The sequence below is a fragment of the Oncorhynchus gorbuscha genome, linkage group LG24 (genome assembly GCF_021184085.1).
Source record: "Oncorhynchus gorbuscha isolate QuinsamMale2020 ecotype Even-year linkage group LG24, OgorEven_v1.0, whole genome shotgun sequence".
In the NCBI taxonomy this organism is placed as follows: Eukaryota; Metazoa; Chordata; class Actinopteri; order Salmoniformes; family Salmonidae; genus Oncorhynchus; species Oncorhynchus gorbuscha.
The window spans coordinates 34,378,413-34,450,501 of record NC_060196.1 but is presented as its reverse complement, the minus strand read 5'-3'; the positions used below and the strand labels follow the sequence as shown (position 1 = coordinate 34,450,501).

At 42.1% G+C, this 72,089-nt stretch overlaps 2 protein-coding genes across 2 annotated transcripts; both read right to left on the bottom strand.

The window, feature by feature from the left end:
• Positions 1-15,106: 15,106 nt before the first annotated feature.
• LOC124012763 (thioredoxin-interacting protein-like) lies at positions 15,107-19,114 on the bottom strand. The gene is made up of 6 exons (XM_046326704.1): positions 18,638-19,114; positions 18,018-18,093; positions 17,773-17,920; positions 16,947-17,306; positions 16,348-16,650; positions 15,107-16,243 (listed from the first exon to the last, which is right to left on the bottom strand). Exons 1-6 carry the CDS (start codon positions 18,891-18,893, stop codon positions 16,196-16,198), a joined length of 1,191 nt encoding a protein of 396 aa, XP_046182660.1. The 5' UTR covers positions 18,894-19,114; the 3' UTR covers positions 15,107-16,195.
• A 13,113-nt stretch (positions 19,115-32,227) lies between these two features.
• On the bottom strand, positions 32,228-62,417 carry LOC124013381 (thrombospondin-3b-like). Its single transcript, XM_046327689.1, has 23 exons — positions 62,061-62,417; positions 47,735-47,941; positions 46,552-46,805; positions 42,743-42,845; positions 40,829-40,855; positions 40,600-40,682; positions 40,109-40,160; positions 39,324-39,472; positions 38,931-39,071; positions 38,611-38,685; positions 38,240-38,392; positions 37,653-37,763; positions 37,460-37,567; positions 37,203-37,362; positions 36,734-36,852; positions 36,595-36,647; positions 35,402-35,595; positions 34,899-35,077; positions 34,760-34,808; positions 34,401-34,597; positions 34,001-34,173; positions 32,658-32,797; positions 32,228-32,569 (listed from the first exon to the last, which is right to left on the bottom strand). The coding sequence occupies exons 1-23, from the start codon at positions 62,143-62,145 to the stop codon at positions 32,514-32,516; spliced, it is 2,868 nt and encodes a 955-aa protein (XP_046183645.1). The 5' UTR covers positions 62,146-62,417; the 3' UTR covers positions 32,228-32,513.
• Between the last annotated feature and the right edge of the window lie 9,672 nt (positions 62,418-72,089).

The window sequence follows — 72,089 nt, the reverse complement described above, 5'->3', positions numbered from 1 at the left end:
ACCGGAGATATCTTTCCACACTCGGATGAGAAATAGCTTCCGTCCTATGCCAAGGGAACATAGCGATGCTTCCAGTAGTGTTTCTAAGAACTGGCCTTAGAGTTCAGTTGTTTTAAGGGGGCCTGGTTTATTTGTATGCATGTCTGAAATACATGTGGGTGGTATACTATACTATAATATTACAAGACCATGGTACTTGCCTACGGAGCTGTGAGGGGAACGGCACCTCAGTACCTCCAGGCTCTGATCAGGCCCTACACCCAAATAAGGGCACTGCGTTCATCCACCTCTGGCCTGCTCGCCTCCCTACCACTGAGGAAATACAGTTCCCGCTCAGCCCAGTCAAAACTGTTCGCTGCTCTGGCTCCCCAATGGTGGAACAAACTCCCTCACGACGCCAGGACAGCGGAGTCAATCACCACCTTCCGGAGACACCTGAAACCCCACCTCTTTAAGGAATACCTAGGATAGGATAAAGTAATCCTTCTCACCCCCCCTCCCCCCCTTAAAATATTTAGATGCACTATTGTAAAGTGGCTGTTCCACTGGATGTCATAAGGTGAATGCACCAATTTGTAAGTCGCTCTGGATAAGAGCGTCTGCTAAATGACTTAAATGTAAATGTAAATGTATACCCCATTACATAACACTGGATCGCTGGTCAGCCAATCGATTGTGAGATTTAAAAAAAAAAAGGGTCTGCAGATAACTTTGGTGGTGGCTCAGTCATCTATAGATATATACACTGAGTGTACAAAACATTAAGAACACCTGCCCTTTCCATGACATAGATTGACCAGGTGAATCAAGCGTGAAAGCTATGATCCCTTACTGATGTCACTTGTTAAATACACTTCACTCAGTGTAGATGAAGGATAGGAGAGTTTAAAGAAGGATTTTAAAGCCTTGAGACAATTTAGACATGGCTTGTGTAATGTGTGCCATTCAAATAGTGAATGGGCAAGATAACATATTGAATTGTCGGCATTCCTAATATTTGGTAGACTCAGTGTATCTGGCTCTTTCAAGAGATGGTACTTGTTTTCATAACGATGACTCTGGGGGTGGATTGTAGGGGTAGGAGTTGATTAGTTGGGTTACAGCAATCTCTCTTCTACACTGCGATTATAAAATACTCAGAAGCAGGCTGTGTCTGAATAGCCTTCCGCTGTACCCAAACTACAAATAAACTCTCTCATGACAACAACAGGTGTTTCTACTTTTAAAGAGCCAATGAACATCCAGATTGGCACGTGGATTTTTCTGTTGCTCGTTAGAAAAAAGTAGCTTTCAGTCTTGGATGTGTTTCCTAACCAAATCCATGTTTGTTTAATTATGGTTGTCCTCCATGAGACAATGTAGCTTATTTCACTTCCTCAAAATCCCCAGAATGAATCGAAGATATCTCAAGAAATCTGTCATTCATTTTGACGTTTTTCCGAAGATGTTTTAGTTACACAATTGTACATCAAACTAAGGTGTTTGGTGCAGTATTTCGCAACAATGTCAGAGCTGCTAGGCAGGTCTTTCTCACTGTCTATAGATGGGTCAACTGACAACTTCACGAAGATGATGTGCACGCTTCAATGGGGCAGAAGTCCTTGTTTTGTTGTGATTCTGGACGGCCAGATAGCTACCAACAATGACAAGAAACTGCCATGTGGGGAATCGTAAGCGGCTCGTTTGTATCTTGTTCTTGACACCATGTCTTGTTTTGACTGATTTCATGTCAATGAAATATGGCTACAATTCATTGCTAGCTAACCAACCACTGTAATGATGTATTTGAGAGATAGCAAGTGCAAATGTATTTATGTTTTTAATCAACATTGGAGACTAAATATACTGTAGTTTACATGTTGTCAACAATCTAAGCCAACCCCTTCTGTTTTGCCCCATAGTTAAGCATGCGTCGGTTTTGTTGCTAAACAACCAACCCATCTATTTATTTTATTTTTAGTTCACCTTTATTTAACCAGGTAGGCTAGTTGAGAACAAGTTCTCATTTGCAACTGCGACCTGGCCAAGATAAAGCATAGCAGTGTGAACAGACAACACAGAGTTACACATGGAGTAAACAATTAACAAGTCAATAACACAGTAGAAAAAAGAGAGTCTATATACATTGTGTGCAAAAGGCATGAGGAGGTAGGCGAATAATTACAATTTTGCAGATTAACACTGGAGTGATAAATGATCAGATGGTCATGTACAGGTAGAGATATTGGTGTGCAAAAGAGCAGAAAAGTAAATAAATAAAAACAGTATGGGGATGAGGTAGGTAAAATTGGGTGGGTTATATACCGATAGACTATGTACAGCTGCAGCGATCGGTTAGCTGCTCAGATAGCAGATGTTTGAAATTGGTGAGGGAGATAAAAGTCTCCAACTTCAGCGATTTCTGCAATTCGTTCCAGTCACAGGCAGCAGAAAACTGGAACGAAAGGCGGCCAAATGAGGTGTTGGCTTTAGGGATGATCAGTGAGATACACCTGATGGAGCGCGTGCTACGGGTGGGTGTTGCCATCGTGACCAGTGAACTGAGATAAGGCGGAGCTTTACCTATGCTATTGGATAAAGAACAATCACCGCAGCTACACACAATACCCCATAATAACAAAGTGAAAATAGTTTTTTTGTGCCTCGACAGAATCCTGAGCTCAATTTCAAGTCTCATAGCAAAGGGTCAGAATACTTATGTAAATAAGGTATTTCTGTTTTTTATTTGTAAGAAATGTGTCAACATTTCTAAAAACCTGTTTTGTGTGTAGATTGATGGGGAAAAATATTTATTTAATACATTTTAGAATAAGGCTGTAATATAACAAAATGTGGAAAAAGTCAGGGGGGTCTGAATACTTTCCGAATGCACTGTACATATAGTTATCATCAGTTATCTTCAGTGAACGTTTCAGATACAGTAGATGCCAGACATGGATACTATAGTATTATTATATCACAGTCAATAGTCAGTCCTCTGAATACTGTAACAGAGAGTCACATTTTGGCCACTCAGAGATGGGAAGGGCTGACTCGTCCTTTGGCATTGTCTTTTCCTTGTGTTCCTGGACTATTTGCCATGCAGCTCCAGGTGTCAGAGAGCACATAGATTAGGGCTGAGTCTTCAAATCCCCCTGGACAGAAGCTGTACATGGACAGCCTGTGTCCAATATAGGAAAAAGATGGCCCCCACCACATGAGAGTACCTTCTTGAGTTTTCAGTCCAATTTATGGAACCCAACTTATTGTCCTTGGGCCCTTGACATCAGGTGTGTCTTCCGTTGACAATGTGCTTTTGACATCCAAATGCCCCTAGGTACACATTTCTTCAACCAAGCTCAATAAAACATAATTCTTTGTTAATTAACAGCAGAAAGATTGCATCAGTTCAATCAGTTCTCAACATTTGATGAAACATTATTAAAGTCAAAATTTACCAGTCACAGTGTGGCTTCGTAACACTAAACAAAACATTAATTGCACTCAAACGGTGCCCACAAACTTTTAGGGCCTACATAAAGCTGTCCCAACAGCAGAGCTTTCTTTTCATGGAGTGAATCCTTACCACCACTACACCTGGCTATCAGTGGAGCCTTGTCTGGCAGTGAAACAGTTAATTCAGCCTCATTAATGACATGAGATAAGGACAACCCGGCCTGCGCCACTCGGGAGGCCCCCTGATTTCCTTATATGAACTGAAACTCTGTGTTAGAGTAGCCTGTCATTTTGGTCATTTGTGTGGTATTAAAAAACATTTGTCTAACGTCTCCAGTCATGTAAAATGACAGAATTGCTTGAAATTATTTTGTGAGTCATTTTTGCTATCAGCATTCTCACCATGTCAGAATCAGATCAGTGACGGAAAACTGAAAGGAAGGAACAGTAGAACCATCTCATCATTGATGCTGCTTTTAAGGGTTGATAATTATTCAACCCCAGTGAGTAACCACTGAACATGTATCTAACTTGAATATTTTACATATGTCCATTTTCAAATTGATTCATTTGAATAGATCAAATACAAATTAACCGTTGAAGCAGTTATTCAATACAGTGTATCATACTTTAAGGCAGTTTTCAACACCATTTGTGATACAATTTGCTGATGGCCACCCTTTAATTTCTTATATTTTGAGAACATGGCAACAACGTTCTGGGAAATTTCTCTTTGACATTTTGGGAATGTTCTCCTAACTCTAACCCAAACACGTGCTAAATAGGTTGTCAGGAGGTTTTTGCTAACATACTTAGAATGTTCCCCTAACTAACAGAAAACTGGACACAAACATCTGGCGAACATTATGGGTAACATTACAAAAATATTCTCTCTCCCTAGAATTGTTAGCTGGGTTACCTGTCAATGACAGTCGATAAACTAGCTATTGGCTGGCGCAAGTGGGCACACTTCACACATCAAAATCTCCATGTACTACAGAGGCAGGTAGGGACAGCTATCACACACTTAGAATTATGCAGGCAGGTGCACGCACACACCTGATCTTGTTGCTGATGTCTGCTGGGGCTCTCTCAATGCTCGAACACGACATCCAACTCGGCTGCCAGCAGAATACCTTTAGATGCCTTCACCAAGCACAGGCACCCTCTGAAGCTAGAGACTTGATGCTTGTGTTTATTTTAATTTTAACGCAATGTAAGATCATTTGTTTGTTTGTGTATGCTGTGTACTGCAATTCAGCTTTTAGCTGCCAAGTACGGCCAACATGTCAAATGAAATAAGCTACTACTATCCGTACAGCTACCCTTTGGTCTCAACCAAGCCCAGGTTGAGACCAACCTTAGCTATGATATTTGTCACTGACTATTACCAATGTGCTATCATGTGAATGATTGCTGCGAGAGCTCCACTTAACAAGGAAATAGATTCACTGGTTCTATCGAAGTCATTCCAAAGGGTAGGTTTAACAGAGCAAATTAAATGTGACAATACTATATCACTCATATTGTCACGTCCTGACCTTAGTTCCTTTTGTATTTTTCTATTTTAGGTTGGTCAGGGCGTGAGTTGGGGTGGGCATTCTATGTTTTGTTCTTGTGTTTATATTTCTATGTGTTTGGCCTGGTATGGTTCCCAATCAGAGGCAGCGGTCAAGCGTTGTCTCTCATTGAGAACTATACTTAGGTAACCTGTTTTCCCACTCTTGTTTGTGGGTGGTTATTTTCCGTTTCAGTATTTTTCACCATTCGGGACCGTTTCGTTTTTTCTTTATTCGCTTGTTCGTTTGTTTCCTGTGTTCAGTGAAATAAATATGACGAACACTTACCATGCTGCATATTTGTCCGATATTTCCTACTCCTCCTCAGAAGAGGAAGACGACAACCGTTACACATATATCATCAATGATGCTATTTAGGACTATATAACATTTGCAAAGTCCTCAACAGCTATTGTTTCAATTAAATATAGACAATACAATAGGGCTATGGTTACAAGCTCTGGTTGATTTCAAATGTTATAATATTTAGTGATATTGTCAACGCAACCCAACATCAACATTTGAAGGACATGTATCTTCTGCTTGTGTAGTTAATAATTTATATTTTGGATGCATGTCTCCATCTCAACCAAATAAAAAAACTAGAGCTGTGTTCGAATACTCATACTAACCGTACTATTTGTGTCTTAAGTTGAGTGTACAGGCGTGGCCAAAAGTTTTGAGAATTACTCAAATATTAATTTTCACAAAGTCTGCTGCCTCAGTTTGTATGATGGCAATTTGCATATACTCCAGAATGTTATGAAGAGTGATCAGATGAATTGCAATTAATTGCAAAGTCCCTCTTTGCCATGCAAATGAACTGAATCCCCCCAAAACATTTCCACTGCATTTCAGCCCTGCCACAAAAGGACCAGCTGACATCATGTCAGTGATTCTCTCGCAGGTGTGAGTGTTGATGAGGACAAGGCTAGAGAACACTCTGCAATGCTGATTGAGTTCAAATAACAGACTGGAAGCTTCAAAAGGAGGGTGGTGCTTGGAATCATTGTTCTTCCTCTGTCAATCATGGTTAACTGCAAGGAAACACGTGCCGTCATCATTGCTTTGCACAAAAAGGGCTTCACAGGCAAGGATATTGCTGCCAGTAAGATTGCACCTAAATCAACTATTTATCAGATCATCAAGAACATCAAGGAGAGCGGTTCACTTGTTGTGAAGAAGGCTTCAGGGCTCCCAAGAAAGTCCAGCAAGCGCCAGGACGTCTCCTTAAGTTGATTCAGCTGCTGGATCGGGGCAGCACCAGTGCAGAGCTTGCTCAGGAATGGCAGCAGGCAGGTGAGAGTGCATCTGCACGCCACAGTGAGGCAAAGACTTTTGGAGGATGACCTGGTGTCAAGAAGGGCAGCAAAGAAGCCACTTCTCTCCAGGAAAAACATCAGGGACAGACTGATATTCTGTAAAAGGTACAGGGATTGAACTGCTGAGGGCTGGGGTAAAGTCATTTTCTCTGATGAATCCCTTTCGATTGTTTGGGGCATCTGGAAAACAGCTTGTCCGGAGAAGACAAGGTGAGCGCTACCATCAGTCCTGTGTCATGCCAACAGGAAAGCATCCTGAGACCATTCATGTGTGGGGTTGCTTCTCAGCCAAGGGAGTGGGCTCACTCACAATTTTGCCTAAGAACACAGCCATGAATAAAGAATGGTACCAACACATCCTCCGAGAGCAACTTCTCCCAACCATCCAGGAACAGTTTGGTGATGAACAATGCCTTTTCCAGCATGATGGAGCACCTTGCCAGAAGGCAAAAGTGATAACTAAGTGGCTCGGGGAACAAAACATCAATATTTTGGGTCCATGGCCAGGAACCATCTCTGCTAGGGTGAGTAAAATGATCAGAGTGAGGTGTTCTCTCATTTGTGTATGGAAGTAGCTTGCTGGCTAGCAAGCCAGTTAGCTTGGGTGCTTGACTGCCGTTCTGAGGTCAGAACGTTCGGATCAACTCCTCGGCCAGAACATGCAGTGTGTGCTCTGAATTTACAAACAGACAATCTGACAACACTCTGAATTTGCCATACTGAATTTAATAACAAACCCGAAATGTTGTTATGCTAACAAGCTAACAAGGTGTTACAAAGCAACAGCATCAACTTCTGGTAGACTGGCGAAGCGGTAGTACACTCAACTGAATGGATACTGTTCATTTACAGTATAATAAAATGAACTTTTATTATGTAGTATATACTCATTAAGTATGTAGTATACAGTGTGTTAGTATGGCTATTCGAACACTTAGGACTAAATGATATGAGACTTTTAAAGCGCATTTAAAGTTTGATTTAATTTGATTTAGTCCTATTCTAGGACTTGAGTCCAATATATCAATTATTCATTTGTAGAACAACTGGAATTAATGCCAGTCTACGGGCTCTATTCAATATGTATAGCTGAAGTGTTAATTGCACAATTTCCCAATGAGACGACATATGCAGCGTTTACCATGAATGCAGTCTCCGCTAATGCAGGAGCAATGCCTTTAAATTTCAATCATGCTGTAACGCTGAACTTCCGCGATACGGATTGAATAGAGCCCTAAAACTGTGTCACAGATGTAACTATCCAATGTAACGTATACGCAGAGAGTCAGGAAGCAGGTGCAGAAATTGAGTTTAGTCATAAGAAACATGAAGATGAACAAAACAGGAGTAGCGTACTGAATATAAACAAAAACCAATATTGCCTGAAGACTGAGGCTACTGAGGGCTAAATAAAGGGAAAGTAATCAAGGTAATGGTGAAGTCCGTGTGTGCACAACAATGCGGGGCAGGTTTTTCGTAATGATGGTTGCCAGGTGTGCATAATTTGGGTGTCCAGGACCGGTGGTTAGTAGACCGGAGACGTTGAGTGCCAGGGAAGGGAATAGGCGTGACAGCCAAGCAGAAGATACATCTCCTTCAAATGTTGGTATTTCGTTGCATTTACAACCAAACAGAACTTGTCGACAAGTTAAAAAATGATATGTTGGATTCACGTCTACAACTCAACCAAAAATGAAAATTAAAGAATGGGATTAAGCCAGTCGCTCAGATGGAACTATGCAAGTGGTAGATCCACTACCGGTCAAAAGATTTAGAACAACTACTCATTAAAGGGTTTTTCTTTATTTTTACTATTTTCTACTGAAGACATCAAAACTATGAAATAACACATATGAAATCATGTAGTAACCAAAAAAGTGTTAAACAAATCCAAATATATTTTATACTTCAAATAGCCACCCTTTGTCTGATGCAGCACTCAATCACTCTACTTCTTGGTAAAATAGCCCTTACACAGCCTGGATCTGTGTTGGGTCATTGTCCTGTTGAAAAACAAAAGATAGTCCCACTAAGCCCAAACCAGATGGGATGGCGTATCGCTGTAGTATGCTGTGGTAGCCATGCTGGTTAAGTATGCCTTGAATTCTAAATAAATCACAGACAGTGTCACCAGCAAAGCACCCCAACACCATAACACCTTCTCTTCCATGCTTTATGGTGGGATATACACAGGGGGAGATCATCCGTTCACCCACACGCATCTCACAAAGACACTGCGGTTGGAATCAAAAATGTCCAATTTGGGCTCTAGACTAAAGGACACGTTTCCACAGGTCTAATGTCTATTGCTTGTGTTCCTTACCACACGCAAGTCTCTTCTTCTTATTAGTGTCCTTTAGTAGTGGTTTCTTTGCAGCAATTCGACCATGAAGGCCTGATTCACGCAGTCTCCTCTGAACAGTTGATGTTGAGATGTGTCTGTTACTGGAACTCTGTGAAGCATTTATTTGAGCAGCAATTTCTGAGGCTGGTAACTCTAATGAACATATCCTCTGCAGCAGAGGTAACTCTGTGTCTTCCATTCCAGTGGCGGTCCGAGAGCCAGTTTCATCATAGTCCTTGCTTGTTGGTTTTCGCGACTGCACTTGAAGAAACTTGCAATGTTCCAAAGTGACTAACCTCCATTACTGTAATTTCTCTTTGCTTATTTGAGCTGTTCTTGACATAATATGGACTTGCCCCCCCCCCACAAACACACACATTCAACTAGAATGAGTAATACATCCATGGCCACATTTTGAGGTAACTATAACTATACATTTCTTCTTTATGTTTAAGTGATAATGCACGAGAAGCCGGTGTTTGGAGGATATATTGACACAGGTGTTGTAGGCCCGAGACGAAGTCAAGGGCTGGCAAACCGTGTCAATAAATCCTCCAAACACCAACTTCGATGGCATTATCACTTTTATACAACGGGTTACCAACATATTCAAATAATGATTGACATAGTTTCATTCAGATCTTTATTTTGATGAATTTATGAATACTATTTCATCCTTCCACAAGATATAGTCCCGAAACAAATCAAGTGTACCCAAGCCGGCTGGTCATTTGTTCTATTAGTTTGGTTGCCAGAGACGCGACCCAGTCGTTCAGTCTTTTTGTTCTGTGGCTATGGATGCAACCCAGTCATTCGTTCTAAATGTTCCATTGCCATACTGGCTGGCAACGTTCTTATCCCTTGAATGTAAGCTAGCCAACTACGGCTAACTTAGAGTCACGTCAACCAGTGCAGACAGAATAACAACAGTAGCTGCATTTGTTTAATCTGTTTTGTAGTGACATTTATTTGATACATCCATAACAATGAGCTAATGAGGCACGATTTCGTCTGGCGAAAATGTGCTCTCTCGTTAGGATACTGTTGTTCAGAGGAGCTAGCCAACAACACAGCTAACACAATAACTTCAAACTAAAGCTGAAAAAAGTGCAAACTAGATGAACTTTGTTTCGTTTGACCTTTTTTCTATTGACATTTCTTTGTATTTATCCATACAAATGATGATTCATGATTTAGACTGGCTGAGAAACGCTGACTGCCTCTCTCTCTCTCTCTCTCTCTTGTCCCGACTCCTGACTCCTACACATCCATACTATGGGACAGTTGGAGATCGAATTTGAATATTGAAACAGACGGTAATGACTATACAAATCTCCACTGTTGAAAAGTAAATGTTGGTCTAAGTGAAATGTGAGATAATCTCTAGATGCTTTTTAAAGTGGAGATCACGTTTATAAATTGCCTGGCTGGGCTGATGAGACAGTGGATTGCGCAGTCAGATGGAACAGAGTAAATAGGCATTTTAGCGTCATTGATTTAGCCTGTGGTAACTTGTGGAATAGACACCAGCTGGAATGCGCTTTTAATCAATTAGCATTCAGGATTAGACCCACCCATTGTAAAGAATCATATAAACCATGCATGTTCAAGATCGCATGCATATGTCATTGCAGGTCTGTGGAGATCTTCACAATTCCATTATTAGCATTTGAACTTTGCTGAACTTTGCTGTGGTCAACACTACAGTGATACACATTTGGGTGACAACTAAACCAAAAATCATAAATATTTTTTCTATTGGAATTTGGTTGTGCTTTTAGATGGTTGAAAGCATAGTCGTAGATTGGAAAATCATCCAACTTTGGGTTATCTTTTTGAGTGGGTGAATATAGGTTGTAATCTTAGTGATTAACGTCTCAACCAAATATTAACCAACTATCCACGTTGAAATTATGTAGTGTGCCCAGTGGGAAGTGACTCACACCCCACTGGGCACAGACGTCAATTCAGCGTCTATTCCACGTTGGTTCAACATAATTTCATTGAAATATCATGGAAACAACATTGATTCAAACAGCGTGTGCCCAGTGGGACAATACTTTACCCTGGTGAGTGGGCTGTCAGAAACGTGTCCCCTTCCTTGACCTCATGGTAGCAGAGCTGTTATATGAGGCATGGTCAACAACAAGGGTCTGAGATGAATGACCTGAGGTCAAAGACTGTAGAAGGTCAAAGGTCAGTGACCCAATTGAAAAATACACATGCCCGAAACATATTCTTGCTTTTGTGCCTTTTTGCATGTGTCTACCTTCATTGCCATACCTCTGACCAGCCTTTATCCACTATGAAGGTTGCTGTAAATTGTTGTTCAGATGTATAAGATGTGGAAGTTGTTATGAGTAGGGAATATGGCTGAAAGGCCTTGCTTTTCCCAGGACATGCAGGGCATGTAGCCTACTGTGTTCATTCAGTGTCCCTGTGTCTGGCATCCTAGGTTTAAAACAATACCCCTGTCGGTATGAAGAACAGCCAAATATAGCTGTTGCACACCCCAGGTCTGATTTTAGCTTCTGGGGATAGGGTGCATACTATGACTGGTTTGTAACTATGCAGGAGTTCCATCCTAATGTGTTGGCACCAGTGGTGTAGTGCTATTTTTTTTAGGTGCAGAGCGCCTATATAATTTAGACATAATTTCTCTATCAAAGTTTGTACCAAATTTGGAATATTATTATAGACTATGCATGAAATGCATCCTCCAGTTGAAATGTCTGTGTATGCCCAAACATATTGTCTCAAGAAAATGTAATATGTTTAATACCCTCAAACACCAAGTTAGGCGTACCTAATTTCCAAATAGGCCATCATCACTGTCAATTGTAAATTATAATTCTTCACCTTTTACTGGTGAAATGTACAAATTGTGTCTGCATGCCAATCATTTGATCTTAATCAGTTTCACGGGAATATGCGCTGTTGAGAAAATAAATGTGACTATTCAGCTTCAGTTTAACCATCCTAAAATCTCACTCGACAGTAAGTGTTTTTGGTGTAACAGGAACGTTATAGGCCCATTATGCTATGCTATTATATTCAATATGCTATTATATTCGGTTCTGTTATGTATCATTATGTGATCTTGACACTTCAGAATTTTTTCCCCAGAAATATTTTTACCAGCTCAGTGGATATAGCGCTGCAATATATATACTTTGCCAGGGAGGCTTTATTTCAAGGGAAGCAATCCTTAAAAATGTTTATGCAGACTTTAGTCTTCAAAAAAAACACTACAGTGAATACTAGTATTTATACCATATACCATAGTATTTTTTCACGTGGATATATCTGTTATCTGCTGTTGATTTTTCTTCCACAGCAACCACGTTATCTGTACCCACTCATCAAGTTCAGAATGGGCAAGTAATGGTGACTCAATGGGGTGGAACGATCTCAAGGGAAACAGTCATTAGCCGATATGCGTTGGTGCGTTTCAACCATTTCAGTTCACCATCTGCTACTTCTTTGGTCAACCATTAACTTTGGGAATGTTTTTATCTGTCCTATGCCACCCTCATCCTTTGACCCTGGGGAAGTTGTATGCACCTGAAGGCTGTACATGTAAATGCCTACCCACGACATATAACCAAGCCAAACAGTTTGCCCATGTACATTAGTGCAGACGTTGGCAGAAATTGCAATGGACAAGCATGGCACGGCACGAAGATGGGCACATGTACAACGAACATAGGTAGTTCTTGTGACCTCACAGAGCTGTGTGAGGCCATGTGTCCACAAATGTGAGGCTAGCCTGAATGCAAAAGAAGGATGCGCCCAGGAAATGGCCTTGTCAAGGTCTCCCCAGGTCATGTGACCACTAACCCTATGGTGTCTGAATGCCTCGCGGATTTCAAGTTAGGCTCAACCCCATATATTCAGACAGAAAGTGAAAATGAAGCATATGCTTTAGAGGTTGTGAGAGAAGAGGGGGTGGAGCGTGGTGTACTATATACCTTGTCTGCTGCTGCTGGACAGAAGATAACCGATGGCCCTTATCACTCGACACACAGAAGTAGCACTCATGCACGTCAGCACCGAAACACAGAGTAGAAAACATGCTTTGGAAAAATTCCCTTTGTTCATGCGTGGACCCCCAGTCTTGACTGCATGCATCACTGACCAGACAAGGGCAAGAACAATTAAGGAGTCTTCTCCAAACTTCATCTCTCTTCATCTTTCATCTTGTCTCCCTCAGTCGATTGTTTAAAGCCCAAATTACCAAAATAGTCTGGCCACAGGCTTGTAGGATAACCAACCCATTTTGGGTAACACAGTATAAGCAAAATTACATGACTTTGGATTCCTGCGCTAGAGACAGACGAAACTGAGAAAACCATCTAATTGGGGTCATTGTTGAATAATTATGAGATGAAGGGGTAGAAACCTGGGGAAAACATAATTGGGATCACTAGACATGGAGGTAACTTGAAAGGATAAAAGGACAAGCTTCCCAAAGACGATGCATTCGCCCCACTCCCATTTGAAATGCCTTTCAATTCTTCTCTGGGTAAACAGTGAGTATTTCTGTTTGTCTGGACTTATTTCATGAAGGGAATGTTTTCAAAGAATTGTGTTTATCCTTGTTCAGTTTTTAGGGCAGGAAGTTTTAACATCCAAGGCAGGGATTCAATCCGATCGTGGATTTAGACAATGCACCATTTAAATGTTATTTCCAATTGAGCAGACATATATAGAGTGGAACATGAATGTGGTCTCTGCGAATGCGGGAACATTGCTTTTAAAACGTGTATTGCAGACAAAGCGCAATCGGATTGAATCCCGGCCCAAGTATACATGCTCATTATCGTGGACTCGAGAAAATCAATGTCTGTCATATCTGCAAGGTTTTCTCTTAACTCAAAGCTACTCCATCCCCTATTTATTGATGGATATGGACTCTCTCCCTGTGAGATAAAGGCACTCAATTAGTTATTGGGGTGTTTGGTTGCAACAAATTCTCAATCTTATGGTAACTTATGTCATTTTTTACAGTTAATTGACACTGAGAATTTTAGAAATATTCACAACCAAATCTCATCCAAAGGGAAGACTTTTCTTGATGGGCAGCCCCATTTTCCTTTGATTTGCTTCAACCCTCCTGCTGTGTTCCGGTCGAATTGGACAGATTAACAAGTTTTCTCTCTGAAAAATGTAGTTCATTTAATCTGATTGTCATAAGGTTCCAATACTTTGTCCACACAGGGCATCTGAACACACAAAATACATTTTGATGATTTTCATTACATTTTGGGTGTTTTATTTAACTTTTGTACACCTGTGGTGTTCCCAGTCAAAAATGGCCAGCCATTAGAAATTAATGGATGAGACTACAACTAGTGTATAAAATTGAGTTCAGGCACATGCCCATTCTTCAGATAGACACACTTCCTCTCCCAGGCTCCCACATGTACTGTACGTGTGTTTGAGCACACACCTCACTCCACTTCTTGGCTTCCATGCCAACCCCCACGGGAACCTTTCCCCAATAGAATCCTTCCCCCACGGGAACCACACCTGTTGGCATTCTTACAAACAATTGCAACATTGTCTCAATAATATATAAAACTTTTCCTGTAGCTCTGGTATATAAAACTTTTTTGAGGCCGTTCTCACAATTCATTCTGTGGCAGCACAATGACCAAACGATATTCTGTATGTGAGGCTCTTGATCATATCTTTGACCATGACACTGGTGAGGAGAGGCCAGGAAACTGACAGTACAGATGCATTAGAGGAGGAAGTGTCAGATGTTGAAGACAACACAGAATATGATCCAGACCAAGAGACAACCGATGTGGAACAATCCAGTGATGAGGAGGGCCCTGCTGAGGTTGTTACATTCCGGTCAAAGAATGGGAATTTGTCCTGGTCTTCATCCCCACAAGAGGAGGTCGGCTGTCAGCTGAAAATGTTATCAGGATGATCCCAGGGCCAACGAGATATGCCATATCCCGGGTTGAGGACATAAAATTGTGCCACTATTTAATTTTTAAAAATGGTTTCAAAACAAATCTTGTTAAACTTTGACACAAAGTAGTCTGATAAATGTGTCAGTTTGTTATTGTCAAATTAATCCATTATGCTTTTTTAAAACTTAAAAGCAAGTTGTATGATCTCAGGTCAATGAGGCTTACAAGCCATAAATAGCAAATAGAAGTTCAAAACTTGTAATGTTCACAAGAACTTAAGTTGATAAGATCTAACACAACTATAATGAATTAACATTAAATTAACAATAAGGGGATTAAGGGTCACATCCTGTGCAAGGCATTAGGGCTCTACTCAATCCTCAGTTCTGAGCCTTTAGTTCTGATAGTACCAATATTATGTTCATACTATCACAATAGTTTGTGATAAAATGTGCCCAACTGGCTTGGCACTATTATTGCTTGGCTATACAGTGTAATGATTGTAGTCATGTACCACAATTTAGTGCAACTTTTTATTTATAGAAAAGTCTCATACAAAACAAATGTCCATTTACAATATGAAAGATTCATTGCATTCTCAGAGATCAATTTTACAACATTTATTCAGCTTAGGCATCCCACAGTGAAACGCTTTCTAAGATAAACCCAAATAGATGTCAATATTTTCACACAAGGTGCATTTCCTCAATGTCTTATGCACAAAATACACCTGTTTGTCTTGTGATTCAGCCCTCATTTGAAATACAAAACTATTTGAGCCCTTGCTGTTGTGATACCACAACAAGATATCGGTGGTTGAGTTGGAGACACACCCAACAAAACACGGGAGAAACAAATCTAAACCATGAGATCTCCTGTAGGAGGTCAGAGGAATATGCAGCCATAAGATAATTGAATACCATAGAAGACACTGGTACAGAATATTGGACTTTGCATGATTGTCCTTGGGAAGATATATATTCAACATGTCCTAACACAACATTGCTTGCTTTTATTTTAGAATAAACAGAATTAGGAAAATGTATGCTTCCTCAGATGAAATCCCACATTTGTGAAATACAGGAATTATATGGAATGACTAAACACCATGAAGAACACACCCAACAAGCAAAGAGCTTATTCATAATCAGTCAGGGACTTGTCAACAAATGCTTGGCCCCAGTGGGAAACTCATGGAGATCACATTGTTTATAAAGGACGATAAGATCCCTCTTAATTTCTTAACATTCATCTCTTATGTATTAAGAACATTGAGGGTATTGGAAGGAGCAGCTTATTCACACCAAGACGTCGCAAACCATGAAGTCTGCAGTGTCATGCTCAGGTGCAGAAACCTGAACAGCACCAGTCCAGGAGGAAACAGAACCAGATCCGCTTAGGTGGTGCTGCAAAGATGGCCGACAGCGCCAGCATGTGACCTTCACATCCTCTTCTTTTCGATGCAGGACCGGCTCCGATACGAGACACCACATCACTTCCCAAAGTCTGTCCAACACTAGTTTGGATATTCTGCTCCTTTTCAAGTGAGCGAAGTGCCAGAAGTGGCCCTTGTACAGTGGACCAGAGTTCTGGAAGCGCTGAGGTATTTCAGCAGACCTGCAGCATGCGAGTGTTGCCATTGAACTCCTCATCAACCTGAAACCGGCGAGACACTTGTGTTAGATCACCTGCTCATCAATTCAATCACAACAAACTAGTACCATCATGGTAGTACCATCATTTAGTTTCAAGACACTCACCTCAGAGTAGGCAGGCAGGGGTGGAAACTGGAAGGCTGAGGAGTGCATGAAGATGGGGCTGTCATCGCCGTCGTAGTCATTCAGCAGGGGCGTGAGGGGCTGATCCAGGCGGCAGTCGCGGGTGACATCGCAGTAGCTGGGGGGAGCAGAGGGCATGCGAAGGGACACCCAGCTGGCTGAGGCATTGCTGACCGAGCCGTCTGTGCTGCTCACGCTGTTGGTGCGGCTGCCCAGGCCGGCTGTGCCGATGACCAGCGGCAGCTCCAGGATCAGCTTCTCGCTGCCTGGGATGTGCATGTAGATCTGGAGGAGAGGATAACGGTTAGAAACCAGACTTGCCGAGTGGCCATTTCAAAAGGCTGCATGTCTAACTAGTGCGGACACTTGGCTCATCCTCTTATCTAATTGAAGTGGTGTCGGATTTAGAGTAATGAACATACTATTATAAGCACGTCTATGATAATAGCGACGAGTTAGTTTAAAGGTTGATAAACACTTCATTTCACCAATTAAAGGCCATTGCTACTAGAAATGGCTGCTTACCACAAACCCATTAGCACTATCCTATTATGCTAATTCAAGGGGATCAAGATGCTCACCATGAGGGCGTACTCCACACGGATTATGTTGCAGCCCAGCATGGAGGGCTTGATCTTGGGCACACGGATGGTCTTGCCCTGCCAGGCGTCGCACATACCGGAGATGATGTGGTTGCCACGCACAGAGGAGAGCTTCTGACGGAAGACCTTTGTCCTGCCATTGGCCTGGTAGGTGTGCTTGGAGATGATGGCTGCCTTGGGCACCACAATACGTGAGCAGGTGTTCTCAAACTTGGCACAGATGCAGATGTCTTCGCCCTCACAGAACCCCTTGCGATCGATCTTGGCGTTGAGGGACACCTGGCCGTCGGGAATGAACATGCAGGTGACCTTCTTCTCCTTCATGCCACCTGTAGGAGACTGAAGAGGGAGAGAAAGAAACTGGTTACACATGGGCTCACTTTAACAGATGTTTAACCATGCTTTTGAGATCTAACTCAATACATCTATTCCTTCATGTTCACAAATGCCACGTTTTCTAAATTGTTTGAAGACTTCTAGGACCTATGACTTGAATTGCATGAGGTCAAATCTGTCCATGTTTTACAAGGAAGACTGCTGAGCAGGATGAGGCACAGGTGCCCAACCTGAAGCATCACATCTGGGCATGTCACAACTAATTCTTAAGGCTGGTTGAAGTTAACACTCAAGGGAAACACCTGATACAGACTGCTCACTCTTAATGCTTTCAGATTGTCATCTGTTGTGTATCAGCAATACCATTAAAAGGTGAGTTTCCACAGATTTCAGGTGGCTAGTTGGCTTGCACCTCAGCTATTTTTACTTTTGCAGTTCAGGCTTTGTGATAAGTGAGAGATGAACTCACCAGCAGATCTGGGGTGTTCACATCCAGGGGCTCCTCCACCTCAAAGTGCTTCTTGCACTCCAGGGCAGGCTGGGCAGGCCTCTCCATCAAGGCCTTGACAAAGTACTGGACATAGCCAAACTTGCCCTTGTAGGAAGACACAATCTGCCTGTGGGGAAACAAAAAGGATAAGGCAGAGCCACATACAGAGGAAGCTTTATATTGTATTGACTTACTAAAATACAGGCCAATGCAAAGAGACTTACCCTTGCTGGGGGAGCTCAAATCCAAACATGTACTCGTACTTGTTGCCAGGTCTTAGGACAACCGATCCATCATGATCTGAAATAGTTAATAAAGTGTTTTAATAATGATGATTTGCCTGATTAGTCGAAACGGCAAGATACAAGGTTGCTTTAAAAAAAAAAGTTAGCCTATCAGCTATGTTAATTTCTAAAGCCTAGTGTTGGAGGTTTGCCAAGAACACCATGCTACCCTCAGCCTAGTACTGTGAAACAGAGATGATGTTTTTGACGCCTCAGAATGGGATTCCCTGTATACACTCCACATATACTGCTCAGCCACTGCTGCCAGCAGCTTTTGCATAGGCCAGTCATTCATTCCATGGAATTAAACTCTGAAGTCAATGACTACTGAAGTAGGAGACACTTTCAGTTTAAAAACAGCTCATAACTGCTAGGTAAACTAACTTGATACTTCACATGAATCTGTAATTCGAGCCTTACAGCGACAGTCACATTTGAAATGCATGTAATAATCACAAACTGATCTTCGTCTACTATGCGTATCTACATGGCTAACGTTACACTTGAAAATAAGTTATTCATCATATTGATTTTACGGAATAATTCAATGAGGATCTTACCAGCTGGGTGGTCAACAAGTTGAACAACTTCTTCGTATCTCAAGTACTCATTCTGCTCTCTGCATTTCTGCTTTCCTTTGGCATATTCCACTTTGGCGCATCCAACTCCGAATACCCTCATAGCCGAGACTCTGGTCACCTCCGCTACTTCCACCACGATCCTCCCGGCTACTTTGTCTCCACTGCAATAGAAAGCCTTGCTAGCATCGCTGAAAATGACCTCGAAAGTCTTCACTCTTTTTGGCATAGCAACCATGTTTGCTATTTAGTCGATATCCAAGTCTAATAGTTACACTGCTAGAAGTTCAGTTATTCCAACTCCAAATCAATGTTTTGTTGTTCAATAAGACGGTCAATATAATTAATTGATTGAGGTTTAATGAACTACGACGGTGAAGCAGCGCAAAAATGGTGTAAGCCTATCCACAAGTATCTCCAACCTACTGTCAAGTTAACTTTAGGAACTACAAACAAAGGAGGAAGGCGCAGCTTTTATATGAGGAGGCCAGCCAGTGATTCACCAGCGTTGTTGATCACTTCAGCTGAGCATGTGGAAGCAGAATGCACAGCATGGCTCAGCGCATGAACATCGATGTTTGTGTCGTCTGCAACCAATCAGCGCCCGGGAACGGCGCGTGGACACCTCGTGGCTGAGAGGATAGAGCGAGTGCTCAGCAGCTGTCACAGAGGAAGGGCTTATGGAGGAGTGGCTAGATTCTTGTTTGTAGCTTTTTACAGTCTGTGGTCTTTTGGAGAGCGAAATTAACTTCACACTGGGACAGGAAGGATAACTCTTAAATATATTAATTAGTATAGTTTTTTTTACAGCCCCGTCGAGGTACATTTTGTTCAGATTTGACCCTCCTGGGAGTGGATAAAGAAGTGTCATGGCACTACAAACATTTACATTTACATTTAATTTAAGTCATTTAGCAGACGCTCTTATCCAGAGCGACTTACAAATTGGTGCATTCACCTTATGACATCCAAACTACACTGAGTGTACAAACAATTAGGAACACCTGCTCTTTCCATGACATAGACCAGTGGTTCCCATCTTTTTTTCAGTTATTGTACCACCAATGGAATTCTGCTCTGCCCAGAGTACCCCTTCATGTGCATTTTACCAGTAGGCCTATGGTCTCATGAGTCTCCTCAAGTACCCCCTGTGAATAGGCTAAGTACCCCCAGGTTCCCCTGGTTGGGAAACATTGACATAGACTGACCAGGTGAAGGCTATGATCCCTTATTGATGTCACCTGTTATTAAATCCACTTCAAGCAGTGTAGATGAATGGAGGAGAGAGTTTAAAGATGGATTTTTAAGCCTTGAGAGGAAACAAAATCAAATATTATAGGTTACGTACACGTTTAGCATTAGTTATTAAGGGTGTTGCGAAATGCTTGTGTTCCTAGCTCCAACAGTGTAGTAATATCTAACAATACACAGAAACCTAAAAGTCAAAGAATTGAATTAAGAAATATTAGGACGAGCAATGTCAGAGTCCGGAGAATAAATGCATATATATATATATATATATATATATATATATATATATATATATATATATATATATATATATATATATATATATATATATATATATATATACACCTACTCATTACTCATTCCAGGGTTTTTCTTTATTTTAAATATTTTCTATGTTGAAGAATAATAGTGAAGACATCAAAACTGTGAAATAGCACAGGGAATCTTGTAGTAACCAAAAAAGTGTTAAACAAATCTAAATATATTTTATATTGAGATTCTTAAAAGTAGCCACCCTTTGCCTTGATGACAGCTTTTCACACGCTTGGCATTCTCTCAACCAGCTTCATGAGGTAGTCACCTGGAATGCATTTAAATTATCAGGTGTACCTTGTTAAAAGTTCATTTGTGGAATTTCTTTCCTTCTTAATGTGTTTGAGCCAATCTGTGGTGTTGTGACAAGGTAGGGGTGGTATACAGAAGATAGCGGTATACCAGGTCCATATTATGGCAAGAACAGCTCAAATAGCAAAGAGAAATGACAGAAAGTTTCTTCAAGTACAGTTGAAAAAAACAACCAGCGCTATGATGAAAATGGCTCTCATGAGGACCGCCACAGGAAAGGAAGGCCCAGAGTTAACTCTACTGCAGAGGATACGTTTATTGAGTTACCAGCCTCAGAAATTGCAGCCCAAATAAATGCTTCACAGAGTTCATGTAACAGACACATCTCAACATCAACTGTTCAGAGGAGACTGCATGAATCAGACCTTCATGGTCGAATTGCTGCAAAGAAACCACTCCTAAAAGACACCAATAAGAAGAAGAGACTTGTTTGGGCCAAGAAACATGAGTAATGGACATTAGACCGGTGGAAATGATGGTGTGGGGGTACTTTGCTGGTGACACTGTCAGTGATTTATTTAGAATTCAAAGCACACTTATTAACCTGCATGGCTACCACAGCATTCTGCAGCGATATGCCATCCCATCTGGTTTGCGCTTAGTGGGAATATAATTCGTTTTTGAGTTGGATCACAGAGTGAAGGAAAAGCAGCCAACAAGTGCTCAGCATATGTGGGAACTCCTTCAAGACTGTTGGAAAAGCATTCCTCATTAAGTGGGTTGAGAAAATGCCAAGAGTGTGCAAAGCTGTCATCAAGGCAAAGGGTGGCTACTTTGAAGAATCTCAATATAAAATATATATAAATTTGTTTAACACTTTTTTGGTTACTACATGATTCCATATGTAATTATTTCATAGTTTTGATGTCTTCACTATTATTCTATAATATTGAAAATATTTAAAATAAAGAAAAACCCTTGAATGAGTAGGTATGTCCAAACATTTGACTTGTACTGTATGTATATATGATGGGATGTATAGACATATGGACCAAAAGTATGTAGACAACTGCTCGTCAAACATATCATTCCAAAATGATGGGCATTAATATGGAGTTGGCCTCTCCTTTGCTGCTATAACAGCCTCCACTAGATGTTGGAACTTTGCTGCTGGGACTTGCTTCCATTCAGCCACAAAGAGCATTACGCCTTGATCACACCGAAAGTGTCATTGCATGTTGATACACCAGAAGTGTTTTCTTTTCCATTGAAACGCTGTGTTTTTATTGCAGCCATGCTTTGCAGAGGCAGTTGCAGTGCTTTCTTTGTGGTGCATGCATTGGATTTATCAAACGTATGTATCAAACTGTATGTGTAGACTGCTTGACAGAAATGGTAGCAGAAGGTGAATGTTGAACTTTTGTTGCACACGTCCAGATGATGCTGCAAACGATTTTGCGCAATGACGCTGTCGGTGTGATCGAGGTGTTTGTGAGGTCGGGCACTGATGTTGTGCAATTAGGACTGGCTCGCAGTCGGGGTTCCAATTCACCCCAAAGGTGTTCGATGGGGTTGAGGTCAGGGCTCTGTGCAGGCCAGTCAAGTTCTTCCACACCGATCTCAACCACCCATTTCTGTATGGACCTCACTTTGTGCACAAGGGGCATTGTCATGCTGAAACAGGAAAGGGCCTTCCCCAAACTGTTGCCACAAAGTAGGAAGCACAACATTGTCTAGAATGTCATTGTATGCTGTAGTGTTAAGATTTCCCTTCATTGGAGCTAAGGGGCCTAGAACGAACCGTGAATAACAGCCACAGACCATTATTCCTCCTCCACCAAACTTTACAGTTGGCATTATGCATTCAGGCAGGGAGCGTTCTCCTGGCATCCACCAAGCCCAGGTTCGTCAGTCAGACTGCCAGCTGGTGAAGCATGATTCATCACTCCAGAGAATGTGTTTCTGCTGCTCCAGAGTCCAATGGTGGCAAGCTTTACACCACTCCATCCAATGCTTGGCATTGCGCATTGTGATCTTAGGCTTGTGTGCGGCTACTGGCCATGGAAACCCATTTCATGAAGCTCTCGACGAACAGTTCTTGTGCTGACATTGCTTCCAGAGGCAGTTTGAAACACAGTGGTGAATGTTGCAACTGGGGACAGATGATCTTTACGCACTACTCTCTTCAGCACTAAATGGTCCTGTTCTGTGAGCTTGTGTGGCCTACCACTTTGCGGCTGAGCCGTTATTGCTCCTAGACGTTTCCACTTCACAATAACAGCACTTACAGTTGACCAGGGCAGCTCTAGCAGGGCAGAAGTTGGACTTGTTGGAAAGATGGCATCCTATGAAGGTGCTACGTTGAAAGTCAATGAGCTTTTCAGTTAGGCCATTCTAGTGCCAATGTTTGTCTATGGAGATGGCTGTGTGCTCAATTTTATACACCTGTCAACAACGGGTGTGGCTGAAATAGCAGAATCCACTAATTTCAAGGGATGTCCACATACTTTTGTATATACAGTCTATGTACATCAATAGTTGAATTGCATAGCCTTGACTAGAATACACTATATACATATGAAGTAGGTAAAACAGTAAGTAAACATTATTAAAGTGACCAGTGTTCCATGTCTACTGTATGTACATAGGGCAGCAGCCTCTAAGGTGCATGGATGAGTAACTTGGTGGTAGCCAGCTAGTGACAGTAACTAAGTTCAGGAAAGGGGACTGGGTGAAGGCTGGCTAGTGATGGCTATTTAACAGTCTGATGGCCTTGAGATTGAAGTTGTTTTTCAGTCTCTCGGTCCCAGCTTTGATGCACCTGCTCTGACCTCGCCTTCTGGATGATAACGGGGTGAACGGGCCGTGGCTTGGGTCCTTGATGATCTTCTTTGCCTTCCTGTGACACCGGGTGCTTTAGATGTCCTGAAGGGATGTCCTGAATGAGACATGGATTGTGTATGTGTGCCATTCAGAGGGTGAATGAGCATGACAAAATATTTAAGTGACTTTGACCAGGGTATGGTAGTAGGTGCCAGGTGTCAAGAACTGCAACACTGCTGGGTTTTTCACAATAAACAGTTTCCCGTGTGTATCAACAATGGTCCACCACCCAAAGGACATCCAGCCAACTTGACACAACTGAGGGAAGCATTGGAGTCAAATGGGCCAGCATACCTGTCGAATCCTTTCGACACCATGTAGAGTCCATGCCCCAATGAATTAAAGCTGTTCTGAGGGCAAAATGAAGCTGTTCCTAAAGTTTTGTACACTCAGTGTATGTCAGACGTGTTGGGCAAACCAAAAGTTGTTTGCGGATAAGCTTGCTTTTGAAATATCTTTTGTTAAACCATTTGGTCATGTTTCTATGTAGGCTTGCCCATGCCTACAGTTAGTGGACTAAACTCCACTCCATGTTGATACTTCAAAACATTTATGAAATGCCCAGCTTGTATCTATGTTTGTTTCCTCTGTAGTTGTGTGCCTTTCTTTGTTGGCTGGAATCCATACTTTTTCAATAAACGTTAATGAAATACCACCAACGACTGTTTCCTTGTTGAGATTCAATTGGCACATCCACATTTGCACGGAGCTGCCATCTTAGAGCAACAGCAACGAGCAAACAGTCGGTGGTTGTATTTTATTAATGTTTTTGGAAAACTCTATCAGATACTAGGTGCACCCTCTAGTGAGATACCGTAGCATGACATTTAAAAAAAAAAGTAAAACACCAAACATGAGTCTAACTAATGTTGGGTTGAAGACAGACTTGGTAAACAATTTCAGGATAAATTAGGGTCACACACATAGCTCATTCTTGAACTTGTTTGGAATATCCATTGCAAAACCACAGCTGGTTTCGTGCCAATTACATAATGTGTGAGTAAAGTTTGAAGAGACGTCGACTGCTGATGCTTTTGCTTTGACAGCGGTTGTTTATGAATATGCCAGGTGCTTTCTTGGAAGTAGGAAAACAGCAGACTTAAGCAATGTCAATGTTTAACTGCTGGCTTCCTATGGATAATACACATACTGTAAGTTTGACCTATTAATTAATATGACCCACAATATAGAGTTCCAAATAGTTATGGATTCTTAAGATATAAAATGTATATAACTGGGCTTTACCTACATACCTTGCTTTTTTCTGTGACTTCATTTAAATGCTAAAAAGTTATCAAGACTTCAAGTGTTCCCCGTCTGCCCTAAAATCTGAGACATTAGATTGTTTGATTAGATGTCATGACTCATATTGTACCCAGATAGCACACATATGTCTCACCAACGTTAGCCTGATGTTTACATGATACATCGGGAAGATGTAGTATGGAGAGCGTTTGGTAATTGGCAAGATCTCAGTGAGACGTATGTGTGCTATCTGGGTATTCAATGGTCTAAATTGGTCAAATTGCACCAGATAATCTGCTTCACCCACATTTTATTGGTGGTTGAACTTGAAGGTGAATCAGGAGTGCAGAGAAAGTTGTTTCCCATGTTGTTTCCACTGTCACCACTAAAACTGTGATCACATTGCACCATCTAGAGGCAAAAGTGAGCCTGCTATATCTTATACATTTACATTTACATTTAAGTCATTTAGCAGACGCTCTTATCCAGAGCGACTTACATGTCAAACCCTGCATACCAACTGGTCAAAAGCCTAGTTTATACCTGCGGTATATTCATTACGTCTTGCAACAGAAAACACTTCCCATTTAATAACCTAACAGAAACAAACAGAGCAAATGGAATGAAGGGACCTACCTGTCCAATAGAAACTCTTGTTTTCGTTGCAAAATATTTTCCGTTTATACACCCCTGGTTCTAACATGGATCCTGTGTCCTGATCTTACCCATATTCTGATTGTGCCCACATTTTCAGGCGTGTCTGTACGTGGTATTTTATTTCCAGCCACTGTCTCATCTCATTCTTCACATTGTGACCAGATTTCCTGGTCCTGTATGACGCATATTGAAGCCCTAAGTCAATGTTGTGAGCTGTAAATGATTTTAGAGGGAGGTATAATGATGATTTAAATCAAATAGTATTTTATTTGTCACATGTGCCAAATACAGTTGTAGACTTCACTGTGAAAAGCTTACTTACCAGCCCTTTCCCAACAATGCTGAGTTAAAAAGTACGAATGATTTGTAACACAATAAAATAACAATAAGGAAGTGCATGTGAAGAATGTGGGAGTGTGAAATTATGTCTATGTGAGAGTGTGTGTGTGTGGCGTCAATATGCATGTGTGTGTGTTTTGTGTGTGTTAGAGTATGTAGTGTGTGTGTATGTGTGTGTTGGTGTGTCACAGGACCAGCGTTATGGGCGGGCCTTACGAGGCCTGGCCCACCCTACCACTCCTCGCCCATCCAAATAAAATGTTGAAATATTGATAATTTATTTGACCGAGACCCACGCTGACAGAAAGACGAGTTAATCTCAGAACGAGCTAAACAGTGCCCCGCTGTCTTAATAGGTGTAGACCATGTGTCTGGTGCTGTCTGGACAAAAAGTGTATAGCATCTCATACTATTTCTGGAGAGACAGCATTAGATACAGGACTACATATAGTAAGACAAAGGGGTGCTGTTTCACTCATCAGATGCTTTCTCTGGTGAGAGAGATTCTGCAGAGAGGAAGAGGCGAAGCGAAAGCTCTTACTCTCGCCATAGTCTGTCCAGAATAAGCCCGTGGCATAATATGCAGACTTAAGCTTGACGTGTGCCTTCCCGCCTTTGGGACAATAACTCACATTGTTAGGGCGGAGACGTGAGCATCTCATCATTATATACAGAACTCTGATTTCAGCCTCTTGCAAATCGGAAATGAATGTTGGCTGGCGTGTGCACATTGCACTATTAGGATGGTGGCTTCCCCTAACGTATACAAGGCACTCCCCCGACCTCCTTTCGGTAAATCTGACCACGACTCCATTTTGTTCCTCCTGACCTTATAGGCAGAAACTTAAACAGGATATACCTGTGACAATAACTATTCAACGCTGGTCTGAGTCCATGTGTCAAAATTGGTTTGATCACATGGACTGGGATATTTTAAGGGTAGCTTCAGAGAATAATATTAATGTATACTCTGATTCAGTGAGAGAGTTTATAAGGAAGTACATTGGAGATGTTGTACCCACTGTGACTATTAAAACCTACTGTCGTGTCTTTACTATCATTAATTAAATGAGGACTTTTAGTTTTTATTAAAGATTCCCTGTAATTATTATAACGCAATTAAACTGATTAATCATGTAACTGTAATGCAAGTGAGAGCACTCGGAGTGTGGTGTCAGGAAAACAACCTCTCACTCAATGTCAACAATACAAAGGAGATGATCGGGGACTTCAAGAAACAGCAGAGGAAACACCCCCTTATCCACATTGACGGACAGCAGTGGAGAAGGTGGAAAGTTTTAATTCCTCGGCGTACACATCAGAGACAAACTGAAATGATCCACCCACACAGACAGTGTGGTGAAGAAGGTTCAACAGCGCAACAGTGCCTCTTCAACCTCAGGAGGCGGAAGAAATTTGTCTTGTCACCTAAAACCCTCCCAAACCTTTACAGATGCACAATTGAGAACATCCTGTCGGCTGTATCACCGCCTGGAATGGCAACTGCACCGCCCACAACCAAGGGTTGTGAGGGTGGTGCGGTCTGCACAACGCATCACTGGGGGAAAACTACCTGCCCTCTAGGACACCTACAGCATCTGTTGTCACAGAGAGGCCAAAAAGATCATCAAGGACAACAACCACCCGAACCACTGCCTGTTTAATCCGCTACCATCCAGAAGGCGAGGTCAGTACAGGTGCATCAAAACTGGGACCGAGAGACAGAAGTTACTTTTCAATCTAAATGCCATCAGACTGTTAAACAGCTGTCGCCAACACAGAGGCTGCTGCCTACATAAGACTTGAAATCATTGGCCACTTTAATACTGCTACTTTAATAATGTTTACATATCTTGCATTACTCATCCCATATGTATGTACTGTATTTTTATACCATCTATTGCATCTTGCCTATGCCACTCGAACACTGCTCAGCCATATGTTTATATGTCTATATTCTTATTCCATCCCTTTACTTAGATTTGTGTGTATTAGGTAGTTGTTGTGGAATTGTTAGAGTACTTGTTAGTTATTACTGCACTGTCAGAACTACAAGCCCAAGCATTTTGCTACACTCGCAATAACATCTGCTAACCATGTGTATGTCACCAACACAATTTGATTTGAGATATTCATATGTTAGTCACAGATACATTTGAAGTCGGAAGTTTACATACACCTTAGCCAAATACATTTAAACTCAGTTTTTCACAATTCCTGACATTTCGTCCTAGTAAAAATGGTCTTAGGTCAGTTAGGATCACCACTTTATTTTAAGAATGTGAAATGTCAGAATAATAGTAGAGAGAATGATTTATTTCAGATTTGATTTCTTTCATCACATTCCCAGTGGGTCAGAAGGTTACATACACTCAATTAGTATTTGGTAGCATTGCCTTCAAATTGTTTAACTCGAGTCAAACATTTCAGGTAGCCTTCCACATGCTTCCCACAATAAGTTGGGTGAATTTTGGCCCATTCTTCCTGACAAAGCTGGTTTAACTGAGTCAGGTTTGTAGGACTCCTAGCTCGCACACACTGTTTCAGTTCTGCCCACACATTTTCTATAGGATTGAGGTCAGGGCTTTGTGATGGCCACTCCAATACCTTTACTTTGTTGTCCTTAAGCCATTTGCCACAACTTTGGAAGTATGCTTGGGGTCATTGTCTATTTGCGACCAAGATTTAACTTCCTGACTGATGCCTTGATATGTTGCTTCAATATAGCCACATCATTTTCCTCCCTCATGATGCCATCTATTTTGTGAAGTGCACCAGTCCCTCCTGCAGCAAAGCATCTCCACAACATGATGCTGCCACCCCTTGCTTCACGGTTAGGATGGTGTTCTTTGGCTTGCAAGCCTCCCCCTTTTTCCTCCAAACATAAGGATGGTCCTTATGGCCTAACAGTTCTATTTTTATTTCATCAGACCAGAGGACATTTCTCCAAAAAGTACAATATTTCTCCCCATGTGCAGTTGCAAACCGTAGTCTGGCTTTTTTTATGGCGGTTTTGGAGCAGTGGCTTCTTCCTTGCTGAGTGGCCTTTCAGGTTGTGTCTATATAGGACTCGTTTTACTGTGGATATAGATACTTTTGTACCTTTTTCCTCCAGCATCTTCACAAGGTCCTTTGCTGTTGTTCTGGGATTGATTTGCACATTTCACACCAAAGTACGTTCATGTCTAGGAGACATAATGCGTCTCCTTCCTGAGCGGTATGACGGCTGCATGGTCCCATGTTGTTTATGCTTGCGTACTATTGTTTGTACAGATGAACGTGGTACCTTCAGGCGTGCGGAAATTGCTCCCAAGGATGAACCAGACTTTTTTGTCTGAGGTCTTGGCTGATTTCTTTTGATTTTCTCATGATGTCAAGCAAAGAGGCACTGAGTTTGAAGGTAGGCCTTGAAATACATCCAAAGGTACACCTCAAATTGACCCAAATGATTTCAAATAGCCTATCAGAAGCTTCTAAAACCATGACATAATGTTCTGTAATTTTCCAAGCTGTTTAAAGGCACAGTCACGCCCTGACCATAGAGAGCTGTTTATTCTCTGTTGGTTGGGGTGTGATAGTGACTAGTCATCTAGTGGGTCATCTAGGTGATTAATGGTTTATGTTGGCCTGGTATGGTTCCCAATCAGAGACAGCTGTTTATCATTGTCTCTGATAGGGGATCATATTTAGGCAGCCATTTCCCCTTTGTGGGATCTTGTCTACAGATAGTTGCCTGTGTGCACACCAGCAGCTTCACATTTCGTTTGTGCTTGTTTGTTTTGCTTGGTGAGTTTCTATTTCTGAAAATATGTGGAACTCTATGCACGCTGTGCCTTGGTCCAATCATTTTGATGAGCGTGACACACAGTCAACTTAGTGTATGTAAACTTCTGGAATTGTGATACAGTTAATTTTAAGTGGAATAATCTGTCTGTAAACAGCTGTTGGAAATGTTACTTGTCATGCACAAAGTAAATGTCCTATCCGACTTGCCAAAACTGTAGTTTGTTAACAAGAAATTTGTGGAGTGGTTGAGGAACAAGTTTTAATGACTCCAACTTAAGTGTATGTGAACTTCCGACTTCCAACTGTACCTTAAAAGGTAGGAGCGTGGATCAGAAAACCAGTCCGCATTTTCCTCATGCAGAGTTCCACGTCTCCTTCACATAGAGTTGTATCAGTGTCACGTTCGTTATGAGTGGACCAAAGCGCAGTGTGAGTAGAGTTCCACAGGTGAAACTTCAAACAACAATTAAATAAATGAACGTGCAGTTTGTAGCGCACATAGCACTAAACAAAAACAATATCCCACCACGCAGGTGGGAAAAGGACCACACTAGGTATGATCCCCAATTAGAGGCAATGATCATCAGCTTCCTCCAATTGGGAACCATACTCACACCAACATAGAAATGAAAGACTAGAACACCCCCTAGTCACACCCTGACCTAAAACACCATAGAGAACCCCGAGGGCTCTCTATGGTCAGAGCGTGACAATCAGGCTGTTGATTGTGGCCTGTGGAATGTTCTCCTCTTCAATGACTGTGCAAAGTTGCTGAATATTGGCGGGAACTGGAAAACTCTGTTGTCCCCGGCGATCTAGAGCATCCAAAACATGCTCAATTAGTGACATGTCTGGTGAATGTGAAGGCCATGGAAGAACAGAGACATTTTCAGCTTCCAGTAATTGTGTACAGATCCTTGAGTCAGATCCTTCAGCATTATCATGCTGAAACATGAGGTGATAGCAGCGGGTGACTGGCACGATAATAGACCTCAGGATCTCACCACGGTACCTCTGTGGATTGAAATTTCCATCGATAAAATGCAATTGTGTTCCTTGTCCGTAGCTTATGCCTGCCCGTACCATAACCCCACCTCCACCATGTGGCACTGTGTGTGCTGACATCAGCAAACTGCTTGCATACACAATGCCATTCATGCTGTCTGCCATCTGCCTGGTACAGTTGAAACCAGGATTCATCCGTGAAGAGCACACTTCTCTTATTTCAGCTCATGAAACATAGGAACAACAATTTACGTGTTACATTTTTATATTTTTGTTCAGTGTAAATGTACGTTTTGCCAAAATTATATATAATTACACCTGTCTAAATAAAAATAATCTAAATACTTCACCAGAGAGCATGACTTAGCCACAGATGATCATTAGCTCAGATCATTAGCTCAGCAGCCACAAGACGCTGCTGAGGGGAGAACGGATACATGATAATGGCCGCAATGGCACAAATGGAATGTCATCAAACACCTGGAAACCATGTGTTTGATGTATTTTATACTATTCCACTCATTACCACGTGCCCATTCTCCCCAATTAATGTGCCACCAACCTCCTGTGGTGTAGGCTTATGCCTATTTAGGAATCCTGCAATTTGGGCAGCACGCTTATAGCTGATTGAGTTGTGGCTGTCAGTGAAAAGCATCTAAAATGTGTGTGTCTTGAGTATAATTGAAAAAGTTGCAGCAAAAAGAAGAGGAGGGGTGGGTAGCTATGATGAGGCATGTAGAGGAGACCGGGGATGGTTGTAACACATTTCACCTTTTCATTAGTTTCTCAGAAATCGTTTATGGTAGTGTATTCAAAACTTGATACAAACAACCTACATCTGTCCTTTACAACTTGGTGTCGTTACTATATATGTAAATGCACGGTGTTGTCTTAAATACAAGGAGTGAAGTGTAACAATTTACCCCATAGTCTGGGTTAGTTGTAACAGTGCTTGTGGTGAATTGTAACAGAATGAAAAAAGTGAGTAAATCATGACATGCAACTAATTATTGAACGCCTTAATTGAGACCATGGGAGCCGACCGGCGTACATGATGAGACGGCTCCTGAAGGTTCGACCTCGGGGCAGGGATTTCCAGTACCTGGTAGACTGGGAGGGTTATGGCCTGGAGGAGAGGTGCTGGGTCTCCGCTAGGGACATCCTGGACCCAGGCCTCATCTCTGAGTTCCAATGCTGACACCCCGCTCAACCAGGTACTGTATGTGCCCAGGTAGGACGCCAGCGTCCCTAGAGGAGGAGGAGGAGGGGAAGGGGGGGGGGGCTACTATCACGCCCTGATCTGTTTCAACTGTCTTTGTGATTGTCTCCACCCCCCCTCAAGGTGTCACCCATCTTCCCCATTATCCCCTGTGTATTTATACCTGTGTTCTGTTTGTCTGCTGCCAGTTTGTCTTCTTTGTCAAGTCAACCAGCATTTTGTCTCAGCTCCTGCTTTTCCCCAGTCTCTCTTTTTCTCGCCCTCCTGTGTAAATGTAGCCAATGAACCTTATGCATATGTTGGGTTGGCGAGATCTAGTATTATGGTTTACATGCAAACACTCAGTAAAAAAATATATATATATTTGGATGTTTATTACCATGCAATTGGTTTCTCACAGGCGTCCACATAGGTCTGTCTCGATGATCCTCAGAAAAATAACAATGATAAAATTCCTTATAAACTCAGCCTTGGGTTAAGTTAACCCTTCATCATGACAAATATTGTACAATTTAACAGTGGATTCAGTGGTGTGTAATGTGACGTCAACTGTGAGTCTGAAACCTTTATGATGCTCAGTTTAAGTCTAAGAGTAGGATTTGACACTTTTCAAACATATGTATTATACACAGTCATGTACCTTAGGATTTCACGATCCTAATTCCTTAAAACTAGCTTTCATTCATCATTTTATATAATAATAATAAAAGCTTTTATGTTGTCAAACAATCTTAAACTCTTGACTTGACCAACCTGTAAGGTCGTTGTGGGGGCTAAAGACAGAAAGAGCCCCACATTAAAGTAAATGTACCTTAAAACACACACACACACAACCATACACACACACACAAGATACAGCAAAGGCACAGGTGATGTTGTGTATCTGCACAGATGCTGTGCTAGGCTCAGTCACACCCTGATGTGCATCTGCTTGCGGTAGAACTCATAGTCCTCTGGTACAGTATCTGATGGAAAGAGATAGAAAGAAATATTATAACGTAGCCAGGTTAAATTCAAACTCAAGAAAATTATCTTCTGAGAGCGTTGACATACCGTTGCAGCGATAGCCCAGGTTGGACCAGATGATTTGTTCCTGGGAGAAGCAGAAGACGCCCAGCCTCCCGCCCCTCATTGAGGTGTCCACCACCACGCCAGAGTCTGCTACCAATGTCATGCCTTCATACAGCCTCACCCTGTGACATGGGTATACACAATGATCTCTCTATACACTGAGTGTACAAACCACCTGCTCTTTCCCTGATATAGGTTGACCAGGTGAATCTAGGTGAAAGTTATGATCCCTTATTGATGTCATCTGTTAGAGGGTGAATGGTTAAGACAAAAGATTGCCTTTGAAACGGTTATGGTAGTAGGTGCCAGACGCACTGGTTTGAGTATGTCAAGAACTGCAACGCTGCTGGGTTTTTCACTCTCAGCAGTTTCCTGTGTATAGTTCACCACCCAAAGGACATCCAGCCATCGACAAGTAATTTATTAAAGAGGACAAAGGAGGCTGACACATTGTGCAATAGACGGGCTACAGTCCAGTATAACATTGGTGCCCAAAGACCCATAAAAGAATGCACAATTCGTCGTACCTTGACACGAATGGTGTAGGGCAAACAACGACCTTACAGAGTTCCACTTCTTTCAGAAGAAGACAATAAACTGTGGTTGCAGTGGGCTAAGGAACAAAAACACTGGACAATGGAGAATCCCAGTTCCTGTTGTTTCACGCTGATAGGAGGACTAGGGTATAGAGAAAACCAGTACATGTTTCCATCATGGCTCGTGTCAACATTGCAGGCTGGTGGTGGTAATGTGGTGGTGTGGGGTGCGTTTTCATGGCACACATTGGGCCCCTAGATAAAAGTGGAATGGATTTCTTTAGCAGGATAATGTCCCATGCCACAAGGATAGGATTGTCCAGCAATGGTTCCACAAAGATAACAGTGAATTCAGCTTACTGCAGTGGCCTGCCCAGTCACCAGATCTCAATCCAATTGAGCATCTGTGGGATGAGATGGAACAAGATATTTGGAGTAGAGATCCAGCCAGCTTGACACAACTGTGGGAAGCATTGGAGTCAACATGGGCCAGTATCCCTGTGGAACGCTTTTGGCACCTTGTAAAGTCCATGCCCCGACGAATAGAGGCTGTTCTGATGGGAAAGGGGGTGCAACTCAATATGAGGATAGTGTTCCTAATGCATTGTACATTCAGTGCATAATCTGAATTATATACAGATAGCCATAAAGAGCTATAGATCTATCTCTATACAGAAAACGGCTCAATTAAACAGTGAGGAACATTTGTGATGATGAAGTGCATTGGCAGGAGAATACAACTAGGATTAGAGCATTTGTGGCTGTAATGCCCTTTGATGTTATGCTCACCTGATGTAGCCCACCTGCGGGCGGTGGCTGAGGTGCCAACGGTAAGATGTCTTGTCCCTCCAGCCCACATTCCTGGGGTCCTTCCACAGCAGGGTGACTTCACCCGGGGTGTCGCCCGTGTGCCACAGGGCATTACGGAGGTATTCACCGGGACCCGTACGTGACTTAACTGCCTGTAGAGCAGAACGAGTAAAGTCAAGTGTTTGGCTGTGGTAATCTAATATCTATTACATTTGAAGTTGAGGCATGTAGCTGGAACAACACAACATGATGGAGGTGGGATGTGTACTCCTATTGACATAAGACAACTTTGAAGGTCTGAAAAACATCTGACACACATTTTATGTTGGAGTGTAATGTCCCTTTAAAGCCAACAGATGCAGTTTTCTGTGTCCCCCACCTTCAGTTGCAGGCCTGGCTGGGCCATGGCCCTAAAAGGCAGCGACTGCCAGTAGGTCTGCTCCATCTGTTTCCACATGACCACGTAGAAGCTGGACGAGTCCTGGTAGCTGAAGATGAAGCCCACATAGTCATCGTCCGTGGCCGTGTTGATGTGGAACGTCCCCTCAAAGTCTACCCCATTAAAGGCTGTGATGCCTGGTGGGGATCAGGTGGAGGGAGAGAGAGATACCTGACTTGTCATGCTCGTTATTGATACAGCTTCATTTAAAACTGAGAGAAAGTGGGATAAAGACAGGGGAGGAAAGAAAGACAGACATAAAGATACACAGAGCGACAGAAGGAGGTTTACAGACTTACCTATGGCCAAACCAGGGTCGCTGTTCATGGTTTGAACAATTTCCATACCCTAAAACAAAATTCCAGAACAATTGTTAATGAATTAAAGTACATACAATGTAATGTTTGTTTTCTATCTAGGAATATTCCAAATGGTCACCCGATTGAGCACTATCCAGTTGGGGTCGATTTGGGCTTCGCCCTCCTGGTCCAGGATGACCGTCTGATAGGCTCTGAAGTCGGTCATTGTGACCTCAGCGCTCTCTGGACACACGTCAATCAAGTCTATCACTGAGTCATTGTCAAAGTCATTCTCGCACATGTCACCAATGCCATTTCCTGATTGGACAAGAGGGACAGAGGGAGAGAGGGAGAGATCAAAACACAAAATATACCACTCTGAGAACACCGATGGGGATGGGAGTATAGAGAGAAATAGGTTACTCTGGTATGACACACAGTATATTTTAGGACAAACATACATAGGTCCCTGTGGTACCTTGTCAGCAGGCCAATAAAATTCCAAAACATTTAAAACAGAATTTGAAATTCTAATCTAACTTTAATTTCCTGCGTGTCTGGAAAGTAAAGTAACAGATTGGGCCTTTAATCCTGTTAAGACTGGGCTACAAAGCATTTATTTTACTGTGACTCCTTCCATACTGTCAGTGTCTGTCTGGCTGGGGTTGGGGATGAGCCGGCAGTTATCCGGCCCGGGAGGTCCAGCATCTGGAATGCCATCGTTGTCGTCGTCATCGTCGCATTCGTCGCCGATGCCGTCGTTGTCCGAGTCCAGCTGAGAGCTGTTAGGGACATCTGGACAGTTGTCCCTGGAGTCCTGGTGGCCGTCCCCATCCCTTGACACATGAGGACAAGACAGGGACATTAGAAACAGGCTCATTGACCCAGCAGGCAAGACTGGTTGAAATGATGTCAGCCTGACGTATTTTTCAACGTCATGGTCTATCTTTTTCCCAACACAGTTAAACCAAAACCACGGCCCGTTATTCAGAGGGGCGTCCTACTACAGTCCCATTGGCTAGCTAGCATTGTCTCACTCACAGGCGATCAGCGCAGAGACAGTGACCTCCCAAGGGAAGGAAAGTGTAATTGAAAAATTAGCTGCCTACCGTAATGCAGGCCTATTATTATCATGTTTGGTAACATTTGCCAATGTATTTATTTTCAGAGTTTCAATGAGTTGTAAAAATGTCTCAGAAAACTCTGCTGAGTTCCCTCAATTGAAGGTCAGCTAAGTTAACCTAGGCTACTTAACGTTACCAGCTCGGTATTTGAAGTTGTTACATTATTAGTAGTAGTCTATTATCAGGTAAAAGCATATGCTTATTGTTCATTATTTCTCAAATATTTATTAGCTAATCATTCTGTCGAATACGCTATGCTACAGCCATTGAATCTGTCATGGAGCGTTAAGGGACGTCAGTGGCTAGCCCGGTCCCATGACATTATCTTATTATATTTTTCAATCTTGAAGTACACGGGCAAATGTTATTAATCAGTGACTGAAATTTCGCGCTACGTGATATTCACTTCCAGACTTGGAGACTTGGAGAGTGCTCAAAGCGTTGTAGAACGCCCTTCTGAATAACGGGGTGTGGTTTAGGCTTAACTGCATTGAGAAGAAGAAAGACGCGTCATGGTCAGTTTATATACTTATTGTAAAATTATTTATTTTATACATATCTTTTTAATGACAACAAAAAGACAGCTTTACCTGGTTCAGCCTGGTTGTCATCTGGAGATATAACCAGATAACAACCAGGTAAAGGGGTCATTTTTGGGTTGTTATCTGGTTCTGAAGCCCCCTAAACCAGAAAACTAGTAGGATCACTCACATATCCTGGTTGGTGTCACACACGTCTCCCACCAGGTCATTGTCCATGTCAGACTGAATGGAGAAAAGACATTTCAAAGATTTCCTCAATAAACTATATTTTTATTTCAGCTCTAAGAACTGTATTCTTGACCTCTGACCTGCAAGGGGTCGTTGACTTCTGGGCAGCTGTCACATGCGTCTCCCACTCCATCCCCGTCACGGTCCGTCTGCATAGGGTTGGGCATCTTGGGACAGTTGTCCAGCACGTTTGGGATACCTGGCGAGAGGATGAGAAGGAGGAAGGTGAGCGATTGAATTGCGGTCTTGGGTCCGTATTCACAAAGCGTCTCAGAGTAAAAGTGCTGATGATCTAGGATTCCCTGTTCATATACTCTTATTCATTATGATCTGAAAGACAAGTGATCCTATATTAGCAATGCTACCCTGGAGGACTGAAACACTTAGGTTTTCCATTCTCTCCCTCTAATCAGGAACTAAATCAGATAAGGAACACAATCAATACAATTAATCAATCAATTAACTACCGGAGGGGGGGGGGGACAGCAGTAATTTGTTCCTTGTGGGACAGTAATTGAATAGCCCTGTCAGAAGCGATCCATAGCCTACCATCCCCATCAATGTCATTGTCACAGGTGTCTCCAGCCCCGTTTCCGTCGGTGTCCTTCTGGCTGCCATTGGGAACATTGGGGCAGTTGTCACACGCATCCCCATATGAGTCTGTATCAGAGTTCTGTTGGTCCTTGTTGGGGACCAGACGGCAGTTGTCCTAGAAAAACAAAGAGGAAACACAAAATGGTGGGAAGTGGAGTCAGGGAGATTCCGTTTTGCTTACTGAACATTATCCCGCACAAGGCTAGACTGACCTCCACGTTCTGGATTCCGTCTCCGTCAGCATCTTCGTCACACTGGTCACCTATACCGTCTCCGTCTGCGTCTTCCTGGCCAGAGTTGGGTGTGTTCACACAATTGTCCTGCACAGGGAACACAACACATCATTTTTAGGGCAAGGAAGACATTTTGTGTGTGTGTGTGTGTGTGTGTTTGGAACAGGCTTACAGCTCGACAGTGATAGTCATTGTCTATGCAGGGGAGAGGCTGGTCGGGATAGCCGTCGCTGTCTGTGTCTGGACCACACGTATACCCATTTCCTGCCCAGCCCACATTACACTGGAAGAGATATTCAGAGAGAATATACTAAGTAGTAAAAAAATGGAACATGATTTCTTAATGATGTGATACTGTATAGCCAGATTACAACCAACTGGTTTCTGTTACAATCAGATAAAGACGTCTTTTCCATGACAATACATTTAGGGAAATATGTCATATTTTGGTGATTTGTCTAGTTGCTAAAAAGATATTGAAGAAATATTTCACCCAAATAAAAAATGGTATTTTGGTTTCCTCACCCTTTAAACAGTGTATGGACAAGGTATGACAGCAATCCATGCTTTGGTTTAGTTTCCCTGGTACTAAAACATTAGCATGTGGAAACAGTGCTAGGGAACTAAACCAAAGCATACACTATCCATACACTGATTACAGGGTAAGGAAACCAATGTGTCATTTTGTAATTTGGGTGAACTATCGCTTCAACAACTTCCTTTTTTGTTGCCTATTGAGATGTGCTATATGTGTCTTACCTTGCAGGAGACCTCGGCAGCACCCTTTATGACACAGTGGCCGTTGACGTCGCAGGGGTTGAAGCCCAGCGTGGCGCAGGACCTCCGCAGGAAACAGCCCACCGTCTGGTTGCCCACAAAGCTCTCCTTACACAGACCACACCTGAACGAGCCCTGAGGGGGGAGAGGGACAGGAGGGTAAAGGGGGGAGGGAGAGAGAGGAAGGGTGAGAGGGAGAGATGGAGGAGGGAGTTGGGGGAGACAGAATGGGAGAGAGAGGGAGACAGAGAAAGACACAAAGAGAGAGAGCGGCACAGAGAGAGAAAATTGTGTATTTCTTTAAGTGGTAAATCTTTACTTTAGAAACCTCTGACTCCCTTTCCTCTACTGACCTCTGTGTTGATGCAGACAGAGTTGGGGACGCAGGTGTTGGAGAGGTCAGCACACTCATCCACATCTGTGCACTCCTACAGAGACAGACAAAACACAACAATTTAAGGACAATACATCATGGCCATAAAGGCAATCACTTGGGCACGGTGCACATCCATACAGTGTGTGAGAAGAGGTGTCAATAGTGATGGTGTGTGTGAATGGCATGCATGTGCAAGGCTCCCGTGTGTGTGTGTATGTGTGTGTGTGTGTGTGCGCACAATGTTTACGTTTGTATGTGGGTGTGTGTGAGAAGCAGGGGGTCTTATGTTGGTCAGACCTGCTTGTGGCTCTTGGCAAACTCCACCCCAACCCCACTGAGGAGGGATCCTGAGAAGCCGACGGGACAGGATTCACAGGTGAAGCCCTTGGCCGTGTTTACGCACCCCTCGGGCGAGAAACAGGGCCGGGCTACGGCACACTTAGACATAGAGACAGAGAGAGACAGAACGTAACAATACAAATGTATTATTTTCGCACTGCAAAGTGCTTCACTTAATGAAGGCTGGCCGCCAAACATCAATTTACTAATTGTTATTCTCTTGCAGCTGGGTTGTCGAGAGAAATCATGTGCCACCTTAGCTACAAAGCTTTTGGGAATCTAACCCAAGAATGTTAAGGAAATATCATGCTATCATTTTTTGGTGCTCAAGAAATAGAACCCTTAGAATACCTCGTCAATGTCCTTGCAGTGGGTGCCATTCCCCGTCATGCCTTCTGGGCAGGCACCACAACGGTAGCCTGGGTACTCCCGGGTCTCTGTACAGGGAACGCCCTTATAGCAGAGGTTGGGCTCGCAGCGAGAGTGGGGCTCGTGGAAGCCTGGTTAACAAAGTCATAGAACATACCAGACCAGCGTTCAAAATAGGATTAGACATTTTTCAGCATGGTTTCGAGCCTGCACAGAGTGCCATACAGGCAGGGTTTTCTTCTTTTTTAACGTATAAATGAATGATTATGTACCCATTGATTCTTGAAGAATAGCCCTTATAAATGCCTCGTAAGCTTAGTTTAACTGTCGTATCCCATCAGAAACCATAAGCTTGTGTTACTCCAATGTTTGTAAACAAAGTAAATGTTTAAAAAACTGTAGCCTCAAAATATAATTAAAACTATCATTTTTACATCATGGATGGAGTCCTTCCATCCATAGTTCTGTCTATGAATTTGAGAGTGGTTAAATTTCTCCATTCCCATCGCTCAGCTTATTACCGAAACAGTGGCGGGGAGCTCTCCTTTTTTACAGTGAATTGCCTTTTTAAGGGACTTTTCCATTGGTTGCAATGCGCCAGGCAAGACCAATCAAACACAGCTAAAGTATTTAATAGATTTCAATATATCTCTCTGTTGATTTCCTGTGCTTCTCGTCTATTTTTGTTGACCTTTTCTTTACTTTATCCCCTCTGTTTCATACACTAAGTCCCAGCCTTAGTATAGTGCTGCTCTTCAAGCACTCACCACACGCTTGGCACTCCAGAATGGTGTTCCTAATCAGAGACATCTCCTTCACCTGTGAAGATCACAAACATACATCAGTCACCAGAAATGTCTCATTTTTTAAACTGTATTTTTACGTATACTGTAGTTACTCTCGAGAACAAGGGTATTTGTCCACTGGAAGGTACTTCATTTTTATTGATTTATTTTTCAGTGGAAAATGTCACGTTTATTTAATGAATAAAGCGAATCTTTTTTTAATGACATACCTTCAGTAGAAAAGGGGATAATGCAGTATCTTCTTTCTAATAATGTAAACCTTATTTCTCAACTCCTAATATTGACCAATTACACTCAATGGCGTATCTGACTTAGGCTTTGATAAACTATCTAGCAAATCTATTCATTTTAAAATTTTGATTACTTTCCCTTGCCATTATCATTCACCTGATGATAAGACAATACGTGAATCACTGTCACTTCCTATTGTGCCTCCCCCCTCACTCTCTTACCTGTTCCCTGATGTCCTCTCGGAGTTCACCCAGGATCTGGTTGAAGATGATCAGCTGGCCAATCAAAGCCTTGGTATGGTCACCTGACACAGAGATGTTCAACCATTAGAACATAAGCACAGGGAAATATTTAAAGTAAATGATAGCATTATACCGGTAGCTATAACTGTTAGTTAACATTTGGTTAGGGGAAGGTTGATAAACCAGAATTTTTCTGATTGATACTCACCCAGAATGGCATTGACATCGGCACCAGCTATGGAGACAGAAATGTCCACTTTAATCATAAACACAACACAGTCTAGTTATCTTGATATGCTATTCCTAACAATGCCTCTCACATACATGAACTACTACCTGTAAGCATCCCTGGCATTCAAATGGTCATGCTGAAAATACACCAACTTGTAATGAGATGAAAAAAGAACAACCAGTATGACATTTCTATGTTATTTATGTTGTGTCACCACTAGAGGGGGTTAAAGTGATAAGAATACAGTACCGAGATCAGCTTCTATTAATCCACTGAGTCCCACCGTTCGGTTCGGTTCGGTTCGCACGTTTCTCAAACGTACTGTGGGACATTGTGTGTTTGAGCTACAGACTTCTGGGGTGGATCCCAAAGGGGACCGGGACCTGGATCCTTTAGACAAAAAGTCTGAATGGTTTGAGCTACAAACTATTAAAAGCTATTTATGAAAATCTGAGACTCTCACGAACACGTACATTCTGCTCTATGACGTCCACAAACTACACACGAGTCATTAGAAGGTAAGGGGTTCTTCTACATAGAAGATCATTGGAAATTCCAGGACATAGTTCTATAATACTGTAATAAGCTTACATAGTTGCTGTCACAAACTCAAAACTACACACAGTTGTCACTGACTAGTTGGATATTAATTTCCCAGTGAGCAAACTATTTCTGTACTGACAGCATTCGTATACATTTATTTTGATCAGGTTTTTGCTTTGGCAAACCCTATTTCTTTATTTGCCATGTCAATAAAACTCATGAATGCAACTGTTTATGTCAAATGTCGTGTTCTACTTTATTGTGAGCTTAAATATAACATGCAGAAATTAAAGTCAGATAAATGAAAAGCCAATTTTTTCTGGGCTCTCTGGACTGACAGAGTTAACTGACCAACCACCTAAGGTGGATGTGGATGGGCATATATATCAGCAGATATCAAAGGTAACAGTCTCTCTATATAGATGGGTTGCCTCCCAAAATGTACCAATGTTCCAGCTTACACATCTGTAAGTAATACATGTCAATTTGGCAGAGAGGAAAGGGTGGAGTTGGGACTTCTGGCTTTCCTACATCACTGCCTTATGCACCTGTTGCCCTAGCTTGAACATCCCCAGGACACAAAGTAGTACTGTAGCTAGCAAGATAGAGATCACGGAGGTAATTTTTTATGAGTGCATTTCCCAAGTGGCTCATCTGAAACAACTACCTTCAATAAAACCACTACAAAGGTTTTGCCTGCAAACGTCTTCTTTGGGATTTGTTTGGAGAGTTGTCTGTCTGAAGAGGATCTTCCCCGGAACATTTTTTACCCCTTTTCGAAGTTACCATGACAATCCGTTATTAATCCCAGACCTAGTGCTGTTGCTCTTAGGTCTGCGTTTCCGAGGCTGAAGTGAACACAACGTTATTCATTTATTTATTTCACCTTTATTTAACCAGGTAGGCTAGTTGAGAACAAGTTCTCATTTGCAACTGCAACCTGGCCAAGATAAAGCGTAGCAATTCGACACATACAACAACACAGAGTTACACATGGAATAAACAAAAAACATACAGTCAATAATACAGTAGAACAAAAGAAAACAAAAAGTCTATATACAGTGGCATTATATACATTATAATAAATGAGTATGAGGATCGTTTGCATGTGTTTATGGTTGTATACCATAAACACATGGAGTGGCAGGTAGCCCAGTGGTTAGAGAGTTGGACTAGTAACCAAAAGGTTACAAGATCAAATCCCTGAGTTGACAAGGTGAAAATCTTTTGTTCTGCCCCTGAACAAGGCAGCTAACCCACTGTTCCTAGGGTGTCATTGAAAATAACAATTTGTTCTTAACTGACTTACCTAGGCAAAATACAGGTATATTAATACAAAGATTGTACCTGAATTTTGAAAATATGTATCACCCTGAAATGGACAATCGGTCAAGATTCCTGCTTTGGCTATGGAGCCACCCAGAGCCATTTTCAGAGAGTCCACTGAGCCCTGAAACACACACATGCACACAGTGCAGTTAAAGATGCACTATGGAAAGCTAATTTAATGGTTGCTAAAATTCTATTTGTTTGCCTAATTTCAGTTTATGTGACAAAACAAACAAGTTTAGTGTAAATATAATTGTACCATCTAAACCGCTGTGAAATACATTTTCCTTAACCAAAAATATTGTATTTTAAGCTGTTTGAACACAGATAGAACAATGAGCCAGATATTTCTTCCAGTGGAGGCTGCTGACGGGAGGACGGCTCATAATAAGGGCTGGAACAGTGTTTGATACCATTCCACCTATTCGCTCCAGCCATAACCATGAGCCTGTTCTCCCCAACGATGGTGCCACCAACCTCCTGTGATTTCACAGGATGTATAAATGTGAAGCATCAGGTTGGAGTTTCCGCTCACTACCAAATATGGTGATGAGAGGAAGCCCAATGACTGGCAGTGGCATATTGTTCTGCCCAACAGGATTAGTTGCACATGCAAACCGGCACATGATTAATTTGCTCCCATTGGAAACGACAGTCTCTGGTCTGTCTTGGGTTAGTTATCAAAATCTTTGGTGCGCGTGTGCAATAACTCAATTCGCCCTTGAACTCCTCCTAAACAATGCAAAATGTTTTACTTTGGCAAATGGTAAAGTCTACATAACGCAGTCCACTCTGTTTCAGACTCTAGTTTTGGAAACAGAAAATTAAATATTCTGTACAGATCAAATGTTAAATTGTTGAGAAAATTTGCAGAAAGTCGGGCAAAATCCATCTCGCTTCATCTTCTCACAGTGCAGGTGTTGTGCCGAAAATACCCCCCCTGACAGAATCCCCCCTCCCCCCTTTGCGTTCTTCATGCTGCGACTTGCTTGCTAGTTAAGATTTCTGCTCTTCACTCCTTTGTCAGTTAAGCCTACATTGATTTACTGATTTTAGTAACAGAAAGCATTTTTGTCTTCGGTTTTCGGTTTGGCTATTTGTTTCAAGTGTAGCTTGTATGGCACCCTGGGCAAACCCCCCTTTCAGTGGGGAGGGGGGTGTCGAATGCCGCCATGGGCAGCTGGCCATGTCGCCCGTCCCTAAATCTGCTATTGATTTTTGTATCATCTACCTATGATGAAAATTACAGGCATCTCATCTTTTTAAGTGGGAGAACTTGAACAATTGGTGGCTGACTAAATAGTTTTTTGCCCCACTGTATATAGCACAAATAGAACAGATCTACCACTTCTTAGACTTGCTTTCAATGAGAATGACAGATCTATATCTCACATGTTAACGTGCATTTGGTTGGGTTGCCAAGAAAGTTACATATTGCAGCTTTAAATTGTGTGCGCAGTCTTATTGAACTCTCTCACACACAAAGGGGCATGGTAAGTGGAAATTCATGCTAATTTGTATTTGGAGTGAACTACCACTTTAAATCAATGTCAAGGCCTAAGACTATGATTATGCAACCAACCCAGGCAATGTTCTCTACAGATCCCCTGACTGCAGCTCCTCCAGGACTAAAAGTGTCTGATAAATAGCATATACTGCCGTAAAGAAGAAATACCCGCCCGTTCAGAGAAGCACAAGATTGAACTTCACTTTCTAGAGTTTTCCCCCGTTAGTTAACACTATCAACATGTCCATCTACTGTGGGAATTGTGATAGAATCAATGTCATATTAGCCACTTTCAATGCAACATGACAATCACGGTCGGGAGTACATGCGCTTGTTTTGAGATCAAGGCTAGAGCTGCATGTATCCACGTGTGTACATTTGTTTATCTTCTTTGCTAGTTAGTGTGTTATTTAGCCCAGTTATAGCAAATGTCTTGTCAGAAATGGGAGAGTGATTACTTCCTACAAGAGCACAAAATGTGTACATTTCTAGCCATCTTTGAAAAAAATGAGTCAGGTAAAAGAGCTTTTTTATGTCTTAAAGCGGCATTGTTGTATTTTGAGACAGGCTTGAATAATCAAATAAGTAGCCAATAGGCAGAGGGTAGAATACATTTTTGTCTGATTCTCTTTAATAATAATAATGCATTTTATTTTGTTAAGTGTTTTTTTGCATCAAACACAATATAACAAAATTTTCTGTCACCTCCTTGTCTGAAGGACAAGTGGATAAACAGATTAATGTTTTTTTTAAAGTCTCCTGGAATATAGGCCTACATTGAACACCACACGTTGGCTGCTACTGTAGGCTGAATGATACAACAGCTATTTCCATGTTAAAATGTTATGGGATGCATTTTCTCCCCAAAATTGCTTATGGTAGGCCACTCCGGTACAGTAGGTCTACATTATGATCAAATAGACATTGTAGCCTACCTGGCCACTTTTAAAATTGTAACTTAAAGATGGTACAGCCTCAGTGTTCACAGTAAACACATGAAGGAAGTTCAGCAGACCTGTAATTTGCTCAGTGTCCGAAAACAATTAGAGGGAGCAATGACTCCAGGTCTTACTTTGACATATTGAGGCACATGCTCTGGGTTGTGTTCATTGGGGCACACTGTGGCAAAAAAAATGATCAAAACGTTGTGAGACGGAAAACAACTGTTTCTTATTGGACAAGTTCTGATAGTACCTCCCCTGTTTCACTCCCCTTCCGACAGTTCCTTCTGTTTTATGGCTAGTGAACATGATCCTGGTCAGAAGCCGTGTACACCTGCATGCATATCACCTGAGCGGCCCATTCAAGATAAGAGACACAAGCTAGGAACAATAGCTGCAGTGTACCCTCTCCTTTTAGATCTTTCCTTCCTCCCTCCCTCCCTTTCTCTCTCTTTCATCCATCCCAACACAGCCCTCTCTTTGTCCACAGCGAGTGTGGCACCTATCAGACAGATAGTCATACATGCTGACAGCACCACATGGTTACAGCTAACTAGTTCTCCATTTAAGCTTCGGCATGAGCCATAGACATGGAGCTGGCAGATAGGATGTGCAGCTCAGCTCTGTTCCATGTAAAGGATGAAAAGGTGCTCATAGGAAAGTAGACATTTAACTGCTCACAAAACTTGAAGTTGCCTGTGAAAGCTAATGTCTACAACATCATATTAGCCATGCAAAATCTATGCAATTTGCTCAAGTAGCATAGATGTCAGCTGTGGATAGAAGATTAGGCATGTAAAACAACTATAAATGAGCAACACTCGTAAAATGAAGAATTTGTCTATCATCGTGGGCAGGCTGGGTTAGTCTTTCATGTACGGTATAGCCAAATGAATGACCTAATTACATGATTTCTATGGGGATCCGGAATACTCCCTGTATTTGCTTTAGTCTTAAAGTAGTGTAGTAAAAATGGTTACGTTAGGAAGTACGATTAGAGACATTCTGAGTCTGAGAGCATTCTCTGAAACGTGCTCTGAAGAAATAGAGGTAGACTAAGCAATATGACAATTTGCAGCCGTGTCGCTTTCTGCTTCACAAAAACTATTGGCTCTTCCCAATTATTGCAGGCATGCCCACATTGAGGCATGCCCACATTGGGATGAGCCAATAGTGGAAAACATAGGGCAGATTAAAATGTTGTTGTTGTTTACATTTACATTTACATTTAAGTCATTTAGCAGACGCTCTTATCCAGAGCGACTTACTGTTTGCAGGATACCGCACTGTGTATGATAATTTCTTATTTCTGAGTCTACCTTTAACTTCAGTCTAGGACTGCTGGGAATTTAGGAAAAAATAAAATTGTGTTTTATCACCTGTAGCCTGGCATAGGCCTTCTGCCCATTTCGTATCTCCACAGACTCCGCCTCTGATGGGAGCTGGACAAATGACGGCAGAACCTGTGCTGAGTCGGCCAATCGGCAGTTAACATAGAGTTCCATGTGGAGGTGGTTTCGTCGGAGCCCACCCACGTGGAGGATGAGTGACTGGGTGCGTCCGTCGGAGAGGCCGGGGTTCTGGAGGTTCACTGTGTGGAGTTTACCGTCCTCACGTACATAGCGCACCAGAACTGAGAAATATAAAGGATACAAAAATCAGGTAATCTCTTGTCAACAGATCCAAGGAATTATACCTGGTACCATAGAATTTGTCTGGAAGTAATGGAATGTGAGGGATAAAGAGCAGCAGTAGTTCCTGTGTTTGGATTTTTCGTCACTGGTTATTTGGACAAATCACGATTTCGCAGGTGTTAGCATCTTTTGAATTTTGGAAGTGGAGGGGACATTTGGCAAATAGACTTTCCCCTAATATCTATTGGACAATAGTTCCTAGTTTTGGGTTTTCGTTGTTCCATAGCCACAAAGTCAAAATTGGCTGTACCGTAAAAATGAATGAAAACAAAAAAAGTGATTTTTGCTCAAGATTAACACGGTTGAAATTAGCAGAAGGGAGGGGTTTGGCAGAGAGTTTCTGTTTGAAAGGGGGAGGAGACTTCGCTTTCTACAAAGGCAATCACAATTGTTAACTATTGTTAATGGAATCCCCCCCATTTTTGTTACAAACTTTCGAGAGATAATTTGACTTCTAGGTAACTGAGATGAACTTGCCCGTAAATTCAAAGAAAGAGGGTGGAGCTCCATGTTCCGGTTCCACTCCTCCTTCTAAAATATCTTAATCCCTTCTCTTAACATGTATGGACCCAGAATTTAGAGATCGGGCAACCCCGAGCATCATTGAAGCTAGCCTACATAGAACAGTTTGTAGAACGAGAGCACCATATGAAAAAACAACAACATGCATATTGGTCATTGTTTTGCAACTATACAACCCTCTCAGATCACCAAGTGTCAATGGGGTATGGCTAGGGGTCGATTGGGGAATCCCACTATTGGGACTGGGTGACGGTGTCTTAGGCCTTGAAGAAAATCAATTTAGGCTACACCAAAATATCTATCTACCACACTTCCCTCCCAATCCCCTCTACTGACAATACCCTACCTTTGTTGACCTTGCCCATGAGGGCCACCTCCAGGTACTTCCTGTTGTCGTCTTTGTTGTAGACGCCCAGCAGCACACCTCCCAGTTTGGGCGGCAGTCGCAGAGTGGACACCAGGTACAAATCCGACACGAAGCCCAGAGCCCCCGACATCTTCCCCACCGCGGACGCACTCTGCTTGGCGTCGTGCAGCTCCAGCATGTCAATCACTGAAAGATGGTGGTCCAGTTTGAATACTTTGGAAATGCATCCGTCGACCCCTTTTCTGCAGTTAAATGGCCTCATGGGTGGAAAAGCCACCAAAAATCCAGTGTTTCTATATCAAACGTTTTTGTTCAATTTCAGTCTTCTGTGATTTATATAAAATATAATATTGGGATGCAAACTCAAAATTGAATACTTAAATCTATATCTGACATGTTACAGGTGTCTTCTTTTTTCGAAAGCCTGTAACCATGTTTGTGAGGTGTATACTTTTGTTTCAAAGTAGATTTGTTTCAGACTACCAAGAGACACTGTGTGACCCTGATTTAGCCCACTGCAGTAAATTAAGTGGGCACATGTGTAGGGTGTGAAAAAAAGGAGGGATGGATAGAGATGCAAAGGGTAGAACAATAGGGATATTGCAATAGAGAGAAAATAGGCACATACACAAGAGAAAGAAGGCGAAAACAGTCAGAGAGATGCAGAGAGAGAAGAAGAGAAAGGATTCATTTATTGACCGTGGGGGATTCATCCTTTTGAGTCTAATGCCACTTTGGAAGGTTTATTGAGAAAGTATAAGCCAGAACACAAACTCAATGCCTCTTGTCTTCATCGTTCTGGTCTGTTTCCCCTGCCGCAAAATTAACACATCTCACAGAAAATACCAGCCTTTGCTGTCACTGTCGGTGGCAGAATTTATGTCTGTCGGTGAACTGGCTGCTGCTGGAATCTTTTCTTTACGAGATGTTTCTCCATTTAGGGTGAAATTTATTGGTCTTATAAACATAGGTTAATGGCCAGGGTTTAGCAACCACGCCTGATGTGGGGCTGCAATATACAGTATGTTTCTTTGCTCCTTCTAGGTGTCTGAACGCAGTGGAAACACTTTGAGAGGTTAGAAATACTGCCGGGAGAAACAAACTGGAGTGCAGATGACAGGGAAAGTCTTAAAATGCTTGTAGCTTCATGAGTTGCAAATGTGTGCAGCAAACAAAAACTGAAATGTATAAGTTCTCACTTGTAAAGTAACAAGTGCTGTATGTACAAGGCCTAGATAAATGAGATACTTTCCCCCATGAGTATTTTTCCTGTTCTCTCGTCCGGGTGTGTGTGTGTGTGTGAGTGTGTGAGGGAGTGAGTGAGTGAGAGAGAGAGAGAGAGAGAGGGGAGAGGGAGAGGGAGATGAGAGAGATGGCAGAATAATCTGACAGACATACCAGCCTCTTTCTAATCGTTCTCTTGCCTCCCTAGTGGCTGCAAATTCAGCAGTCTGCATGACACTAAAGCCATTGACATCAGGGGTGCCTCTAACCACCAATTCTCCCCTTGTGGGTGCCGTTCTCTGCATACCTTCCCCCCTTATAGTACAGGTCCACACTGTACAGGTCCACAAGACTTTTATGTAATTTCAACAGTAAAACACTGTGGAATGCACAGTAAAATACCTTAAATGTGTTTTACAGAATTAATGCTGTAGTTTGCACTGCATTATGGGTAAAATGCTAAAAAATATACTGTTATTAACTGTAATTGTAAGCCTCCTGTAAAAATTACTTAACTTAATGTTTTTCTTTACAGTAGTACCCGAACACTACTGTGGTGTGTGTGAGAGCGAGAAAGAGAGCTGTATCTCGTACTTCTCAGGGCAGGTCTGCCGTTATTGACTAGCAGAAGTTAGCAGGTTACGAGAATTAATGCAGCGGGTTACGATAATTAGGCTAAAGTTAGGGAAAGCTAAAAACGCTAACAATGTCCGGACATGACTCGAACCTATCTACAACCAGGCCTGCCCTGAGAACCGAATTGATTTCCACTAATGCGATGCTCAGCGCCAAATGGTTGAAGTCGGACTTTTACATACACTTAGGTTGGAGTCATTAAAACTTGTTTTTTAACCACTCCACAAATTTCTTGTTAACAAACTATAGTTTTGGCAAGTCGGTTAGGACATCTACTTTGTGACACAAGTAATTTTTCCAACAATTGTTTACAGACAGATTATTTCACTTATAATTCACTGTATCACAATTCCAGTGGGTCAGAAGTTTACATACACTAAGTTGACTGTGCCTTTAAACAGCGTGTAAAATTCCAGAAAATGATGACATGGCTTTAGAAGCTATTTGATAGGCTATTTGATATCTTTTGAGTAAATCGGAGGTGTACCTGTGGATGTATTTCAAGGCCTACCTTCAAACTCAACGCCTCTTTGCTTGACATCATGGGGAAATCTTTAAAAATCAGCCAAAAAAATTGTAGACCTCCACAAGTCTGGTTCATCCTTGGTAGCAATTTCCAAACGCCTGAAGGTGCCACATTACATTTACATTTACATTTAAGTCATTTAGCAGACGCTCTTATCCAGAGCGACTTACAAATTGGTGCATTCACCTTATGACATCCAGTGGAACAGCCACTTTACAATAGTGCATCTAAATCTTTCATCTGTACAAACAATAGTACGCAAGTTTAAACACCACGGGACCACGCAGCCATCATAACGCTCAGGAAGGAGACGCGTTCTGTCTCCTAGAGATGAACGTACTTTGGTGCGAAAAGTGCAAATCAATCCCAGAACAACAGCAAAGGACCTTGTGAAGATGCTGGAGGAAACAGGTACAAAAGTATTTATATCCACAGTAAAATGAGTCCTATATCGACAGCAAGGAAGAAGCCACTGCTCCAAAACCGCTATAAAAAAAGACAGACTACGGTTTGCAACTGCACATGGGACAAAGATCGTATTTTTTGGAGAAATGTCCTCTGGTCTGATTAAATAAAAATATAACTGTTTGGCCATAATGACCATCGTTATGTTTGGAGGAAATAGGGGGAGGCTTGCAAGCCGAAGAACACCCTCCCAACCGTGAAGCACAGTGGTGGTATCATCATGTTATGGGGGTGCTTTGCTGCAGGAGGGACTGGTGCACTTCACAAAATAGATGGCATCATCAGGGAGGAAAATGATGTGGATATTTTGAAGCAACATCTCAAGACATCAGTCAGGAAGTTAAAGCTTGGTCGCAAATGGGTCTTTCAGATGGACAATGACCCCAAGCATACTTCCAAAGTTGTGGCAAAAGTCCTGACCTCAAACCTATAGAAAATGTGTGGGCAGAACTGAAAAAGCTTGTGCAAGCAAGGAGGCCTACAAACCTGACTCAGTTACACCAGTTCTGTCAGGAGGAATGGGCCAAAATTCACCAACTTATTGCGGGAAACTTGTGGAAGGCTACCCGAGATGTTCGACCCAAGATAAACAATTTAAAGGCAATGCTACCAAATACTAATTGGGTGTATGTAAACTTCTGACCCACTGGGAATGTGATGAAAGAAATAAAAGCTGAAATAAATAATTGTCTCTACTATTATTCTGACATTTCATGTTCTTAAAATAAAGTGGTGATCCTAACTGACCTAAGACAGGGAATTTTTGCTAGGATTAAATGTCAGAAATTGTGAAAAACTGAGTTTAAATGTATTTGGCTAAGGTGTATGTAAACTTCCAACTTTAACTGTATGTACTAATACTTCTATATACCTACTGCAGGTTTCCTTAACTAATCTACTAACTAGCTAGCTAATGTTAGCTTGTTTGGATTGTGTTCGCAAACAGTATAGCCAAGATGACATTGTCACGCCTTGGTCTTAGTATTTTGTGTTTTCTTTATTTATTTGGTCAGGCCAGGGTGTGACATGGGTTATTGTGGTGTGTTTTTTGTCTTGGGGTTTTGTGGGGTGTCTAATTAGTCTATGGCTGCCTGAGTCGGTTCTCAATCAGAGTCAGGTGATTATCGTTGTCTCTGATTGGGAGCCATATTTAGGCAGCCATATTCTGTGAGTGTTTTCGTGGGTGATTGTTCCTGTCTTTGTGTTTGCACCAGATAGGCCTGTTTTCGGTTTTCATTATTTAATTTCATTACTTTTGTAGTCTCTGCATGTATAGTTTTTTCTTTATTAAAATATATCATGAATCACCATCATGCTGCATTTTGGTCCGATCCTTGTTCTACCTCTTCAACAGAGGAGGAGATAGAAGAACGGCGTTACAGAATCACCCACCACACCCGGACCAAGCAGCGTGGAAACAGGCAACAGCGGCAGCAGGAGCAGCGCGACAAGAATTTCTGGACTTGGGAGGAAATCCTCGACGGGAGAGGACCCTGGGCTAAACCAGGGGAGTGTAGCCGCACCAAGGTGCAGCGAGAGAGGGACTGGACATGGGAGGACGAACTGGACGGTGAAGGACCTTGGGCTCAGCCTGGAGAATATCGCCGCCCCAAGGAAGAACTGGAGGGGAGGAGAGCGGAGAGGCGCTGGTATGAGGAGGCAGCACGACGACACGGATGGAAGCCTGAGAGTCAGCCCCAAAAATGTCTTGGGGGAGGCTCACAGGGAGTATGGCTATGCCAGGTAGGAGACCTGCGCAAACTCCCTGTGCTTACCGGGGGGCTAGAGAGACCGGGCAGGCACCGTGTTATGCTATGGAGCGCACGGTGTTTCCAGTGCGGGTGCATAGCCCGGTGCGGTTCATACCAGCTCTTCGTATTGGCCGGGCTAGAGTGGGCATCGAGCCAGGTAAGGTTGGGCAGGCTTGGTGCTCAAGAGCTCCAGTGCGCCTGCACGGTCCGGTCTATCCAGAGCCACCTCCACACACCAGTCCTCCGGTGGCAGCTCCCCGCACCAGGCTTCCTGTGCGTGTTCTCTATCCAGCTTCACCAGTGCCAGCACCACGCATCAGCCTACAGTGCGCCTCGCCTCTCCAGCGCTGCCGGAGTCTCCCGCCTGTTCATCGCTGTTGGAGCCTTTTTCCTCTCCTGCGCTGCCGGAGTCTCCCGCCTGTTTAGCGCAGCCAGAGCCTTCCTTCTCTCCAGCGCTGTCGGAGTCTCCTGCCTGTTCAGCGCAGCCTGAGCTGCCAGTCTGCATGGAGCAGCCTGAGCTGTCAGACTGCATGGAGCAGCCAGAGCTGCCAGTCTGCATGGAGCTGCCAGTCTGCATAGAGCAGCCAGAGCTGTCAGTCTGCACGGAGCAGCCAGAGATGTCAGTCTGCATGGAGCAGCCAGAGCTGCCAGGTTGCATGGAGCAGCCAGAGCTGCCAGTCTGCATGGAGCAGCCAGAGCTGCCAGGTTGCATGGAGCAGCCAGAGCTGCCAGTCCGCATAGAGCTGCCAGTTTGCATAGAGCAGCCAGAGCTGCCAGTCTGCATGGAGCTGCCGGTCTGCATGGAGCAGCCAGAGCTGCCAGTCTGCATGGAGCAGCCAGAGCAGCTATATCCGCCAGTCAGCCAGACTCTTCCAGATCTGCCAGTCAGCCAGACTCTTCCAGATCTGCCAGTCAGCCAGACTCTTCCAGATCTGCCAGTCAACCAGACTCTTCCAGATCTGCCAGTAAACCAGACTCTTCCAGATCCGCCAGCCAGCCAGGATCTGCAAGAGCCAACTACCTGCCTGAGCTTCCTCTCAGTGCTTAGCTTTCTCTCAGTGCTGAGCTTCCTCTCAGTGCTGGGCTTTCCCTCAGTGCTGGGCTTTCCCTCAGTGCTGGGCTTTCCCTCAGTGCTGGGCTTCCCCTCAGTGCTGAGCTGCCCCTCAGTCCCGAGCTGCCCCTCAGTCCCGAGCTACCCCTCAGTCCCGAGCTGCCCCTCAGTCCCGAGCTGCCCCTCAGTCCCGAGCTGCCCCTCAGTCCCGAGCTGCCCCTCAGTCCAGTGGGGTTCTGGGTGAGGACTATTAGGCCATGGTCGGCGGCGAGGGTGGATTATCCCAGGATGCGAGGGGGAGGAACTATGACATTAATGGAGTGGGGTCCACGTCCCGAGCCGGAGCCTCCACCATGGACAGACGCCCACCCAGACCCTCCCTATGGTTTTGAGGTGCGTCCGGGAGTCCGCACCTTAGGGGGGGGGTTCTGTCACGCCTTGGTCTTAGTATTTTGTGTTTTCTTTCTTTATTTGGTCAGGCCAGGGTGTGACATGGGTTATTGTGGTGTGTTTTTTGTCTTGGGGTTTTGTGGGGTGTCTAATTAGTCTATGGCTGCCTGAGGCGGTTCTCAATCAGAGTCAGGTGATTATCGTTGTCTCTGATTGGGAGCCATATTTAGGCAGCCATATTCTGTGAGTGTTTTCGTGGGTGATTGTTCCTGTCTTTGTGTTTGCACCAGATAGGGCTGTTTCGGTTTTAATTATTTCATTTCATTACTTTTGTAGTCTCTGCATGTATAGTTTTTTCTTTATTAAAATATATCATGAATCACCATCCTGCTGCATTTTGGTCCGATCCTTGTTCTACTTCTTCATCAGAAGAGGAGATAGAAGAACACCGTTACAGACATGTCGTTCTGTTGCGTTGATCTTCCTTGCTGGTAAAATAATCAGTGATATTGTAGCTATAGAGCAAATCATTTTAGTATTAACAACGTGCAGAAATCCATATGTGTGTTTCTTTGGATAGGCTACTTAACCGGTGGGTGCATGACATGGGTGACAGGGTGCTAACGCTATAGTATTAGTGCAAAGTGGTCATAGGCTTCACCAGACAAAAATACAGTTAGTCTAGGGAGGGAGCGAGAGTTTAGCTATGTCGAATACACATTTAGTTTGTCAGCAGGCACAGATTGACATTTTGCCTTGGGATGTATACTTTTTGGGTGATTCTGTAGTTGCAATGAGAGGAATGGAACTCTCAGATGAAAGGGGAATGGTGCTTGCTAACGTTAGCTATAGCTAGGAGATGGCGAACTCCATTGGAAACCTTTCTCTAAATATCTCTGGTTAACATTAGCTCTATTCAGTCTCGGGGTGCGTCTGATTTAGCAAAAGTGTAGTGGAATATTCCCCCTATGCTTTTGTTATCCTTATTAGTCCATTAAATTAATAAATTCAGCAACAACAGGCACAGACTGATATTTTACCCTGCAGGATATTAAAGTTATCTTTTATTTTCTTCAGATTGTGTGGTTAGCTTGCTAGCATTATTCAGGGCGATGGTCGTAGCATTTTTTCCACGTGAGTTGAATTTTCTTTGTGATTTTGCTCATCTTTCAGAAGTGATCCTTATCAACCATTAATTAGGAGGCAACGTTAAATGAATGATATCTGAAACATCAGGCACAGACTGATATTTGATTTAGCCTTGTAGTCTATAATTACTTTGTTTAGATTGTGTGGTTGGCATAAATTGCATATTAATGTATAGCTTGATAACTCTTTTGGTGTGTGCATGCAATTTGGTGGCTGCGGGGTAGTGTCATTTTTATATTGCAGGCTGACTGGTAGCTGGAAGTAGCTTTATTGGGAATGTTCAGGTATAAATCCTGCAATTTCTGTTTCCTAAATATTAAAGCATTCATTACACATGCAAAAAAACATAGAAATGTCGTGAACGACAGTTTTGCTTGTGGGGTAGAGTGCCCTTGCATCACTACTTGTTACACTACCCCGACCTCATCCTGCAAATTTCATTCGTTTGTGGGCCCCCGAGGTTTGAGAGCAAGCTCTCCTACTTCAAGGAGTGTTCCAGAAAACTTGCCTGAGAGCCACCAGTTACTCCAATCTTACTTATGCAGTGGCCAATTGTCATGGAAGAAAATTATGACGGATACACATTTGGAAAGATCTCACTGGTCCTTTTAATTGTTGGGGTGAATCAGTCTGTGTCACCGGTCGATCTCGGGGTTCATTTTATACCAGATTCTCGGATTAATTATGTGTGTGTTAATAAAGATAGATTGAATAATTATTACCCACTACCAGTGTATGAATTGTCAAGTTTCTATGTTGTTTCCCTGCATCACTCAGTGTGTTCTCCTTAAACCAGTGTAGGCATGGAGGGTCTTCAAAATGCAATTCGACACCAATTGCCCGAGTTGGAGACCGAGATGGTGAGATCTTTTCGGAGCATCTGAGGGCAAATGTCGGAGTGGAGAATATTAACGACCTTGAATATGTTCAGCCGGAGGACATAAAATACCATTTGACACCAACATAGTGCCGGGAATTGCTTCAGTCCTTCAACCAAAGAGGTGAGATCTTGATTGATAAATGTAACATATTTTGTTATGAAAAAAGGTGCTATCTAGGACCTAAAATGGTTATTTGACTGTCCCCATAGGATAACCCTTTGAAGATACCTTTTTGATTCCAGGTACATGTATAACCCTTTTGTTTCCAGGTAGAATTCTTCTGGGTTACATGTAGAACCCTTTCCACAGATGGTTCTACATGGAACCCAAAAGGGTTCTACCTGGAACCAAACAGGGTTCTCCTATGGGGACAGCCAAAGAACCCTTTCGGAACCCTTTTTTCTCAGAGTGTAAACACAGACACACACAATTAAAAAGGTTCTGTAAATAATTTGTTTGTTTGCCAGCAAAATAAACGGTTTATGCTATGATGGAGCAAGGCATATGCAATAAAAGGGACGGAAATGACAAAAATATATAAAAGTACACAAATATACAAATGTTTCTGTAAATGATTTGTTTGTCCTCTTGTGCTGGTATGGAGTGCAGCACATAGCCTAACACACTTTTTTCCTTTGTATTTTTATAAAAGAAAATGAAGAATGGATAGGATCTGTAACAATGGATATGACACTTGTCCTCCTCCAAGCCTCAGTGACCTCCAGGAACACTGACCTTTCCTTTTCACCAAGTTATTGCTCTGTGGCCACTTCACTACCCTCACTGGCATTGTGATTGACAGTTGCCTGACTCAAACTCTCCTGAACAAGGGTAAGAGAATGGTCAACTTTTTTAAAAGCCAAAAGACCAGGTTGAGAAGAGAGATCCAGTGCCTGCTGAATGAAATCAACGGTTACATCAAAGGCAGTGGCGATCTAACAGCCACTGCTCCCATTCTTTTGCTGATGACCCACTTCAGAGAGAAAGACAAATCTCTGCTTCTCTTGGCAGATGTAAGGAATAGTGTTTTTAGACTTATAAAGTTTATATGATTAATGGTGTTTATACTGTACTATTACGCATGATTTTAATATTTTTATGTATGCTTGGTGATTTTAGGTCACTGCAACTCGGGTTGATGTTGAGACGCAAATTCCTTGGCCAGACACACCAAGGCAAAATATATAGTATTGCGGTAGCTATCTAGAGATGTCTAGTAAGTATACACTAACACCCTTACTTGATATGCATTAGTTATAGTAATAGTAGTAGTAGTAGTAGTAGTAGTAGTAGTCATAGCAGTAGTTATAGTAATAGTAGTAGTAGTCGTAGCATTAGTTATAGTAGTAGTAGTAGTAGTAGTCATAGCATTAGTTATAGTAGTAGTAGTAGTCATAACATTAGTTATAGTAATAGTAGTAGTAGTCATAGCATTAGTTATAGTAATAGTAGTAGTAGTAGTAGTCATAGCATTAGTTATAGTAATAGTAGTAGTAGTAGTAGTAGTAGTCATAGCATTAGTTATAGTAATAGTAGTAGTAGTAGTAGTAGTAGTAGTAGTAGTCATAGCATTAGTTATAGTAATAGTAGTAGTAGTAGTAGTCATAGCATTAGTTATAGTAATAGTAGTAGTAGTAGTAGTAGTCATAGCATTAGTAATAAGTAGTAGTAGTAGTAGTAGTAGTCATAGCATTAGTTATAGTAATAGTAGTAGTAGTAGTAGTAATAGTAGTAGTAGTCATAGCATTAGTTATAGTAATAGTAGTAGTAGTAGTCATAGCATTAGTTATAGTAATAGTAGTAGTAGTCATAGCATTAGTTATAGTAATAGTAGTAGTAGTAGTAGTCATAACATTAGTTATAGTAATAGTAGTAGTAGTCATAGCATTAGTTATAGTAATAGTAGTAGTAGTAGTAGTAGTTATAGTAATAGTAGTAGTAGTAGTAGTAGTCATAGCATTAGTTATAGTAATAGTAGTAGTAGTCATAGCGTTAGTTATAGTAATAGTAGTAGTAGTAGTAGTCATAACATTAGTTATAGTAATAGTAGTAGTAGTAGTCATAGCATTAGTTATAGTAATAGTAGTAGTAGTAGTAGTAGTTATAGTAGTCATAGCATTAGTTATAGTAATAGTAGTAGTAGTAGTAGTCATAACATTAGTTATAGTAATAGTAGTAGTAGTAGTAGTCATAACATTAGTTATAGTAATAGTAGTAGTAGTAGTAGTCATAGCATTAGTTATAGTAATAGTAGTAGTAGTAGTAGTCATAGCATTAGTTATAGTAATAGTAGTAGTAGTAGGAGTAGTAGTCATAGCATTAGTTATAGTAATAGTAGTAGTAGTAGTAGTAGTAGTCATAGCATTATTTATAGTAATAGTAGTAGTAGCAGTAGTAGTCATAGCATTAGTTATAGTAATAGTAGTAGTAGTAGTAGTAGTAGTAGTCATAGCATTAGTTATTAGTAATAGTAGTAGTAGTAGTAGTAGTAGTCATAGCATTAGTAATAGTAGTAGTAGTAGTAGTAGTAGTAGTATAGTCATAATCATAAATATAGTAATAGTAGTAGTAGTCATAGCCATAATCATAGTAATAGTAGTAGTAGTAGTAATAGTAATAGCAATTTCCATGTTTGTCCTAGTTGACGTGTCAGGGCTAAGGAGGATCAGAGTTTCAAAGATAATGTGATAATCTGCATGCCACCGAGATTTATTTGAGACTTTATTCGAGCATCTCTCATTCTCTCAGAAATCCTGCCCAACGAAAACCTGCCATGAAGGTTGGGTCAACAAATGATCTGCTTGCTCCATCCCGGAGCCTGTTTTGACTTGCGGTAGCGTTCTTCTCTGGCTCCAGTCTAGCCCTGCTTGCTCCTCTCTATCATCCTTCTCTCTCAGCCCCTTTCTCTCTTGTTCTCTCTCATTTCTCTCTCAAAGACAGGCAGGCAAGCAGTTCTTGCTATTGTTTTTTGTAGAAATGTCTCCCTTTTGTTTTCCTATTTTTTCATTGATCTGTTTAGATTAGATTTTTTCTTACATAATCCTGTATTTTCAAGAATGACCTATTCTGATGTTTTGGTTTGTGTATGGTGAAGTACATTGGCCAGTGTTTGTCAATGTTCTTATCACTGTATCTCTCTCTGTCTCTCTCTCTCTTTCTCTCCCCTACTATATGGAGTTGTAATGTTGCTCTATTCAAATGTTGTTCTTTATGGTTAATGTGCAATTCATGTGAAATTCGTGTTATGAATTTGAATAAATACATTTGTACACGTATTGTTTTTCTTACAATATTACATTTCAGGGAGCTGTCTTCTAAAGACAACCTGCAATGCTTTTAGTATTGTAAAATAATTGTATATTACTGTAGGTATTTCCCTGTAAATGTACAGCATTATACAGACACCACAGTTGCCAGTTTAATACTGTCATTTTGCTTTACAGCAGTGATGCTGTAATATAGTTTACAATATGATTTTTACTTACTGTAAAACATATTACAGCATCCCTGCTGTAAATGTACAAACCCAGTTCTTCTGTGCACCAGAAGAATAGCTAACTAAGCCAAAAGGTTCAGGTGTCAGGCAGTTACAGTACTTATCTCTGCATGGTTTACCAAATCACCAGTTGGTAATGAACCTAATGCCTAGGCTTTAGTTCAGCGGGTTAACAACGTGTCGTTGTGTGTAGGAGACCCGGGTTCTAAACAATGATGTATATAAACCCTGGATTACTGGTACTATGTATTGGCCAATGAGAGGCTTTGAAACCACCAGTCATTCATATTGGCACTCCTCAGAAGAAGCAGTCCTCCATATGAATGAATGGAATTCGACAGTATTTCAATTAAATGTTACAAAGACAAAAATACACACTATTTTTTGTTGTAGTGGGGGCAGTAACATTAGAACTTTCAATAAAAAATACTTTGATGTATTTTTATCTTTATGTTTAGCTCACATAATATACAGTGCATTCGGAAAGTATTCAGATCACATTCTTCACATTTTGTTGTTACAGCCTTATACTAAAATTGATTAAATGTTTCTCATCAATCTACACAATACCCCATAATGACAAAGCAAAAACAGGTTTTTACAAATATATAAAATAAAAAACAGTAGTACCTTATTAAGTTTTCAGATCAGGTGATTGAGCTCAGGTGCATCCTGTTTCCATTTATCATCTTTGAGATGTTTCTACAACTTGATTGGATTCCACCTGTGTTATATTCAATTGACATGACTTGGAAAGGCACACACCTGTCTATATAAGGTCCCATAGTTGACATTGCAAGTCAGAGCAAAAACCAAGCCATGAGATCGAAGGAATTGTCTGCAGAGCTCAGAGACAGGATTGTGTCGAGGCACAGATCTGGGAAAGGGTACCCAAACATTTCTACAAGAACACAGTGGCCTCCATCATTCTTAAATGGAAGAAGTTTTGAGCCACCAAGACTCTTCCTTTAGCTGGCCACCTGTCCAAACTGAGCAATCGGGAGAAGGGCCTTGGTCAGGGAGGTGACCAAGAACTCCAGAGCAAAGTTGTCATCAAGGCAAAGGGTGGCTACTTTGAAGAATCTCAAAATATAAAATATATATATAATATTTGCTTAACTCTTTTTTGGTTACTACATGATTCCATATGTGTTATTTCATAGTTTTGATGGCTTCACTATTATTCTACAATGTAGAACATTGTAAAAAATAAAATAAAAACTTTTGACTGGTAATGTATATATATATATCTTATTTTTTTAATCATCCTCTACATTGTGATCCATACCAAAAGATCTCCTTCTGGACACCCTCTTCATTCCCCTATCTCCAACTTTAAGAACACTGTTAAATAACTGCTACTGAGTGGGGTGGGCTTGATTGGTAGACCAGAATGCCGAGCACTGCAGATAGAAATGCACCGTATAGTACAGATTCTTAATTGTATAGGTGAAGAGTGAGTCCAGTCTATATAGAGTGAGTAGTCTATACCTACCATTTCTAGCTACATCATTCTGAATGTTCAGTCCCACTGAAAGCAGCCCTTGTGAATGGAAAGGCAGAGCAGCAATGACCCTAGGGGTTAAGAATTTGTGAGCTGGTTCTTCTCTTTAAAATGACTGTTGTATGGGCCAGTGCCCATTAGAAATCAGTATGATGGACAGGTGTAATTAGAATATCTCAACTATCTCCTTACTCTCAGTGGGTCATAGTTGACGTTTACACAGACACACACACACATCTTGAGGGGACATCCATTCCATCGCTGCATCATCATTGTGGGCAGGTCCTTGTGAAAAATTATGCCCATCATCTATTGTTTGGCTCCATTGCACCATATGGTTCAGCAACCACCTACTAGTGGGAGGTGGACCCATGAGTGCTTATTGTTTCACTGGTGGAATCTTCTTGCTATCTTAACAGCAATTAGCAGACATCTGGTCATCTATTTTGTCTTGTATAGAGACAGCAGCCATTGTATCCTAAATTAAGTTTAAAAAAAATAATAGGCTATAGCTGTTTACCATTTCAAGTTTAGGAGCTCTTTATAAAGCAAATGTATGCTTAATGTGTGTCATTTACAGTGCAATCATAAAGTATTCCGACCCCTTAACTTTTCCCACATTTCATTGCGTTACAGCATTATTCTAAAATGGATGAAATTGTTAGATTTAACGGTGTGTAGATTGATGAGGGAAAACAATAAATGTTATTCATTTTAGAAAAAGGCTGTGAGGTAACCAAATGTGGAAAAGTCAAGATGTCTGAATACTTTCCGAATGCACTGTATTATTCACATGACATTGCAATGTAAAATGATAGAGATTATGTAGGACGCAAAAAGCAACTGGGGCGTTTTTGTGGTGTGGTCCTTCAATTTGTATGACCCCAAATATTGAACGAGGTGATGAGCGATTGCAAGCAGTTCAGAAAAGCGCACATTTCGCGTCCGGCACAGAAGTGTCCATTTGGGGATTCTTGACACTCGAGTCTATAATTTGGTCAATTGAATGTAGCCTAATTAGAATGCCTCAACACCGCTTTCATTCAAAATTCTAGTGAATTTGATAGGAATTACAAGCAGTAATCATGAACCTTTTTTTTTACCATTGAATTATTCTACAGAAGTTGTGGCACACAGTCAGTGAACGATGCAGAGGGGCTTCACTAACATTGCAATGAAAACTAACATCAGAATAATACTTTGTCAAAGCGTGCGTAATATTTTTTAATTACCTTGCATTTCTGAAGACCTGCTGAAGCCCAAGAGAAGCGACGCGCTCACAAGTAGAACATTTAGCATAAGCCTCCCCATATCCATCGTAAAGGCACAACGTTCATGAACGTTCCCCCAAATAACCTAATATCTAACTTTTCAACTGTGACTCCACCGAAGTAAAGAAACGCGCGTGGAACTGTGTGAAGACTCCTCGACCGGCACGCTGACCAGCGCGGATGGGTTGTCAAGAAATGTTGTCTCGCACGGTCGCACTCCGCGCGCCGGCAAAAGAATGCTTCGGGTGAAGGTGAAAGATGTCAGCGGGTCTCACTCGTGATCCGAACAGCTTGGGGTGTGCTGCGCCGAACACTTTCCTCATCTCCCAAATGAGAAACATGAGATGGGCTGCGAGCTATTACAGACAGTGAACAGGGCAATATAACGATGCTTGTCAATCAAATAAAAGTTTTACTGCCTCTGTGTGCTCACTGTCTCCAGCTTGCATAGCCTAATGATACACTGCCAATTATAAGACTGCTTACTTGTACATGACTGCAATCACACTGCATGGTTTATTATGGTGCAATGAGTCAGTTTCATTTGTGTGCATAAGACTTGTTTCCTTCCCATACCCCAAAAAAAACATGTTTTGAAACTGCAGTAAAAGTGCAGTAATTTTCAGTGGACTCTGCAGTGGTATTTTGGACATACTGCATTCTAACTGCAGTTATACTGCACTCTGACTGCAATATTTTTTGTAAGGGTTAAGCTCTCATAAATAAGGGATATTCATTTAACAACAGCACCATTTTATAAAAAAAAGATTCCCACAGGATTGAATTGACAATCCTACTAGACCAGACCTAACAGCCACATTTGACCCTTGACAACATCTGGTATGACCTGCCAGCGTCTTCCAGAATGATCTTGTGCATTTATGAACATCTGTTTTTATTGTCTCTTGGCCTAAGTACCACTGCTGAGAATATGTCATGGCTTTGGGTTTATGCCTTCAGATTATACTTTTCTTTTCTGTAAAGTGGTTGCAGATTGATTCTTGAGAGACTGTTTAACCTAAAGTATAATTAGTGTGATTGATCTAATCCATATATGTCTCATTGGCAATGTTTTGGCCTGCATTGTACAACATGGCAACACAGACAGGTCAGAAGGTTCCTGTCGAGACAAAACATATGGTGGAAATAATATCCCGCTCCTCGTAATAGTCGCCTCAAATGTAGATCATCATAGAACACACAAACATTGTTGTCAGTTGGAGACATTTATCAGCATATTATTGAGTGTATGTATTTCATTGTTTATATGCAACCTCAGAAGAGCAAGAACCAGGGCTTGATCAGGAGAGTGTAACATAACATAACATTCAGATATAAATGTTTTGTGGAGACAATATATGATTGTCTGCCCTGTAGACTATAACGCATTGTGTCTGATGCTCTATTTATGACTTTTCTATACTACATTAACAAAAGTATGTGGACAACTGCTCGTCGAACATCTCATTCCAAAATCATGGACATTAATTAGTGAGGTCAGGCACTAATATGGAGTTAGTCCCCCCTTTGCCTCCACTCTTCTGGGAAGGCTTTTTTTTAGATGTTGGAACATTGCTGCGGGGACTTGCTTCCATTCAGCCACAAGAGTATTGGTGTGGTTGGGCGATTAGGCCTGGCTTGCAGTCAGTGTTCCAATGCCTCCCAAATGTGTTCAATAGGGTTGAGGTCAGGGCTCTGTACAGGCAGGGTCAAGTTCTTCCACATCGATCTTGACAAACCACTTCTGTACAGACCTCGCTTTGTTCACCGGGGCATGGTCATGCTGAACAAGGAAAGGCGTTCCCCAAACTGTTACCACAAAGTTGGAAGCACAGAATTGTCTAGCATGACATTGTATGCTGTGTAAAGATTACCCTTCACTGGACTTAAGAAGACTGAACCTTGAAAAACAGCCCCAGACCATTATTCCCCCTCCACCAAATTTTACAGTTGGCCCTATGCATTCTGGAAGGTAGTGTTCTCCTGGCATCCGCCAAACCCGATTGGTCCTTCGGACTGCCAGATGGTGAAGCGTGATTCATCACTCCAGAGAACGTGTTTCCACTGCTCCAGAGTCCAATGGCGGAAAACTTTACACCACTCCAGCTGACGCTTGGCATTGCACATGATGATCTTAGGCTTGTGTGCGTGCGGCTTCTCGGCCATGGAAACCCATTTCATGAAGCTCCTGACGAAAAGTTATTGTGCTGGCCTTGCTTCCAGAGGCAGTTTGGAACTTGGTAGTGAGTGTTGCAACCGAGGACAGACAATGTTTACACGCTATGCATTTCAACACTCAGTGGTCCCGTTCTGTGAGCTTGTGTGGCCTACCACTTAGCAGCTGAGCTGTTGTTGCTCCGAGATGTTTCCACTTCACAAGAACAGCACTTACAGTTGACTGGGGCAGCTCAAGCAGGGCAGAAATTTGACAAATTGACTTGTTGGAAAGGTGGAATCCTGAGCTCTTCAGTCAGGCAATTCTACTGCCAATGTTTGTCTATGGAGATTGCAAGGATGTGTGCTCGACCTGTCAGGAACGGGTGTGGCTGTAATAGCCCAATCCACTAATTTAAAGGGTGTCCACGTACTTTTGTTGTGTAGTGTATCTATAATAGATGCGTAAAAGAGTTCAATTGAACACAGATTGTGGGTTATAGAAGGACGCCAAATTGGCGCACACTGAACAAATCTGATCTAACAAAGTGAATATTCATCAAATCCGTCATGATTTATGTATTGTAACAGGCCCACATTGTGTATATTAAAGTCAGATTTTGATATATTTGGCTGTTTTCGCTGCATAACATTAATAGAAGTAGTCCCTTTTCAGGTTTAGAAGAAGTGACTGCTAAATGCTAACTCCCGTTCATATAAACTGGTAGCATAGCTAGCATAGACAAATCGGTTGTGGTATTCAAAGTAGTTTTTAACTGTAATGCAGTTGTTTGGTCATGATCACATGAACATATATTGGGGTTGACATCCATACAAGCATTGTACTCCGATTTTTACCTCAACATAGTGCAATATACCATAAACAATAGCCTAAATGTAGGCTAATTTTGCTGGGGGCAATGAGGAGATTTGGGATCTTTACCCCACGGCATCTTTCCCCCATGTAGTTCCATGGCATTTCCATTGTTTTGATGCGTTCTATTGACCTCTTTACCACATCTATGTTCTGTACGTTTTATGCCACTGAAAACTCAGAGTGATCCGTTCTCACAGAAAGGAGAATTCTGACAAGAATTCATTCTGTTCCACTCAGTGCTCTTCCATCTTACAGTCTACTAGTTAACTGCATAGTGCTGGGAAGCAGAGCTGTACAGCATCATTATTTCTCAATACCAAACCGTATGCATGTTTTCTATAAGTCACCTTTCTTTGGGTGATCGTTAAAAAGAATACTGCGTTCGTGAAACAGAAACATTCTCTGTGTTACCTTAAAGTCCCCTTGGAAGAATAACTTCCAGGTAATATATCTGCTCTACTGCACAATTCTGTCGAATATGTTTTCCATTGTGATTTTAGGGGTAAAAAAGGGAAGGGATACTTTCTTCATAATTCTTCAATTATATCAAAACTCACTTGAAGATTCTGAGACAAGACATGGTATGCCTTCCTGGGATGTCAAGAAAACAAAAATCAAGCCCCAATAAAGGAGACAGCCCAACTAGGGCATGTTGGTGGATGCTAAGAGGGGTCTGTTCTGACAAAGGATTATCGTGCATTGTGGGGGATTGAGATCTTTGAGGAATGTAATCTCTGTTCCCTTATTGCAGTACACAGAATAAATCAGAGAACGTCCATTTTCCCTTCACAACGTCTCCTTGTCCCTAGTCCCATACAGAGCCAGTACTGCTCATTCCTCTTCTTCCTCCTTGATGTGGTGGGGTCCCACTAGCACTGCCTGCGGTCAGATGTGCTGGATGCTGACGATCCCCATCAAAATGGCATATCCCAGCATGGAGCCCATGGTGAACAGGATCGACAGGATTTGGTTGCGTTGTTTATGGGGCTCGTTGTCAAAGTCACTACCATCCGAATAGACAACTACAACAAAAGTGACTGTACTGTTGGGGATACTACTCGAAGAACGGAGTTGAGAAATAATACTCCAGGGAATTTACTTCTGCCCTCTGAGGGGAAATAGAGGACCAGGCCGTTGGTGCAGTAGTGCCGCAGGTTGTCCTGGGAGTTGAGGTGTTGGTGGAGTTTCCCAGTAGGCAGCTTCACCTTCAGCAGGGGGGGCTAGGTGACCGAACACATAGGCATCCAAAGAGGATGGGCTGGGGAGACAATGCACAAAGTGGCTCCATCACGGCAGTATGGCTTTTGAACTTAGCCGAAGTTCACATAATTTGCTTCGCATGCAATTTAGCAAAAACATTTCACATAATTAGCATTTTCTGCACAGCAGCCACTTACGAATCCCTGGAGAAGAACTTGTGTGAGCCCAGGCGGTGAGAGAGCAGGTTCATGCACTCCAGCACGTCATGGTAAAGCTGTGGAGGGGATCCAAAGCACCCAGACAACCGTCAGCATGGACATACAGAAGCATTCTCAGCCTGAACAGCTGTATTTGCATTTATGAAAAAGGTCATCAGCAAGCAAGTGCACATGGAGCTTATTTATGACCCATCCCTCAATGAAGCCAGAACATGGTTATGTGTACAGTTAGTTAAACTAGGGATGGGCAACTCCGGTTCCCCCCAAGGACCGGAGTTGCCTATCCCCCAGTTACAAACCGAGTCAATGCACATGTTGATATAGCATAACAAATAAAATAAAAACATTTTTAGGGTGGGATCTTTGAGAACAATACCACTTTATTATTACACCCCCCCCCCCCCCGGAACCACCTCACAAATTATTCCTGAACGTGGTTTCCATGGAGATGAACCGCCTGACCCAATTACCACGTGTTGTGAAAACACAGACTGTTTTGGCTTTTTTCAATTACCATGAACTACCCTCTCCACGTCAAGGTACCAAAGAGGCAATCCAGGGGCCTCTCTCTGGTAATCACTAGCTGCTATTTACAATGTGGACTACTTTGATGATAGTCCATCCATAGACTTGGCCGTATACCCCTTATCATTTCACATCTTATTGTCATCTCATGTTTCACCTCCTTTCTCTGTGCTTCTCAAGACACTCCTTCATCACTCCCCTCCATCTCTTATTTCTCACTGTCTGAATGATCAACTCTTTGTTCCTCTCTTTTGCATCACCCTCCTCTTCTTTACCTTTCATCTCCTCCCTCCGATTGGTCGATCACCAAGGCATTTTCTATTTCTTATTTGTTTCGGGTGAGAGGCAGCCTCACTGCTGCTCCCTCGCTCCCCTCAGACTGACCATCAGATGCAGGCCATCAGTCAAGTAAAACAAATAAGCTAATTATTATGCTCACTTAGCTGTGCATCAATTAATACAAAAAATAATCTATTACCAGTGTGATCATATGCCAAAATTGTTGAACTATAATTTCAAAATGGTCTGAGAAGAACAACAGTGACAGGTAATTCAAGCACAGCCAATATGCTGTGGGCTAATTGTGTGCCGCCTCATGGGTCTCCCGATCACGGCCGATATAATGTATTGGGCCTATAAGAAAATCTGTGCGGTAGATCTCAGCTTGCATTTTGACTCAGAAAGTGATCTTGACTCAGAAAAGGTTGGTGACCACTGGCTAGAGCAACTAGATACAACAAATGATGATCAAAAGGCACTTCATAGATCCAACACAAGAATGAAGATCAAATGCACCTTTTTTCGAAACGGACCTGTGAATTAAGAGGACAGGACCACCCTGACTTTCCAACAGTTGATCCTTTTGTTGAAAATAACTTCAATTGCTAGGACTGCTATTTTGAAATCGAGATGTTTGACGACATGATGCATGCAATTGAACCAGGGGCACAACAGTATTTAACCTGACCATCTTGGGGTCCCATTTCCCTAATCGTAAGGCCATACTGTTGTTTTATTCCCAGAGGCTCGGTGCAGATGCAAGGGGTCACCCCAGGTGTCGTCAAAGATACCGGAGACTCTTCTGCTTGTTTCTAGATGCAACTCCATCCATCCACACAATGTCTGTCGCCCGTTTCATTACTGCCCTCTTTTACACAGGATGCCAGATGCTTTTATACACGAAATGCGGCACAGGTTGGTCATGGTAAACTTATGAGGATTCTCCACAGGGCCCAAAGAGTAAACACAGGCAAGCCATGTCCGTCCCTGAGCCTTGTTCCAATGTTCATACTAGCCTACTACTAAGAATACATGCCCGATATATTGCTGCACACTAAGTGCTATGCTAGAATGGAAATTGGAACCTGGCCAGTAAGCTTGGTACTATAGCTGCTAATCAATGCTCAATTAAGCTTCAAAAGTTTTGAAGGCTTCAAAGGCTTTGACGATGAATGCCTACTTCCCCTTTAACCTTAAGCTGAGTAGAAGTCAAATATTTCACAGTTCTAAAGAATATTTCACAATAGCTTACTTTTCTTGTAATGTTGAGAGAGAAACTGCATTACCAAGACAGAACCTAGCATTTAACCTTGCCCATGGAAGGTCATGCCAGGCGAAAGCATTTAGAAAACATATCTATTAGGAGTGGGTCAGACAGAGTTTCTTTTAGCTTTTTCAATGACTTGAAAGCGTTCCTGAATCCACAGGGGTATCTGATCCGACTCCTCCCCCTGGCACAGACTAAAAGAGCAGAAACCTTTGATATTTTTTTTATCATCAACCTCCACCGAAAGGCGATAATGGGAATGTTCAAATGTGGGGATGTTTTTTATTTGTCTGTGTTAGGGTTAGGGTACTTTAGCATGATCTGCTACACCATAGCCACCCTTTTACTTCTCTCTTCTTTTTCTCTGTTCTACATGGTATGTGAAAAGAGAAAAATAATCCATTAACTGTCTTCTTTTTCGTTCCTCCATCGCCCTCTCCACAGGCAGAAGTTATCTCACCAATGCAGGCAGCAGTTTCTCCTCCAGTAGGAGCCAGAGTGTCTGCCCCTCCCTTAGCTGAGAGGTCATAGTCTGCATTGTATTTCTGCAAGGCAGGACAGTCAGCCACTTAGTTTAGATATTGGGATATCAGGTCCTAGATGAGAGCATGGATGCATGGTCCCCCTTACAAAAGAGTCAATAGAATTCACTAGGAAAAAAAGGCATTGCAAACGTTAAACTTCTGGTGAAAAAGCCTTTACAAAGCTCAAAGAGTTTGAAGAATGTGCTCAACATCCACTGAAGTAGCTAGCAAGTGTACTAGATAGCTACAGTAGAGTGGAGGCTGCTGAGGGGAAGGCGGATCATAAGAATGGCTGGAACGGAGCCTATGGAATGGCATCAAACATGTTTGATACCATTTCACTAATGCTGCTCCAGCCATTACCACAAGCCTGTCCTCCCCAATTAAGGTGCCACCAACCGCCTGTGCTCCAGTAGTTGCCTTGGTAACCAAAAGAACAGACTGGCTAGTTTAGCTAGCCAAACCATCAGTCCTAGCTTGCCATAATGAAAATCAAATTCAACAATGCCAATAAGGTTTTCAACTTGGCTTTTGAAAGTACAGAAGCTCATTAGAACATGCAATAATGAACTAGAGCCATTGAATTCTACCGTGCTGATACACCATGCGTTATAGGGAAATAATGCACGCTCTAGAATGCCCTTCAAGCTAATCAGAAACAAGTATTCAACAATGCCATGGTATAAGACGTTTTAAAACAGTGAAAACCAACTGTAATCTTTAAGAGAAAAGTGCTGCCAGCTTATTCTGTAGTGTAAATTTGAGCACTAAAGTTTGAGCACTGTTGTCAACATAAAGCAACCACAAACCATCTATTAAAAAAACCTTGTTTACCAAAAGAAAGACCATGGCAATCATCAGTGTCAATAAATGGAAGGATCCTAGAATGACACCTTAACTTACCCCTCATCGTTTGTCCACTTCCTCTACACATGGACCCTTTGCCAGGACTCATTAACCATAAACCTCTTTGCCAAGACGCATAACTGTCAAACCGCTTCCGTAAGCCACAATAACTATAAAACACTTTGCCAAGACCCAAGACTAAACTAAATGCCATGACACTGACTTGCACACTCATTTCCAATGAAATGTTATATTGTCAGTGTCCAAAGAAAAGTATAATGAAAGGATGTTTGAAAACACCATTTGAATTTGAACGCTGGCCTTTTCCTATGGTGAAATATCTTCTCTTTTTTTGCTGTTGTGAAAAAACAAGCTTTTCTTAGGACTCCAATGAGACGGCCCCAATTCAATCCCTAGCCCTCCACCCTGGCCCTAACCTCTCAATCTGTAAGGTGGAAGCAATATGGTGGACGCTTACCACAACACTGCTAAACTGTTGCACAAACTGAGAGATATACTACAAAGCAGGATCAATGAGTTAACTTTGAGAAAGAACCAAAAATAACTATTGACTGATTTCTGAAAGCTAAACTTAGATGTGTTTTGTTGAGTTCTCTTATTTTCAAATGTCTTTTTACTGTTGTTTTATTTCTTTACTTACCAACACACACACACACACACACACACACACACACACACACACACACACACACACACACACACACACACACACACACACACACACACACACACACACACACACACACACACACACACACACACACACACACACACACACACACACACACACACACACACACACACACTTCCCCCCCCTTTTTAAAATTATTGATATATTTATTTATTTATTTTATTTTTCTCCGCACTATTGGTTAGAGCCTGTAAGTAAGCATTTCACTGTAAGGTCTACACCTGTTGTATTCGGAGCACGTGACAAATAAACTTTGATTTGATTTGATTTGATTTCAGGTGAACACAACAACTAAATAACTAGTACCCAACCCAACTATAGATGAGGATGTCTTCTAGAGATTCAGAATTACCATGGAGTCACTGGAGCTCAAGAAAACCCTTCTGAAACTAAGTTGTGCCTTGGCAAAATAGGATTTATTCTGCATGCCCAAAATATATAACCAAGAGAAAATCCCTTGGGGCCAAAAGCATTACACATTGGACATCAGTTCCTGACTATGACGATCCCTACACATGGCTCTGGATATCAGTCACCTGTTTCTTAGAACAGTTTAGTGTTACATAAACACACATCTGTTTCCTACAGAACAGCTCCTAATTTGGAAGGGCATGGTTACCCACATGTTTCCTGTGTAAAGGGATGGGGGGTGGAGGGAGAGGCTGTCTTTCACCTGTTTAGTATTAATCTCCCCAGTGGGAAGGGGAAGAGACATGGTGGGAATAGGACTCACCTGTTTACCAATACTTTCCTCTGTGGTCTTCAGTGCCGGCAAGGTATCTGAAACGAGGGACCAGAACAGTCAGCCCAAAGGGCGCTTTCAAGATCGTCTTTATTGCATTCGTGCTGAGCAGATTATCAGACCTTACAACACCTGGAAAAGTGTTTAACATCTCAGCAACCACATTAATATGATATAGAGATCTTCTAAGATGCGCAGCGAGATTGCAAAGAAAATGACCAAAACCGTAACCATTATAACCACAGACTCGTCTGAACCCCCTGTGGCGTGAAGAAGACAGGAGGCTACAGCCAAAATGGGCTGGAACACAAAGGAGGTTGTATTGGGAGAATTAAGAATGTCAGGTGCTTGCGAACCTTTTGGTGCTTGCAGACGTTTTGTTACCCCACGACCTGTGAACCATGTTCTACTCTAGTGAGAAGAGGGGGAAAGTGAGAGCTTCCTGTCCTCATATATCAAACCATCGCTCTCTATGTTCCTCAGGGTGAGTGAACGCAGACTGTGAAGTAAAGCTATGTTCTACTCAGGTGATGTGTGACCCAGTGACTGTATGACCTGTGACCCTTTACTGAGTTCAGTGAGGAGGGAAAGGTCTGATTTCCTTTTCTTCTCCCCCTTTACTCAGAAGAGTGTAAAGTTGGGTTCA

Coding starts and splice junctions, on each gene's coding strand:
- LOC124013381 (XM_046327689.1), bottom strand. CDS start 62,145: ATGGATATGGGGAGGCTTATGCTAAATGTTCTACTTGTGAGCGCGTCG. Junction 40,683..40,828: donor CGATGTCAATGCCATTCTGG/GTGAGTATCAAT, acceptor TCTCTGTGTCAG/GTGACCATACCAAGGCTTTG. Junction 35,078..35,401: donor CAGCCAGACAGACACTGACA/GTATGGAAGGAG, acceptor TTGTCCAATCAG/GAAATGGCATTGGTGACATG.
- LOC124012763 (XM_046326704.1), bottom strand. CDS start 18,893: ATGGTTGCTATGCCAAAAAGAGTGAAGACTTTCGAGGTCATTTTCAGC. Junction 17,307..17,772: donor TGAACACCCCAGATCTGCTG/GTGAGTTCATCT, acceptor CTCCCTCTTCAG/TCTCCTACAGGTGGCATGAA. Junction 16,244..16,347: donor CCCTGCCTGCCTACTCTGAG/GTGAGTGTCTTG, acceptor CGCCGGTTTCAG/GTTGATGAGGAGTTCAATGG.